At 45.2% G+C, this 72,089-nt stretch overlaps 1 protein-coding gene across 1 annotated transcript; it reads right to left on the bottom strand.

Annotated features, from left to right (window-relative positions):
- Positions 1-29,636: 29,636 nt before the first annotated feature.
- Positions 29,637-37,391, bottom strand: ING2 (inhibitor of growth family member 2). Its single transcript, XM_040418712.1, has 2 exons — positions 36,758-37,391; positions 29,637-31,080 (listed from the first exon to the last, which is right to left on the bottom strand). The coding sequence occupies exons 1-2, from the start codon at positions 36,939-36,941 to the stop codon at positions 30,413-30,415; spliced, it is 852 nt and encodes a 283-aa protein (XP_040274646.1). The 5' UTR covers positions 36,942-37,391; the 3' UTR covers positions 29,637-30,412.
- Positions 37,392-72,089: the final 34,698 nt, after the last annotated feature.

The following is a 72,089-nucleotide window of genomic DNA, read 5'->3' as shown; positions in this document are numbered from 1 at the left end:
ATGCCAGGGCAGTACAAACACCCCACAAATGACCCCATTTTGGAAAGAAGACACCCCAAGGTATTCGCTGAGGGGCATATTGAGTCCATGAAAGATTGAACTTTTTGTCACAAGTTAGCGGAACTTTGTGAGAGAAAAAAAAATTAAAAATTTCCGCTAACTTGTGCCCAAAAAAAATATCTTCTATGAACTCGCCATGCCCCTCACGGAATACCTTGGGGTGTCTTCTTTCCAAAATGGGGTCACATGTGGGGTATTTATACTGCCCTGGCATTTTAGGGGCCCTAAAGCGTGAGAAGAAGTCTGGAATCCAAATGTCTAAAAATGCCCTCCTAAAAAGTACTCATTGGAATTTGGGCCCCTTTGCGCACCTAGGCTGCAAAAAAGTGGCATTTTAGGGGCCCTAAAGCGTGAGAAGTAGTTTGGAATCCAAATGCGTAAAAATGCCCTGTGAAATCCTAAAGGTACTCATAGGAATTTGGGCCCCTTTGTGCACCTAGGTTGCAAAAAAGTGTCACACATGTGGTATCGCCGTACTCAGAAGAAGTAGGGCAATGTGTTTTGGGGTGTATTTTTACATATACCCATACTGTGTGTGAGAAATATCTCTGTAAATGACAACTTTTTAATTTTTTTTATACAAAGTTGTCAATTTACTGAGATATTTCTCTCACCCAGCATGGGTATATGTAAAAATACACCCCAAAACACATTGCCCTACTTCTTCTGAGTACGGCGATACCACATGTGTGACACTTTTTTGCAGCCTAGGTGCGTAAAGGGGCCGAAAGTCCAATGAGTACCTTTAAGCTTTACAGGGTTGCTCACAATTTAGCCCCACCCAAAATGCCAGAACAGTAAACACACCCCACAAATGACCCCATTTCGGAAAGTAGACACCCCAAGGTATTCACTGAGGGGCATAGTGAGTCCGTGGGAGATTTTTTTTTTTTTTGCCAGAAGTTAGCAGAAATGGAAACTTTATTATTATTATTTTTTCCTCAGAAAGTGTCATTTTCCGCTAACTTGTGAAAAAAAATTAAATCATACATGAACTCACCATGCCCCTCCGCGAATACTTTGGGGTGTCTTCTTTCTAAAATGGGGTCATTTGGGGGTATTTATACTATTCTGGCATTCTAGCACCTCAAGAAACATGACAGGTGCTCAGAAAGTCATAGCTGCTTCAAAATGCGGAAATTCACATTTTTGTACCATAGTTTGTAAGCGCTATAACTTTTGTGCAAACCAATAAATATACACTTATTGGATTTTTTTTCATGTAGCACAATAAATTCTGACACAAACTTGTATAGAAATGTAATTATATTTGAACAATTTTACCAGAAAAAGTTAAAAATACACTTTTTCGAGAAAATTGCGTTTTTTTTTATTAATATCAGAAAAACGAAAAATCTCAGTAGCAATCAAATGCCACCAAAAGAAAGCTGTATTTGTGAGAAGAAAAGGAGGTAAAATTCATTTAGGTGCCAAGTTGCATGACCGAGCAATAAACCGTTAAAGTTGTGAAGTGCCGATTTGTAAAAAAGGGCCTGGTCACTAGGGGGGTATAAACCTGTGGTCCTTAAGTGGTTAAGCAAAAATTTTAGCAACCCGCATCAATAAATATCTCCCATCCCTTGTGGATCTAGATCAAGTCGGTTTCGTCCCGGGGAGACAGTGCAGAGATGGCACTAGGCGCATGCTCAATCTGGTGCAACTAGCAGCAAAATCCAGGAACCCCACAATGCTCATTTCCCTAGACGCAGAAAAAGCCTTTGATAGGGTGCATTGGGGGTTCCTGGGTCAAACGCTCCAGTCATTTGGTCTGCGTGAAAATATCCTCGCAGCCGTTCTGGGCTTATACACAAATCCAACCGCCAAAGTACTAGCCTCTGGTTTTGTGTCCGACTCGTTCAAGATCTCCAATGGAACCCGGCAGGGGTGTCCGTTGTCGCCGCTAATATTTGCGCTGATAATGGAACCTCTGGCGGTCACAATTAGAACCTGTCCCCAAATTGAGGGAATTAAAATAGGTAAGACGTCTCATGTGATCAGATTATATGCCGACGATGTATTACTGACCTTAACAAACCCAGAATGCTCTCTGGCTGCTCTAACCCGAGGGTTACAAAAGTTTTCAAAATGCTCGTACTACAAGCTCAATATCACTAAAACTAAATTACTGGATTTCTTTATTCCGGAGGGTACCGTGGGCAGGCTAAAACAACTTTACCCTTTTCAGTGGGAGAATAGGTCTGTTACATACCTAGGGGTGGAACTTGCCCGCAGTGTGGCGGAAACAATCTCCATTACCTTCAAAAACCTGAGGGCGGAGCTACAGGCTGATTATTCCCACATGGCAGATGTTCAGCTCTCCTGGATGGCGCGTATCAATGCAGCTAAAATGCTTTCCTTACCAAAAGTGTTATATTTTTTCAGGTGTCTCCCGCTGCAAATACCTAAAAAACTCATCACACAACTCCAAACGGACCTCTCCAAGTTTATTTGGCAAAACAAGCACCCTAGAATCCCGAAAACTTCCCTTTACCCCTCTATCAAATCGGGTGGCTTGGGGGTCCCCTCCCTCTATAAATACTACCTAGCTAATTTGACAGAACAAGCGCTGGAATGGTGGTCCCCGTCCGCGCCTCAAAAATGGTTGCAAATAGAGTAGACGTAAGCTAGACAGCAGTCCCTGCCTGCTCTCCTAGCCGTTTATAGCTTGAAACGATTTTGTTTCAGTGTACCACTATCTACAATGCAAGCTACGTTATTTATTTGGGCACACGTCACGGATACTCAAAAACTGTTCAGCGTCCCAAGGGAAAAAATTCCCCTAGTTTCACTAGTATATCATACCCCGGACCAGGACCTAACAATATGGTCCAACAGCGGGATACACGATCTCAGTTGCCTATACTCAGGCTCATCCCTGGTAGACTTTCAGTCCCTGCATTCTACCTACTCTCTTCCGCACTCTCAATTTTACCAGTTTCTCAGAATTAGACACTTGCTAAATAGTCTCCCGCAACCTCACTTTCACTCCAGTACTAAGATCTGTCAAGCATATATTACAGCTGCCACACCATGCCGCCTTAGACTATCATTCTTGTACTCTGGGCTTTTCTTAAGACAAGCTGATGTTAAACAGCCATATATGATCAGGTGGGAACAAGAGCTAAATGTCGGGTTTACTGATGCTCAATGGAAGGACTCAATGTACTGGTCCTTCAAATGATCCAAATGTTTAAATCACGTTGAGCAGGCCAGAAGGATTCAATTGCGGTGGTATTTAACCCCTAATAGGTTAGCTCACTGTTCACCAGGTTACTCACCTCTTTGTTGGAGGAAATGCGGGAGCATAGGGCCTCCCCTGCATATGTGGTCGTGCCCATATACTCGAAAATTTTGGTATAGAATGGAAACCCTGATTCATCGGGTCACTGACTCCAAACTTACCCTTACCCCCGCCCTTTCCACCCTTGGGCTGGGCCTGGCGGAGGTTGCTCCAAAGGTGCGTTGGGTGGTGGCTCATATTCTGTCCGCTGCTCGTAATGTTATCGCCCGACAATGGAAACAGGCACATACTCCTTCAATAGCCGATGTAATCCAATCAGTTAACCACCACATGCACTGTGAAATGGTATTTGGTCTTTCGTCTTCTGCCCGCATCCGTTCACATAATCATTGGGTCCCATGGCTATCTAGCAGATTTGCAATTGCATTGCCTGAATGTTTGTGGTAACTTATTTTTCCCGTCCTGCTCCTCTCAAGTTTTTTTCTTGATGGCACTGTCGCCGGTGGGACACTGCTCCTTTAGGCCTCATGCACACGACCGTTGTTGTGTTCTGTGTCTGTTGTTCCGTTTTCCGTGATTTTCTGCGGACCCATTGACTTTCAATGGGTCCGTTGAAAACTCGGAGAATGCACCGTTTGTCATCCGCGTACGTGATCTGTGTTTCCAGTCCGTGAAAAAAATATGACCTGTCCTATTTTTTTCATGGACAACGGTTCGCAGACCCATTCAAGTCAATGGGTCCGTGAAAAAAACACGGAGGCACACAAGATTGTCATCCGCGTCCGTGATCCGTGTCCGCTTTTTTCCTATCATTTTCAATGCAAACTTGAGTTAGATTTTTTTTTCACTTTACTTCACTTTCAGCCTTATGCTGTTTTTTTTTGTTTTGTTTTTTTACTACAAGGTAGCTGCGCTCATTGCTGTGTGTTGGAACATTTATCGAAACTGTTAGATTCTGTTTTGGACATCATATGTACACTGTATTGTACTGATATCTTTGTTATTTTGTATTTTACTTTATCTTATTCCTTTTTCTTACAAGGTTTACATGTTTAACTGTAAGCTGTGATTTTGCTTTTTGAAAATCTCAATAGAAATTTCTTGACTGTTAATAGTGTGTCATCCACAGATCCTCCATAACAGTGTGTCATCCACAGATCCCCCATAACAGTGTCATCCACAGACCCCCCCCCCATAACAGTGTGTTATCCACAGATCCTCCATAACAGTGTGTCATCCACAGATCCTCCATAACAGTGTGTCATCCACAGATACTCCATAACAGTGTGTCATTCACAGATCCTCCATAACAGTGTGTCATCCACAGATCCTCCATAACAGTGTGTCATCCACAGATCCTCCATAACAGTGTGTCATCCACAGATCCTCCATAACAGTGTGTCATCTACAGATCCTCCATAACAGTGTGTCATCCACAAATCCTCCATAACAGTGTATCATCCACAGGTCCCCAATAAGTGTCATCCACAGTTCCTCCATAATAGTGTCATCCACATATCCTCCATAACAGTGTGTCATCCACAGATCCTCCATAACAGTGTGTCATCCACAGATCCTCCATAACAGTGTGTCATCCACAGATCCCCCATAACTGTGTGTCATCCACTGGTCCCCCATAGCAGTGTGTCATCCACAGATCTCCCATAACAGTGTGTCATCCACAGATCTCCCATAACAGTGTGTCATCCAAAGATCGTCCATAACAGTGTGTCATCCACAGATCCCCATAACAGTGTCATCCACAGACCCCCCCATAACAGTGTGTCATCCACAGATCCTCCATAATAGTGTCATCCACAGCTCCTCCATAACAGTGTCATCCACAGATCCCCCATAACAGTGTGTCATCCACAGATCCTCCACAACAGTGTGTCATCCACAGGTCCCCCATAGCAGTGTGTCATCCACAGATCCCCCAATAACAGTGTGTCATCCACAGATCTCCCATAACAGTGTGTCATCCACAGATTCCCCATAACAGTGTGTCATCCACAGATCCCCCATAACAGTGTCATCCACAGACCCCCTCATAACAGTGTGTCATCCACAGATCCCCCATAACATTGTGTCATTTACAGATCCCCCATAATAGTGTCATCCACAGCTCCTCCATAACAGTGTCATCCACAGATCCTCCATAATGTGTCATCCACAGATCTCCATAACAGTGTGTCATCCACAGAGCCCCATAACAGTGTGTCATCCACAGATCCTCCATAATGTGTCATCCACAGATCCCCATAACAGTGTGTCATCCACAGATCCCCCATAACAGTGTGTCATCCACAGATCTCCCATAACAGTGTGTCATCCACAGATCCCCATTACAGTGTGTCATTCACAGATCCCCCATAACAGTGTGTCATCCACAGATCCCCCCATAACAGTGTGTCATCCACAGATTCCCCATAACAGTGTGTCATCCACAGATCCCCCATAACAGTGTCATCCACAGATCCTCCATAACAGTATGTCTTCCACAGATCCTCCATAACAGTGTCATCCACAGATCCTCCATAACAGTGTGTCATCCACAGATCCTCCATAACAGTGTGCCATCCACAGATCCTCCATAACAGTGTGTCATCCACAGATCCCCCATAACTGTGTGTCATCCATAGATTCCCCATAAAAGTGTCATCCACAGATCCCCCATAACAGTTTCATCCACAGATCCTCCATAACAGTGTGTCATACACAGATCCCCCATAACAGTGTGTCATCCACAGATCCCCCCATAACAGTGTGTCATCCACAGATCCACCATAACAGTGTGTCATCCACAGATCCCCCATAATAGTGTGTCATCCACAGATCCCTTATAACAGTGTGTCATCCACAGATCCCCATAACAGTGTGTCATCCACAGATCCCCCATAACAGTGTGTCATCCACAGATCCCCCATTAACAGTGTCATCCACAGATCCCCCATTAACAGTGTCATCCACAGATCCCCCATTAACAGTGTCGTCCACAGATCCCCCATTAACAGTGTCATCCACAGATCCCCCATAACAGTGTGCATGTGCAGCATTATCTCCATTCACTGCTATGGAATTGCCAGTGATCAGCTATTTACAGAGCCATGCATGTACATTGCGCTCTCCCTTCACTTCAGGGGCCCGGATGGAACAACCCCTTTTTCGCTGCTTATAAACTGCACCATGGAAAAAAATGAGTGCCCTGGCCATTCTTCATGCGGGTTCCATGTCCAGAATTCCCATTGAAAATAGGCAGGAATGAAAATCCACAGCAAAACTGCATTAAAAATTATAAAATGCTTTAGAAAAAAAACACATCCAAAAAATACCTGATGCATATTCTGAATTAGGTTTTTTTAAAGCACAGAAAATACTCTGTGTGAACATACCCAAAGAGGCTGCAGGATCAGCAGTTTACAGTGGAAAGGCTAAAGAGAGATAATGTGGTACCTGTGACTGACAGACGGCAGTTTAACAAAGCCAGCCAAACTCTCGTGCATAAGCGCTGTCAGTCACAGGCGAAGGGGCAGGGAAGGGGGCGTGGTTATCTTGACTTGAAGCAAGGAGGCCGCTGCCCCCTTTACTTCAAGCATGACTAGAAAATTGTGCAGGCAGGGGATAAAAGAACGTTTTCAGAGCTTTTGCCACATCTGCCTTCAGGAAGAACATGATCGTCAGAAACACACTGCTGGCTACTATCAGGTACTGCTGGCGGCTTGGGGTGGTTTTTGGAGGTGACAAGTTCCCTTTAAGCACTGTAACTAGATAACTGTATGTCTGGGGAGCCGACAATCACTACATACATACCATTTACAATTGCTTCATAGGTACTTGGAGCTTTGTCAGTGCACTCGACATCCAGTTCTGTCCATCACTTGTGGGGTGAGCCGCTAATACAATACTTTACATAGTACCAATAAAAACTACAGCTACCAATAAAAACACACAGCTGCCTAGATGAAATAAAAAGAACGTAGAAATTCAAATGATTTTATAAAAAAAAAGTGTTATGGTGCAAAAGTAGTAAAATCTTTAAAAAAAAACACTATAAACTATAATGTTCTTTCCTAAAAAATGTATTTTATTGTATAAAAAGAATGAAAAAACTATACAAATTTGATATCACCATATTCATATCAACCTGCAAAAAAGTTATGCAATTTATACTGCATAGGGAAACCCAAAAAATAAACACTGAGAGCTATAGAATTTTTTCACACCTAACTTTCCAAAAAATTTAACAAAAAGCTATCAAAAAGCCAGGTGTAAACAGTAAAAACTACAGCTCATCCCTCATAAAACAAGCTCTCATAGGCCTAAACCGAAAAAATGTTATAGGTATTAGAATTTGGAGATGATAAAGTGATTTTATGATGCAAAAGTAGTAAAACATGAAAAAACTCTGGCTTGATACTATACCACAAGTGCAACCCCATTAAATATAAAAACACTTACAGAAATAAAATTTTTGATCACCTAACCTTATAAAGAATTAAAGTGGCTCTCTCACCACAGTGAACCCTATTAAACCAGACATACTGCTTGGTAGGTCTCATCATGCTGATTAAAACAATACCATTCTTTTGTCTGTATGCTAAACAGCTGCAGAGAAATCTGTGTCTATTCATATGCAAATATTAAGTTCGAGAACCAGGAGGCGGGACTGAATCCTTTGAGCACTGCTATGTAACACCCCCTATGCTCTGCAGACTCCCCTCCCCTTGATTGACAGGGCTAGACAGCAGGCTGAGGGCAGAGCCCTGTCCAAGAGCTGTGTGCTAGCATGAAAATATTATATACACCATGTACTATAGCTTCCCCACACTGAGATCTGCTCAGAAAGCTAATGTACATATTACTGTTTTATTCCCAAATGCAATATATGAATATAGACATCAGTAATCTGTGTTAGCTTATAATCATAGAAAAGACAGGGATGTATATGTGGTAATGTTATAGCTTAGTGGTTAAGTGAATGGTTTATTGCTTAAATTGCTTAAATCACCTTCTGACAGGTTTGAATCTTGGGAGAAACTTCAAAGTTTTTTTTTCCTTCCATATTTAACCAATAAGAAAAGTATATACTCCTTATCATATTGAGAATAAAGTTTTTTTTAGAAAGCTTATAAATATTACTGGTTTATTTATAATTATATATTGTGTCTAATTATAGGTTTTAGAAAAAAAAACACTATTCTCAATATAGTAAGGCCTTTTTTATAATTATTATTATTATTATTATTATTATATATTATAATATATCCTTTTAATATGGGTGAAATAAAAAGAGAAAAAAATAACAGTGCTTGCAATTTGAAGATTTTGCTGAGAAGTAAACATGTGGTCAAAGGAGCTCTCCATTCAGGTGAAACAAGCCATCTTTCATCTGCGAAAAACTGTAGATTTTTCCACTCCTAATAATGTAGCAATTTCTCTGATGTTTTTTTCAGTTTGATACATCCTGAGAAAGAAAGAAAGCACTGGTGACCTTAACAATGCAAAAAGACCTGGACGCCCACAGAAGACAACAGTGGCGGATGATCACAGAATAATTACCATGGTGAAAAGAGACCCCTTCACAGCAGCCAACCAAGTGAACAACACTCTCCAGGATATAGGAGTATCAATATCCAAATCTACCATAAAGAGAAAACTGCATAAAGGAAATACAGGAGTTCACTGCACGGTGCAAGCGACTCATAAGCCTCAAGAATAAGAAGGCTAGATTGGACTTTGCTAAAAAAAAAAATCTTAAAAAACCAGCATGTTTCTGGAAGAACATTCTTTAGACAGATGAAACCAAGATCAACCTCTACCAGAATGATGGAAAGAAAAAAGTATGGCGAAAGCATCATGATCCAAAGCATACCACATCATCTGTAAAACACGGTGGAGGCAGTGTGATGGCTTGGGCATGCATGGCTGTTAGTGTTGATCGAGCACCAAAGTGCTCGGGTGCTCGAGTAGAACAATGCAAGTAGCACAATGGAAGTCAAAGGGAGAACCCGAGCATTAAACCAGGCACCCATTGCTCTGAAGAGGGGAGGGTGTCTGGTTCACAGGAAAAGGTCAGAAATTGATGGAAACACCACTGAATTGGTTTGGGAACAGCATGGGGAGGATGTCTGGATGCATCTTCGACTCTCAGGTCGCTGCTGGGAACGATGTTGTCCGAGTACGCCACTTTTACAGACTGACAATAATGCGCAGAAAACCGAAGATAACATTTTAGAGGAGAAATTGTTAGGAAACATTCTTTCCTGTATATTTACTTGTATATAAAGTGCAAGTGCTGCCAAAAATTACAAGGAAGAGGCACTCCGATACAACCTCTATATCACATAAAGGAGGACCTCATTCACATTGTGGTACAATTGTTCAGGTAGTGGGACTCCTACACTCATACAGCCTATGCACTAAGTGAAAGGGCTGCCAAAAATTACAAGGAACCGACACTCCAATACACCCTTTATCACACATAAAGGAGGGCATCATACACACCCTTGAAAAAGTATGATTGATGGCCTTAAAACATTATGTGCAAGGGCCTGCTGGTGACCCTCAAAAACATTAGGAGCAAGGGCCTGCTGGTGACCCTCTAAAACATCAGGGACGAGGGCCTGCTGCTGATCTGACCATCTAAACCATTAGGGGTGAGGGTCTGCTGCTGAGCTGACCCTCTAAAACATTAGGGGCGAGGGCCTGCTGCTGATCTGACCATCTAAACCATTAGTGGTGAGGGTCTGCTGCTGAGCTGACCATCTAAAACATTATGGGCAAGGGCCTGCTGGTGACCCTCTAAAACATTAGGGGTGAGGGTCTGCGGCTGAGCTGACCCTCTAAAACATTAGGAGCAAGGGCAGCCTAATAAGCATGTTGATATGATGGAGGAGGACGAGAAAAGTAAGATTGAACCATATACCCTATTTTGTGGTGGAAGGGGTGTATGGGAATAATGTATTCAATACACCATAAAAGTCACATTTAAAGTGCCTTTATGTTCAGCCGCTTTCCTCTGGTGGAGTAGAGAAGTCAGGGGCACTCCAGGCCTTGTTCATTTTGATAAGAGTCAACCTGTCAGCATTTTCAGTTGACAGGCGGATGCACTTATCAGTTATATGCCCCCAGCAGCACTAAATATCCGCTCTGACAAAACGGTGGCGGCAGGGCAGGCTAGCACCTCCAAGGCGTAGAGTGCCAGTTCGTGCCATATGTCCAGCTTGGACACCCAATAGTTGTAAGGCACAGAGGGATCACTGAGGACGCTGACATGGTCTGCTACATACTCCTTCACCATCTTCCAAAACTTTTCCCTCCTTGTGACACTAGGCCGCGCATCAGGGTGAGGGTGCTGGCGGGGTGTCATCAAACTGTCCCAGGCCTTGGAGAGTGTTGCCTTGCCTCTGTTGGACCTGCTGTGTGTTCCCCTCATCTCCCCTCCTCGGTTGCCCAAGGAACTACATACTCTGCCGCCAGTGTTGTGAGCTGGAAATATTTGGAGCAATTTTTCCACAAAGACCTTCTAGTATTGCACCATATTGCTAGTCCTCTCCACCACAGGAAGGAGAGATGATAAGTTCTTTTTGTGGGGGGAGTCCAGAAGGGTGAACAACCAGTAATCGGTGTTGGCCAAAATGCGTATAACGTGAGGGTCACGGGAAAGGCAGCATAACATAAAGTCAGCCATGTGTGCAAGAGTCCCAACAGACAAGACTTCGCTGTCCTCAAAAGGAGGATGACTCTCAATCTCCTTATCCTCTTCCACCTCTTCGGCCCATCCATGCTGAATAGATGAAATAAACCTGCTATGGGTACTACCCTCTGTAGCGGAGGCAACTGTCTCCTGCTCCTCCTCCTCATCCAATTCGCGCTGAGAAGACGAACGGAGGGTGGTCTGGCTATCACCCTGTGTACTGTCTTCCCCCATTTCCACCTCTTCCACATGCAAAATGTCCGCCTTCATTGTGAGCAGCAAGCGTTTCAATATACACAGAAGTGGGATGGTTACGCTGATCTGTGTTGATTCCTCAAAGTTGCGTAAAACCTCACAGAGGTCAGACATCCATGCCCACTCGTCGCTTGTAAAGAACCAAAGCTGACTGGAAAGGGGACGACCATGTTGCAGCTGGTATTCCACTACTGCCCTCTGCTGCTCACAAAGCCTGGCCAACATGTGGAACGTGGACTTCCAGCGTTTGCTCACATCGCACAACATCCGGTGAGCTGGCAATTGCAAGCGCTGTTGCAGCGTTGCCAGAGTGGCGGCAGCTGTAGATGACTTTCGGAAATGGGCACACACGTGGCGCACCTTCAACAGTAGCTCAGGCAAATTGGGGTAGGTTTTGAGAAACCGCTGAACCACTAAGTTGAACAGATGGGCTAGGCATGGTAAGTGTGTGAGCTTCCCGAGCTCCAAAGCCGCCACCAAGTTACGGCCATTATCAGATACAACCATGCCTGGTTGTAGGTTGAGTGGTGAGAGCCAAAGTGCAGTCTGGTCCCCTATACCCTTCCACAGCTCTGTGGCGGTGTGCTGTTTGTCACCTAAGCAAATTAGTTTCAGCATGACCTGCAGTGCTACACTGCTTCCAGCTACTGACTGATGGCTGACTGGTGCTGCAAGATGATAATTCAGAGGTGGAAGTGGAGTAGGAGGTGGAGGGGGGTTGCAGCCACTAATGTAGGTGGTGGGGGAAATCCTGATGGAAGTAGGGCCTGCAATCCTTGGCATCGGTCGCACCTGCCATCACAGGGTACGACTCACTCCTGGCCTCAACAACATTTACCCAGTGTGCCATCAGGGACATGTAGTGTCCCTGGCCAAAAGCACTTGTTCATGTGTCAGTCATTAAGTGGACCTTCCCAATAACTGCATTGGTCAGGGCATGGGTGATGTTACGGGACACAGGGACGCTTTCGTTCAAAGGCCTGGGGTAAGGACATTTGTACGCTGCGCTGGGACACAGAAGTGGATGTGCTAGATGATGGCGCTTGCAAAGGTCCAGGTGCAGGGCGGGAGGCATCCGGGCCTGTGTCTTGGACAGGGGATTGGCCAGCATGTAACACAGGGGAAGAGGAGGCAGTGGTGTGACCCGCAGACACTGATTGTGGACACAGGCGTTCGGCCCATCTATTAGGGTGCTTTGATGCCATGTGGCGGATCATGCTGGTTGTGGTGAGGTTGCTAATGTTTACGCCCCTGCTTATTTTGGTACAGCACAGGTTGCAAATGACAATTATTTTATCGTCCACACTTTCCTAAAAAAAGCACAAGACTGCGGAACACCTACCCCTTGGCAAGGGAGATTCCGCCAAGGTGGGGCTCCGGGGAACAGTTTTGGGCCTGTTTGGCGTGGCCCGCCTTCTTCCTTTTGTCACCCCACTGCCTCTTCCAGCCTGTTGCAGTGCTGCGGATCCCTCAACCTCTGTACTGCTGTCCTCGCTTGGCTTGCCACCTTCCCAGGTTGGGTCAGTGATTTCATCGTCCACCATCTCCTCTTCCACTTCCTCACTCTGGTCATCCTCCTGACTTGTTGACCTAACAAGAACCTCACTTATTGACAACTGTGTCTCATCATCATCATCCACCTTGTGAAACACTAATTGCCGTTCCCCACCGTCATCTTCTTCTGACTGTGGATGCTCAAGAGTTTGAGAATCAGTGCACAAGATCTCCTCATGTCCCTCTTCAAGCGGGCTTGGCGAGAGTCCCAAATCAAGGAATGGCGCTGAAAAAAGCTCCTCGGAATATCAGAGTGTGGGATCACTTGTTTGCCAACACTCTCCATAGTGGGAGGAAGGAGGATCAGGGTGAGGATTCTGTTGACCAGACTCTTGGCTACTGAGACTGGACTTTGTGGAAGACAGGGTGGTGCTTAACCGACTGGAAGCATTATCTGCTGCAATCCAACCGACCATCTGGTCGCACTGGTGTGACTTCGAGAGTGGTGTTCTGTGCCGCCCTGCAAACTGGGACATGAAGCTAGGTATCATGGATGAGTGTATTTCTTGTGCTCTGGCAGCAGGCACAGTTTCACCTCGCTCAGGGCCGCGGCCTCTGCATGCACCATCAGCAGCACGGCCACTTCCCCGTCCTTTACTGCTTGCCCTGAGCATATTAAATGGTATATATGCTTGCAAGTATGTCACACGTACAGTAGCACAGGTTTTGTAAGTGTATGTGCAAATAAATTAGACTGAATGTCACAGATATTGAGGATGCGCAAACGTTATACAGGAGATGTAGCGCAGGTAATGTCGCTATCACCAATGGCAAATAAATTAGACTGAATGTCACAGATATTTAGGATGCGCAAACGTTACACCGGAGATGTAGTGCAGGTAATGTCGCTGTCACCAGTGATGAAAAAATTTGACTGAATGTCACAGATATTTAGGATGCGCAAACGTTATACAGGAGATGTAGCGTATGTAATGTTGCTGTCACCAGCGGGGAAAAGATTAGACTGAATGTCACAGATATTTAGGATGCGCAAACGTTATACAGGAGATGTAGCGTAGGTAATGTTGCTGTCACCAGCGGGGAAAAGATTAGACTGAATGTCACAGATATTTAGGATACGCAAATGTTATACAGGAGATGTAGCGCTGTCATCAGCAGTGAAAAAATTAGACTGAATGTCATGGATATTTAGGATGCGCAAACGTTATACAGGAGATGTAGCACAGGTAATGTCGCTGCCACCAGCAGCGAAAAAATTTGACTGAATGTTATAGATATTTAGGATGTGAAAAACGTTATACAGGAGATATAACGGTAATGTCGCTATCACCAACGGCGAAAAAATTTGAATATCACAGATCTTTAGGATGGGCAAACGTTATTCAGGAAATGTAGCGCAGATACTGTCGCTGTCACCAGCAGCTAAGAAAAAATTACACTGAATGTCACAGATATTTAGGATGCGCAAATGTTATAGAGGAGATGTAGCGCAGGTTATGTTGCTGTCACCAGCGGCCAAACAATTGCGCTGAATGTCACAGATATTTAGGATGCACAATAGTTATACAGGAGATGTAGCGCAGGTAATGTCGCTGTCACCAGCGGCGAAAAAATTAGACTGAATGTCACAGATATTTAGGATGCGCAAACGTTATACAGGAGATGTGGCGCAGGTAATGTCGCTATCACCAACGGCAAAAAAATTTGACTGAATGTCACAGATATTTAGGATGGGAAAACGTTATACAGGAAATGTAGCGCAGATAATGTCACTGTCACCAGCGGGGAAAAGATTAGACTGAATGTCACAGATATTTAGGATGCGCAAACGTTATATAGTAGATGTAGCGCAGGTAATGTCGCTGTCACCAGCGGCTAAGAAAAAATTACACTGAATGTCACAGATATTTAGGATGCGCAAATGTTATACAGGAGATGTAGCGCAGGTAATGTCGCTGTCACCAGCGGCCAAGCAATTGCGCTGAATGTCACAGATATTTAGGATGCGCTATAGAGGTGCCGGGCGGGTGTGTTGCGGATCCGCAATTTGCGGGTCCGCAACACACCACGGACGTGTGAATGGAGCCTAAAATTACTTTTGGGTCTCTAACACCTTTCAACACTAAACAATTCCTGTCCCTACACTATCTGTCCTTTCTGCTGCAGCTCTCCCTGACTAAGACTGAGCCGAACCATGTGTCATCGGGTGCTATATAGCACCCGATGACGCGTTCCTGCCAGCCAATCACTGTAATGCCAGTAACCAACATGGCTACGGCATTACAGTGAGGGCCAGTACTTCCCCAAACGTTTATTAACAAACGTGCGGACGTTTATTAACAAACGTGCGGACGTTTATTAAAAAACGTGCGGGGAGGAGACTCGGGCATCGCGCTCGAGTTAAAATGGTGTTCGGCCAAGCATGCTCGCCCAACACTAATGGCTGCCAGTGGCACTGGGTCTCTAATGTTTATTGATGATGTGACACGGGACAGAAGCAGCCGGATGGATTCTGGGGGTTTTAGAGACATACTGTGTGCTCAAATCCAGCCAGATGCAGCCAAACTGATTGGTCAGTGTTTCATAATACAGATGGACAATGACCCAAAACATAAAGCCAAAGTAACCCAGGAGTTTATTAAAGCAAAGAAGTGGAATATTCTTGAATGGCCGAGTCAGTCACCTGATCTGAACCCAATAGAGCATTTCACTTGTTAAAGACTAAACTTCAGACAGAAAGGCCGACAAGCAAACAGCAACAGAAAACCGCTGCAGTAAAGGCCTGGCCGAGCATTAAAAAGGAGGAAACAAAGCGTCTTATGATGTCCATGAGTTCAAGACTTCAGGCAGTCATTGCCAACAAAGGATTTTCAACCAAGTATTAGAAATTAACATTTTATTTACAATTATTTAATTTGTCCAATTACTTTTGAGCCCCTGAAATGAAGGGATTGAGTTTAAAAAATGCTTTAGTTCCTCACATTTGCAATCATTTTGTTCAACCCACTGAATTAAAGCTGAAGGTCTGAACTTCACCTGCATCTGAATTGTTTTGTTCAAAATCCATTGTGATAATGTACAAAACAAAAATTAGAATAATGTTGTCTCTGTCCAAATATATATGGACCTAACTGTAAGCCTCTCCTAGGACCTCCACATACAGTCAGGTCCATAAATATTGGGACATCGACACAATTCTAACATTTTTGGCTCTATACACCACCACAATGGATTTGAAATGAAACGAACAAGATGTGCTTTAACTGCAGACTGTCAGCTTTAATTTGAGGGTATTTACATCAAAATCAGGTGAACAGTGTAGGAATTACAACAGTTTGCATATGTGCCTCCCACTTGTTAAGGGACCAAAAGTAATAGGACAATTGGCTTCTCGGCTGTCCCATGGCTAGGTTTGTGTTATTTCCTCATTATCCCAAATACAATGAGCAGATAAAAGGTCCAGAGTTCATTTCAAGTGTGCCATTTGCATTTGGAATCTGTTGCTGTCAACTCTCAAGATGAGATCCAAAGAGCTGTCACTATCAGTGAAGCAAGCCATCATTAGGCTGAAAAAACAAAACAAACCCATCAGAGAGATAGCAAAAACATTAGGCGTGGCCAAAACAACTGTTTGGAACATTCTTAAAAAGAAGGAACGCACCGGTGAGCTCAGCAACACCAAAAGACCCGGAAGACCACGGAAAACAACTGTGGTGGATCACCGAATAATTCTTTCCCTGGTGAAGAAAACACCCTTCACAACAGTTGGCCAGATCAAGAACACTCTCGATGAGGTAGGTGTATGTGTGTCAAAGTCAACAATCAAGAGAAGACTTCACCAGAGTGAATACAGAGGGTTCACCACAAGATGTAAACTATTGGTGATCCTCAAAAACAGGAAGGCCAGATTAGAGTTTGCCAAACGACATCTAAAAAAGCCTTCACAGTTCTGGAACAATATCCTATGGACAGATAAGACCAAGATCAACTTCTACCAGAGTGATGGGAAGAGAAGAGTATGGAGAAAGAAAGGAACTGTTTATGATCCTAAGCATACCACCTCATCAGTGAAGCATGGTGGTGGTAGTGTCATGGTGTGGGCATGTATGGCTGCCAATGGAACTGGTTCTCTTGTATTTATTGATGATGTGACTGCTTACAAAAGCAGCAGGATGAATTCTGAAGTGTTTCGGGCAATATTATCTGCTCATATTCAGCCAAATGCTTCATAACTCATTGGACAGCGCTTCACAGTGCAGATGGACTATGACCCAAAGCATACTGCAAAAGCAACCAAAGAGTTTTTTAAGGGAAAGAAGTGGAATGTTATGCAATGGCCAAGTCAATCACCTGACCTGAATCCGATTGAGCATGCATTTCACTTGCTGAAGACAAAACTGAAGGGAAAATGCCCCAGGAACAAGCAGGAACTAAAGACAGTTGCAGTAGAGGACTGGCAGAGCATCACCTAGGATGAAACCCAGCGTCTGGTGATGTCTATGCGTTCCAGACTTCAGGCTTTAATTGACTGCAAAAGATTTGCAACCAAGGATTAAAACGTGAAAGTTTGATTTATGATTATTATTATGTCCCATTACTTTTGGTCCCTTAACAAGTGGGAGGCACATATGCAAACTGTTGTAATTCCTACACCGTTTACCTGATTTGGATGTAAATACCCTCAAACCAAAGCTGACAGTCTGCAGTTAAAGCACATCTTGTTCGTTTCATTTCAAATCCATTGTGGTGGTGTATAGAGCCAAAAATGTTAGAATTGTGTCAATGTCCCAATATTTATGGACCTGACTGTATATGAGAGACCACTGTACTACCAAGCTATAACTTCTTATTTTTTTTACCGTGTTCATCTGAGGGGTTAGGTCATGGGGTATTTTTATAGAGCAGAGTGTTATGGACGGGCGATACCTTATATGTGTACTTTTTTATTTATTTTAGTTTTACAAAATAATATAAAAAAAAATAATTTTTTTGTTTGTTTTAGTGTCTCAAGTCTGAGAACCATAGTTTTTTTTCCCCGATTGTCAGTGGCTAAATGGAATTAAAATTGGGGAAGGGGATTATAAATTTAGTACTCCATGGAAGTGTGGTACTCCCTGAAGCAACTAATAATGCAGAGGCCCGGATGATCAGGGCACGTGTCACACTGAGTGGTGGTGTTCTTCCGTATCCCACTCTGCACCTTTTTTGGGTCCGTCCCTTCTTTCCAGTATGGGGGACCACACCTGGAAAGTGTTGGCCAGGGATGATCCGGGCGCCTCCAGTTCCCGAGGTACTCCGGCCTGCTCTTTCCCGGTCAGAAAAGATCAAGGCCTTGAGGACTGCCTCATAGAACTGGAGGAATTTCCCTGTGTTGCCAGCTCTCCGGGACAGCACAAAATAGTTGTACAAGGCAACCTGTACCAAATAGACCACAACTTTTTTGTACCATGCCCGGGTTTTGCGCATTGCATTATATGGCTTGAGGACTTGATCAGAGGGATCAACTCCTCCCATATACCGATTGTAGTCAACGATACAATCGGGCTTGAGGACCGTTGCCGCGGTACCTCGCACAGGGACAGGGGTGATGCCGTTACCGTGAATTGTGGACAGTACAAGGACATCCCTCTTGTCCTTATATCTGACTAGCAACAGGTTTCCACTGGAGGGGGTGGATAGGGAGGCCGCGTTGATTTTTCCGCACTGTCCCACAGGCGGACGTGGATCTGGCGGCGAGGGACTGGAACAAGGGGATACTAGTATGAAAGTTATCCACGTACAGGTGGTAACCTTTATCTAGCAGTGGGTGCATAAGATCCCACACAAGTTCCCGCTAACACCCAGAGTGGGGGGACATTCTGGGGGTTCAATACAGGAATCTCGCCCCTCGTACACACAAACTTGTAAGTGTACCCTGAGGTACTCTCACAAAGTTTCTACAGCTTCACGCCATACCTCGCCCGCTTAGAGGGAACATACTGGCGACAAAAGCATTTAGAGACTCATCAACCTCGACTTCCCTTCCAGGTACATAGGCCTCCAAAAATTTGGCCCCAATGTGATCGATGACCAGCCTGATTTTGTACAGGCGGTCATAGGCAGGATCACCTTGGGTGGGGGGGGAGAATGCTGCATTATCTGACCGCAGTACAGCCACCGGCCCTAGCCAAAAAGGAGCCCGGGTGTTGAGCAATGAACTGTTGGGTGTACAGGCTCGTTTGCTCCACAATCAGGTTCACAAAGTGGTCACTGTAAAAAAGACTAAAATAGTCATATTCAGTGAAGCCCACTGTGGGAATCTGGATTCCTGCTTGGCCAACAAAATCAGGAATCGCAGGCTCAGAATGCTCTGGGGTACACCATGCAAGTTCATTGGTAGGGGGCTCCGGTGCACTTAACTGGTGGGCCGGAAAACTAGTACGATCCCCAGAGCTTCTCATACTAGTGTGGGCCACAGGGTCCCTAACATGGTCCCCTTGCGGCGTCTCTGCCACCTTGGGGGCTCATTATCATCGCTAGATGATGAGGAGGACGCGGATGACAAAAGGAAAGTGGGGTCATCCTCGTCCTCACTGGGGCTCTCGGAGTCGGAGGCAAGCTGGGCGTATGCCTCCTCGGCCGAGAACATCCGGCGGGCCATAGGGGAGTGTGTGTGTGTGTAAATCTTTATTTAGTGTGCATGTGTGTGGGGGCACGGGTGTTCGCGGACTTTACCCTAAGGCCTCATGCACACGACCGTTGTGTGCATCCGTGTCCGTTGTTCCGTTTTCCATGATTTTCTGCGGACCCATTGACTTTCAATAGGTCCGTTGAAAACTCGGAAAATGCACCGTTGTACATCCGCGTCCGTGATCTGTGTTTCCTGTCCGTCCAAAAAATATGACCTGTCCTATTTTTTTGACGGACAACGGTTCACGGACCCATTCAAGTCAATGGGTCCGTGAAAAAACACGGATGCACACAAGATTGTCATCCGCGTCCGTAGGCTACTTTCACACAGACGGATCCGCTAATCCGTCTGCATAAAAGCTTTTTAGATCTGAGTTTTCACTTCGTGAAAACTCAGATCCGACAGTATATTCTAACACAAAGGCGTTCCCATGGTAATGGGGACGCTTTAAGTTAGAATATACTACGAACTGTGTACATGACTGCCCCCTGCTGCCTGGCAGCACCCGATCTCTTACAGGGGGCTGTGATCCGCACAATTAACCCCTCAGGTGCCGCACCTGAGGGGTTAATTGTGCGTATCATAGCCCCCTGTAAGAGATCAGGTGCTGCCAGGCAGGAGGGGGCAGACCCCCTCCCTTCCCAGTTTTAAATTCATTGGTGGCCAGTGCAGCCCCCCCTCCCTCCCTTGTATTTAACTCATTGGTGGCCAGTGCGGCCCCCCTCCCTCCCCAGTATTTAACTCATTGGTGGCCAGTGCGGCCCCCTTCCCTCCCTCCCCAGTATTATATTCATTGGTGGCCAGTGCGGCCTCCCCTCACCCCTAATTAAAATCACCTAAGCAACCACGGCAGCCAGGACCGCAGTAGCATCCTGGCTGCCATGGTAACCGATCGGAGCCCCAGCGATTAAACTGGTACTCCGATCGGAACTCTCCGCTGCCACCAATGATGGGGGAAGGTGATTTTAATTGGGGGGGGGGGAGGGGAGGCCGCACTGGCCACTAATGATGGGGGGGGGGTGATTTTAATTAGGGGGGGGAGAGGGGAGGCCGCACTGGCCACCAATGATGGGGGAAGGTGATTTTAATTAGGGGTGGGGGAGAGGGGAGGCCGCACTGGCCACCAATGAATATAATACTGGGGAGGGAGGGAGGGGGGCCGCACTGGCCACCAATAAGTTAAATACAGGGGAGGGAGGGAGGGGGGCCGCACTGGCCACCAATGAATTTAAAACTGGGGAGGGAGGGGGTCTGCCCCCTCCTGCCTGGCAGCACCTGATCTCTTACAAGGGGCCATGATATGCACAATTAACCCCTCAGGTGCCGCACCTGAGGGGTTAATTGTGCAAATCATAGCCCCCTGTAAGAGATCGGGTGCTGCCAGGCAGCAGTTATTACACAGTTCTCAGTATATTCTAACTTGAAGCATCCCCATCACTATGGGAACGCCTCTGTGTTAGAATATACTGTCGGATCTGAGTTTCACGATCTAACTCAAATCCGATGGTATATTCTAACATAGAGGCATTCCCATGGTGATGGGGACGCTTAAAGTTAAAATATACCATCGGATTGGAGAAAACTCTGATCCAATGGTATAATAGGGACTCCTGACTTTACATTGAAAGTCAATGGGGGACGGATCCGTTTGCAATTGCAACATATTGTGTCAACGTCAAACGGATCCGTCCCCATTGACTTGCATTGTAAGTCAGGACGGATCCGTTTGGCTCCGCACGGCCAGGCGGACACCAAAATGACTTTTTCCTTCATGTCCGTGGATCCTCCAAAAATCAAGTAAGACCCACGGAAGAAAAAACGGTCACGGATCACGGAACAACGGAAATCCGTTTTGCGGACCGCAACAAAAAAACGGTCGTGTGCATGAGGCCTAAAACTAACAGAAAAAAATATATACAAATAAAAAAAAGGCCAAAAAATTTGAAAATAAATAAAATTTTAAATTCAAACTCACTGATCAGCGGTGGCGTGTGCGATGCGCTAACAGTGGCCGGACGCGAAGAGTGCCGGCCACAGTCAGCATACGCAGAAAAAAAAAACTTGCTTGCGCCCAAAAAAATGTGTGTGTGGGGGGGGGGGGGGGCAAGCTGCAGCACCCCTGGGGGGGGGTCTAGGGTCACACAGCTGTGCTGTGGACCCCAGACACCCGATTAGAATGATGCAACAGTTAAAAACTTTTTTTTTTCCAGTAAAATTTGCCTGAATATCCCTGCCTAACCTAACCTGTCCCTAAGAACCTTTTAGTGCCAGATGGCACTGTGGAGGGTCAGAAGGGGGTGCTGGGCACAGATGGGGGTTCTAGCTCTGGAGATTGATGCAGCTCCCGGAGACAGAAAGGAGCACTGCAATAATTTGAACCACCCGCCTGCCCATGCAGCCAATCAGAGCTGATCCTGAGAGGTGATGTCACCATCACCTCTCAGGATGGTGATTGGTGGTGTATTATCACACCACCGATCACCATCCTGTTCCGGGTTATCGGGTCCCCAGAGACCCGAATAACACGGAAAAGCAGCAAACCGCAGGCCTGAATTGACCTGCGGTTTGCTGTGATCGCCGACACAGGGGGTCACAGGACCCCTCCGCGCATTGTCCCAGGGTGCCTGCTCAATGATTTGAGCAGGCACCCAGTACCGATCACCGCCCGCCGGTGATCGGAACTACACATGACGTACCTGTACATCATGTGTCCTTAAGTACCCGGACATCATGACGTACCGGTATGTCGTGTCCCCAAGAGGTTAAATCCCAGGCCGATTTTTGCAAATCTGACGTGTCACTTTATGTGGTAATAACTTTGGAACGCTTTTACTTATCCAAGCCATTCTGAGATTGTTTTCTCATGACACATTGAACTTCATGATAGTGGTAAAATTGAGTCAATATATTTCACCTTTATTTATAAAATAATCCCAAATTTGCCCAAAATTTTGAAAAATTCTCAATTTTCTAAATTAACTTTTAAGGCTACATGCACACGACCGTATGTGTTTTGCGGTCCGTAAAATAAAAAAAAAACAGATGACAACCGTATGCCATCCGTTTTTTTTTTGCGGATCCATTGTAACAATGCCTAAAAGGGACAAGAATAGGACATGTTCTATTTTTTTGGTGGGGCTTCGGAACGGACATACTGATGCGGACAGCACACGGTGTGCTGTCGGCATTTTTTGCGGACCCATTGAAATGAAGGGGTCCGCATCCTATCCGCAAAAAAAAGGAACAGACACGGAAACAAACAACGTTCGTGTGCATGTAGCCTTAGGCTAAGTTCACACGAACGTGTGTGACCCGTGGCCGTATTGCGGCCCGCAAATCGCAGGCCGCAATACACGGCCACAGTTCCGTGTGAATTCCGCATCACGGATGCGGACCCATTCACTTCAATGGGTCTGCTAATCCGGAATCGCGGAACGGCCGCACGGGACGTGACTCCTCGGAAGCACTACGGAGTGCCTCCGTGGGGTTACGTCCCGTACTTCCGTTCCGCTAAAAGATAGAACAAGTCCTATCTTTTAGCGGAACGGCCGGATCGCGGACCCATTAAAGTGAATGGGTCCGCGATCCGATGCGGCTGACCTACGGCTGGCGATCGTGCATTACGTGCACAGGCACGTTCGTGTGAACCCGGCCTTAGACAGATTTTTTTAGGACGTTAGAAGGCTTAGAAGTTATTTTTCACATTTTTTAACAAAATTTCCAAAACCATTTTTTTAAGCACCAATTCAGTTATAAAATGATTTTGTAATGAAAACCACCAATAAATGACCCCATTTTAGAAACTACACCCCTCAAATTATTCAAAACTGATATTACAAACTTTGTTAACCCTTAGGGTCCATTCACACATCCGTGTGTGTTTTGCGGATCCACAAAACACGGACAGCGGCATTTTGCGGACCGCACATTGCCGTCACTATAGTATATGCCTATTCTTGTCCGCAATTGTAGACAAGAATAGGACATGTTCTATTTTTTTCGGGAACTGAATTGCGGACCCGGAAGTGCGGGTCCGCAATTCCGTGTCCAGGCAGCACATTCATAGGAATGAATGGGTCCGCAATTCCGTTCCGCAAAATGCGGAACGAAATTGCAGACGTGTGAATGGAGCCTTTAAGGTGTTCCGCAAGAATTAAAGGAAAATGGAGGTGAAATTTAAAAAATTACTTTTTTTGTAGATTTTTTATGTTAATTTTTTCTTGTAACACAGCAAGGGTTAACAGCAAAATAAACCTCAATATATATTACTCTGATTCTGCAGTTTACAGAAATACCCCATATGTTGCGGTAAACTGCTCTATGGGCACGTGGCAGTGGTCAGAAGAAAAGGAGCGCCATATAGATTCTGGAGGCAGATTTCGCTAGAATTGTTTTTAGGCACCATTTTGTATTTGAAGAGACCCTGACGTACCCCTGCAGTGGAAACCCTCAAAAAGTGACCCCATTTTGGAAACTACACCCTATAAAGAATATATAAAGGGGGTACTGAGCACTTTGACCCCCTAAGCCTTTTACGGAATTTGGAAACACTTGGCTGTAAAAATGAAAAGTTTTGCTTCTTCCAATAAAATGATGCTTTAGCCCAAAATTTTTCATTTTCACAAGGGGTAACAGGAGAAAAAGCACCCCATAATTTTTACCCATTTTCTCCTGAATAGGGCAACACCACTTATGTGGTGGTGAACTGCTCTGGGGGCACATGGCAGGACTCGCGCCATATACTTTTGCAGCGCAGATTTTGATGGATAGGTTTATGGGTGCCATTGGTTTTTATTTTTTAAGTGATTGTCTTATGTAGGGGCTCATTTTTTGCGGGAGGAAGTGACGGTTTGTTTGGTACCATTTTAGGGTACATAAGACTTTTTGATCGCTTGGTATTAAACTTTTTTTACAGCATTCACCTTCAGGGGCATATAATGGGATATTTTTATAGAGCACGTTGTTACGGACGCGGCGATACCCAACATGTCTATCTTTTTTTTTTTTGTTAAGTTTTACACAGTGAAATCATTTTTGAACAGAATAAAATCTTGTTTTTGTGTTGCCATTTTCTGAGAGCCCTATTTTTTGGGTGATTGTCTTAGGTAGGGGTTAATTTTTTGCGGGATAAGATGACGGTTTGATTGGCGCTATTTTGGGGTGCATATGACTTTTTCCGATGTCATCCGGAAAAACGGATCCGGTGTTTATTTTTTTCGCATTATTAAAGGTATGCGCATGCGCAGACCAGGAAACCGAATCCGGCAATAATACATTTCAATGGAAATTAATGTGTTCCGGAATTTTGGCCGCCAGCCAAATACCAATAAGAGGGACTGAACTGAAGACATCCTGATGCATACTGAACGGAATGCTTTCCATTCAGAATGCATTAGGCCTCTTTCACACGGGCGAGTATTCCGCGCGGATGCGATGCGTGAGGTGAACGCATTGCACCCGCACTGAATACCGACCCATTCATTTCTATGGGGCTGTTCAGATGAGCGGTGATTTTCACGCATCACTTATGCGTTGCGTGAAAATCGCAGCATGCTCTATATTCTGCGTTTTTCACGCAACGCAGGCCCCATAGATGTGATGCAAGTGCGGATGCGGTGCAATTTTCACGCATGGTTGCTAGGAGACGATCGGGATGGAGACCCGCCTGGCTATGATCTGAGCGCTGCGATTTGCCAGCGCTACAGCATAGGAGAAAGAGACGCCGGCAGGTTCCCCTGGGTGAAGCCTAACTATGAAGATACCGGAGGCTATAACGGGAGAACGGAGCGGCACCCAGGTATAACAGAAAGTGCAGGGGGATCCCTGGGCGCCGCTCTACACGTCTGTATAGTTAGTTTAGATGCTTTATTCTGGTGAAAGGTCCTCTTTAAATACAGTTACAGGACCTTTGATGACGTCACTCCGGTCATCACATGGTACGTCACATGATCTTTTACCATGGTGATGGATCATGTGATGACCGGAGTGACGTCATCAAAGGTCCTGTAACTGTATTTAATGCTCACCACAGGTCCTATTCAACAAAGGAGACAGAAGTAGATGCCGGGCCGCGATCAAGTGGACTAAGGTGAGTTAAATTATTATTATTTTTTTAACCCCTCCAGCGCTGTTTTACTTTGCATTCTGTATTCAGAATGCTATTATTTTCCCTTATAACCATGTTATAAGGGAAAATAATACAATCTACAGAACACCGATCCCAAGCCTGAACTTCTGTGAAGAAGTTCGGGTTTGGGTACCAAACATGCACGATTTTTCTCACGCGCGTGCAAAATGCATTACAATGTTTTGCACTCGCGCGGAAAAATGGCGGGTGTTCCCGCAACGCACCCGCACATTTTCCCGCAACGCCCGTGTGAAACCAGCCTAAGGATAAAACTGAAGCGTTTTTTCTGGTATTGAGCCCCTGTGACAGAACTCAATACCGGAAAAGAATAACATTAGTGTGAAAGTACCCTTTTTTTATCGTTTTTATGGTGTTTACCTGAGGGGTTAGGTCATGTGGTATTTTTATAGAGCAGGTTGTTATGGACGCGGCGATACGTAATATATCTACTTTTTAATTTCTTTTTACATTTAACACAATAAAAGCATTTTTGAAATGTTTTGCATGTCTTTTTATTTTTTGGGCGATTGTCTTAGGTAGCTCATTTTTAGCGGGATGAGGGGACGGTTAGATTGGCACTTTGGGGGACATACGCTTTTTTGATCACTTGGTGTTGCACTTTTAGTAATGCAAGATGACAAAAAAATGTTTTTTATTTAGCAGTTTTAATTTTTTTGACGGTGTTCATCTAAGCGGTTAGGTCATGTGATATTTTGAAAGAGTCGGTCGATAGAGACGTGGCGATATTTAATATGTCTACTTTTTTTTCTCATAATTTTGTTTACTTTATTTTGGGAAAAGGACGCTTTTTTTTACTTTTTATTCGAAACTTTAAATTTGTTTGTAAAATTTTTTTTTTGTCCCACTCTGGGACTTCAACTTTTGGGGGTCTGATCCCCTTTACAATGCATTACGATACTTCTGTATTGTAATGCATTGGCTGTAAGTGTATTACACACTGTAATACACTTACAGCCTTCATGCCTGTGAGATCCAGGGGGCTGGATCTCACAGGCTGTCACGGAATGCATCGGGCTGCCTTCCCTGCCATAGCAGCGCGGTAACCCGATGGCCAACCCGCTCAACCGCGGCAGTGCGAGGGTTAATGTGCCGGCATGTGTGTTTTCACCGGTGCCGGCGCATACAGCAGGGGTCCGGATATCAGTGACTGCCGGACCCCTGCCGCTGATCAGGCGGGCGCAGCACCTGCAACCGCCCGATCAGCCTGCCGTACATGTACAGAGCTGGGATTTCAGATCCCGTTCCCAGCGCTGTAAATGTACGGCGCTGGCATCCACTTGTGTATACAGACCTGTTTCCATGGTTACAGACTACAAACACTCTGAGTGTAGTCAGTGTCTGCCTCATTTCTGTCTGTCCTCTCTACTGTCTGTAGGCCAAGAAGAGATGGTAGAGGATATATAACTAGGTTTGGACACAGGATTTGTTTGCACTCTGTATCCACAAAGACACAAGTTTACATATGACCTTTCAAGACAAGATAAGGTATTTAAAAAAAAATCTGTTTCATTTTGCATAAGAAATACAGGGAGCAAATTTGGCAGTACAGCTGCTGAGGCATTTATACAATAAAAAAAGTCTTGTCCACGGCACCAATTAAAATATGACCAATGAATAAGACCTCTAAGGCCCCTTTCACATGGGGCGAGAATTCCATGCGGGTGCAATGCGTGAAGTGAACTCATTGCACCCGCACTAAATCCGGACCCATTCACTTCAATGGGGCTGTGCACATGAGCGGTGATTTTCATGCATCACTGGTGCGTTACGTGAAAATCGCAGCATGCTCTATATTGTGTGTTTTTCATGCAACGCAGGCCCCATAGAAGTGAATGGGGCTGCGTGAAAATCGCGAGCATCCGCAATCAAGTGTGGATGCGGTGCGATTTTCACGCATGGTTGCTAGGAGACAATCGGGATGGAGACCCGATCTTTATTATTTTCCCGTCTAGCATGGGAAAATAATAGCATTCTTAATACAGGATGCTTAGTAAAATAGTGATGGAGGGGTTAAAAAAATAAAAAACAATTAATAAACTCACCTTAATCCACTTGAACGCTCAGCCTGGCATGTCTTCTTTTTTTTTTTATGAAAAGGACCTGTGGTGACATCACTGCGCTTATCACATGATCCATCACCATGGTGATGGAGCATGTGAGGAACGCAATGACATCAAACGTGCTTTAGCCAGGTCCTGAAGAAAGTAGAAAGAGGAGGAGATCCGCTACGCGATCGAGTGGATTTGGCGAGTTAAATTTATTATTTTTAACCCCTCAATGGACATTTTACTATGCATTCTGTATTCAGAATGCTATTACTTTCCCTTATAACCATGTTATAAGGGAAAATAATACAATCTACACAACACCTGGGTACCAAACATGCGTGTCCCTTGCTGCAGCGCACAGCTCATAGCCTGGCTAGCAGTTTATCCATCAGTAAGCAGCTTTACAAAAGTCGCATGTTTTTATGAAAAAGTCACATGTTCTATTAAAAAGTCTCATAAGATAAGCATGGTCCTCACTGGAGTGAAATTGCGACTTTTTAAATAGTCCCAATAGTAAATCTGTCTAGAGATTAATTTACATAAGAAAACACGCCCACTTTCAGAAAACTGGTGAGCATAGTGCAGAGCAGAAAAAAGTCGCAAATTTGTGCGCAGTTTTAGCGTTTGGGACTTTCACTCCATTATTCTGACCTGAGCTAATGATAAATCTGGCCCATTGTCTTCTATAGGAGAGTTTTCTGCAGAGGTGATTGTACAAGGAAAGAAGAGATAACCTGTTCTGACTGGTGGATTCTGTGTTATCTATACAAAGGTGATTTCTGTCATTCTAATCCAGCCTGTAATGATATGCAGATAGCTGCTATAATTAGGCGTAGTGGCCAGTGCGAAAACGGCAGAATTTTATTTTTAACAAAGATAAGGAAACTTATAAATAACATCAAAAATTCTTTGAAAATAAAGTTCATTAAAGACATGATTTAAAGGGGTTTTCCAAGAATTTAATACTGATGACTTAACCTGAGGATAGTACAAATAGTATTATAGAGCAGCACACTCAGACCTCTACGACCCCCACCGGAATGCACCAGCCGAACCACGACCACAGATCCTCAGCACAAATCAAAAGGTGACGGCAGCATCTCCAGTGTATTCCTTTTATTGGACAAACCTTACAGAATGCGTGCAGTCAAAGCCAGACAGCTACATCTTAGCCTTTATCAAGCTTGATAAAGGCTAAGATGTAGCTGAAACGCAGCTTTCTGGCTTTGACATTACACATTCTATAAGGTTTGTCCAATAAAAGGAAACACTGGAGATGCTGCCGTCACCTTATGTTTTGTGTTAACCCGAGGATAGGTCATCAGTATCTGATCGGTGAAGGGCCGGGACCCCAATCTATCAGCTGTTTTAGAAGGCAGCAGCGCTCACAGCTTTTCCTAGGCCACTGAAAACACATTAACAGGACATGTAAATGGGGCGGAGCGTGATACCGAGCACAACCGCTATACCATGTCCAGCGCCGTGCTTGGTAAGAACAGAGAAGGCCACGGTACTCACAGGAGCGCTGGTGCCTTCTCAAACAGCCGATCAGCTGGGGTCCCTGGTGTCAGACCCCATCAATCAGATACATACTGATGACCTATCCCATGGATAGGTTGTCAGTAAGTCTGGAAAAAACCTTTTAAACAATAGGTCGTTTTCTGATGACACATTCCCTTTAACCACCTAACCGTTCTGCCTAAGCACAGCTTGGGCAGCAAGGGGTGGGGCGGCTTCAGCTGTTAATATCTCTGGATTGGTAGCAGCCAGAGACATGCTTATGTGGCAGTCCAAGCATTCATACAAGATGAGAATCACAGCATTAGTACAACAGCAGCGGGTGATATCCACTGTAGTGAAAATAATGCTGTTATACTGGTATTGTTTAAAAGCTTGAAATGAAAGCTTTCAAACAAGACAAAGTCCCTACAACTAGCTGCTACCAATCCAAATATGAGCAGTATAACCACCCCTTGCTGGAGCACTTAGGCAGAGCTGTTAGGAGGTTAAAACACTTGTACAAACTCACTAAAACACCACAAAATGACACAACTGACACCAAAAAGACCATTTGCCACTGCAGGTTTGCTATGTGAACCTAGCCAGAAACTGAAATACTACATGGAAAGTTTGCTGTCTGTTACCATGGAGATTCAGTCTGCGCAGGAACGGCATACACAAAACGGTTGGAAGTTTTAAAGTTCAACCTATAGCAAAGTTGCTTTATGTTTAATTTCATATTTACTGGGACAATTAAAAAAATGCTTTTGCTGTACTTCAAGCCACATGTGACAACTTCCTGTATCTGGAAAATCGCTTTCAGCGACTGAACACTGCCATGGCAAACTGATCTGTCCTTTAAGCAGAGGTGTAACATTTCTGGAAAATTAACTAACTATTGCCAGACTGCTACGCCGTAAGAAATATCTTTATGTACAATCTTTTCAAACATATTCAATGTGCTTTATACGTTTTATACTCCTGCAGTCCACGGCAAGTGATAGAAAGGATCCTGAAGTCGTGTGCTCTCCTGATTACAAGCGAAGAGCATTATAGAAGTGCTCTACACTACTGCAATGGCAACAAAATGGAATTAAACAGTTCTCTAGGCTTTCTGCTGGTACAGTGAAAAAAATAAATCAGCCGCACTTGCTGGAAATAAGACTAGTCACAACCCAAACAGCTTTTAATATTACAATACTATTAAAAATGTGTCCACGTTACCTAAAACATACAAAGAGGCAAAAACAGACGATACAAAAAAAAAAAAAATCCCGTGCTATCTAGACCTTCTGTCCCTCTTTGTTTTTTCTGTATTTTTGCTCATTGTTTTTTCATTGTCTCCTCTGCAGTCAGGACAATACCACTTGCCCTTTGGTTTGTAGGTCAGTCCAACACAAGAGAAATGGAACCACTCTATGGCACACTCTTCGTTATCGCACCCTATCATCTCCCCATAGGACACTTGGTTACACAAGCAGTACGTCGGCTCGTTGGGATCGATGGGAAAGGGAATAGGAGACATGTCCCTTTCCTGCTTGTGTTTGGTTCTCTTCTTCTTCTTAGAAGACTTGGGCTTCTTCTCTTTCGGTGGCTCATCAAGGTCATCTGCCCCATTGACCATATGACACAAGTCCCTACTCTCACTGTTGCGCTGCCTGCGAGGTCGCCGTGTAGAGCGCTCTAAAGAAGCGGAGTCAGCTTTTGTCTTTTCGGTAGATTTTTCATTTTCGTCTGGGTCGGCAAAGCCCTTGCACACGGCATCAATCTGCTTGGTCCGGTTTTCTACCAACTCAAATACTTGGGTGACCAACTGTATCTTATCGTCCCCCAGCTCCTGGGTGACAATCAGTGCTCGCTGAAGTTGCTGCAGGAGGCGTTTCTTTTGGCTGGGGTCACCTTCATTTGAATGCTTCTCGTAGACCTCATCGATCTCCTTTAATGCTTCTGTAGGTAGAAAAGAAGACAGTAAATGACCTAAAAGATGGGTATACCTGTACCTGGGAGGATCGTCATCTGCCCCGGCTACAGATGTCAGGCTGTCCTGCTCCGTTTTACTCACAGGGCCAGCTCCCCGCCAGCTTGAGTTAAAGGTCTCACCCTATACAAGTAACATAGGTCGCACCCTGTCAATCTAGTAAGTAACCTGGTATAAATTGCCGTCAGTGAGCTTACAACTCCCAATTAACACCTCTGGGGTCGGGCGTCTCCTCGCTGATGCCGATTAGCTAATATTAACATTGTAATCAGCAGAGCTCCTTGCCCTACAATATCTTTTTAAAAGGTCCTTTCAAGTTGGATGCCAGGCACTCTTGATTTAGGAACCATAGTTTGGCAGTCCTTAGTACTCCTCAGTGTAACCCTTTAAAGGGCTTCTTTTTTTTTGGGCTAGTTAAATTAGTTATATTGCGATATATGAAAATATAATGGTGTTACTTACTTTGATCCAGCAGTTTCTTCCAAAAACGAAGTTTTATAATATGTAAATTCGGTCACTACCAGCAAGTAGGGCGGCTACTTGCTGGTAGCTGCTGCAGAAATCCGCCCCCTCGTTGTGTTGATTGACAGGGCCAGCCGGGATCTCCTCCTCCGGCCGGCCCTGTCGCCATTTCAAAAATCGAGCGCCTGTGTTCATTCGGCGCAGGCGCTCTGAGATGAGGAGGCTCGTCTCCTCAGAACTCCCTCAGTGCGCCTGCGCCGATGACGTCTTCTATTTCGGTGATGTCATCGGCGCAGGCGCACTGAGGGAGTTCTGAGGAGACGAGCCTCCTCATCTCAGAGCGCCTGCGCCGAATCAACACAGGCGCGTGATTTTTGAAATGCCGACATGGCTGGCCGGAGGAGGAGATCCCGGCTGGCCCTGTCAATCAACACGACGAGGGGGCGGTTTTCTGCAGCAGCTACCAGCAAGTAGCCGCCCTACTTGCTGGTAGAGACCCAATTTACATATTATAAAACTTCGTTTTTGGAAGAAACTGCTGAATCAAAGTAAGTAACACCATTATATTTTTATATATCGCAATATAACTAAATTTAACTAGCCCAAAAAAAAAAAAAATCACTTTAGTGGGGTGACAGAAGCCCTTTAAAGGAGTTCTCCAGTTTCATGAGGAAACCTGACAACCCCCAGGATCTGCCTGAAGTACTTTCCAGACAGAGCCTGCACCACTGCTCTGGTTTCCTTGGTCAGACTATTTACCCAACTGCAGCAGTGACCTCACTTTCACATGACTGCGGCAGCCAATCACTGGCCTTGTCAGGTATACCACTGATGACAGTGACTGGCTGCAGTGGTCACATGTTGTCGATATGACATCACTGCTGCAGCCAGGTAAATAATACCTGGCTGGGAGAAATGGGAAGCAGCACAGGATATGGCAGGTAAGTATTAGTGTTTAACGGAGAGAGCTTCAGATGCCCATGCGGATCTCCGTGCAGTATTACAAATTTTTGAACGAAGAGACTTTGGATGAAGCATCTGACGCGTGCTTCGCTCAACACTAGTATTTACCTGTTCTTAATTTGAGTCAGATTCTGTTGGTTGTCTGGTTTTCTCTTGAAACTGGACAAGCCCTTTAAAAGATGCCCTTGTTTAAAGTGACTAATAACTACAATATCTGCACCTTTCATCATTTTCTAGGCCAATGGTCACCAATCTGTGGCTCTACAGTTGTTGCACATCTACTACAATTGGCATGGCCTGAGCAAGGCATCCTGGGAAACGCACTTTTGCTACAGAACCACAGCTTGAAAACTCACATCCGATACAAAAGGCTCTACAATACATGGACAGAAATAAGTCAACTTGTAGACGGTCACACTTCTCTTCCCTCCGGTACACATACAGCAGCATTTAACCAGAATTATTGTAGGGGAACATGTGCCACAGTCTTGGTCCCATCCCCACCTGTGGCTTTATTTCTGAGAAAACTGAACTTTTAATATACGCACATGAGCCTGTAGAAGCAACAGGCAGAACGGAGCCTCTAGGAGTAACGGCAATGTCCCCACTGCTCCTAGAGGCTCATCTGCGTATAATAAAAGTTCAGTTTTCTTAGAAATAAAGGCACAGATGGGGATGGGACCAAGACTGCGGCACATGTCACAGGTCAGCATGTTCCCCTACAATAATTCTGGTTACAAAAGCCCTATAAAAGGATAGCGCCAGGTACAATGCAACATCTGATTAAAAGACTCCCTAGACCTCTAACAGAACGTGGCCAATATCACCATTGTAAAATAAACAATACAGAGTGGTATATTTTCATTGTATCCCAGAAAATAAAAAAAGATCCATACCAAAAGGACACTCGCTATATGCAGAACATGTTCATACAACATGATGGTCAACCCAAGTCTCAGAACGTACAATATCAAACTGAAAGGGACTGATCACCTTCTAATTAAAGGGGCTCTTTGGCATCTGATCTGCCATTAACTGTTTACAGAAGCTGTGGGGCTCCTGGAGAACCCCTTTATTTCGTATGACATTCTATGGCTTAGTCTTACCCAATCACACCTCTGAAAGCCTCCCTGCCACATCCATGGTGGAAGCAGTCATGAGACCTCCTCCTCACCAATGCTCTCTACTGCACAGCAGCTGAAAGCATCCAGCGCAGGCGCAGAAACAGGAGACTCTGCTGCCAGCAGGCAGGCATGTGGTTATATCATATGTGCAGCGGGAGGCTTCTAGGGGAGTGCAGAGTTAACATCTCTTAGGCCATTAGTTCACACCAAGCAGAGCACTGCATCTGTCTCCTCTGTGAAGCTCTATAGCAGCAGATACAGTGTAAAACATTGGGTTAGCGCAGCGCTGTACCCGAGAACTGCAGAGAGCTGGAGGGGTTGAAGATAAAGGAAAAAAAAAGGACTGGATTTTATATGGAGGGTCATTACTTTGGCCACGCCTGACATCAGGACTAGAGGATGTAAACACTACCCCCCTCCCTTCTTACAAGATCAGTAATCAGGACTAGAGGATGTAAACACTACCCCCCTCCCTTCTTACAAGATCAGTAATCAGGACTAGAGGATGTAAACACTACCCCCCTCCCTTCTTACAAGATCAGTAATCAGGACTAGAGGATGTAAACACTACCCCCCTCCCTTCTTACAAGATCAGTAATCAGGACTAGAGGATGTAAACACTACCCCCCCATCCCTTCTTACAAGATCAGTAATCAGGACTAGAGGATGTAAACACTACCCCCCCTCCCTTCTTACAAGATCAGTAATCAGGACTAGAGGATGTAAACACTACCCCCCCCCTCCCTTCTTACAAGATCAGTAATCAGGACTAGAGGATGTAAACACTACCCCCCCCCCCCTTCTTACAAGATCAGTAATCAGGACTAGAGGATGTAAACACTACCCCCCCCCTCCCTTCTTACAAGATCAGTAATCAGGACTAGAGGATGTAAACACTACCCCCCCCCTTCTTACAAGATCAGTAATCAGGACTAGAGGATGTAAACACTACCCCCCCTTCTTACAAGATCAGTAATCAGGACTAGAGGATGTAAACACTACCCCCCCCCTCCCTTCTTACAAGATCAGTAATCAGGACTAGAGGATGTAAACACTACCCCCCCCTCCCTTCTTACAAGATCAGTAATCAGGACTAGAGGATGTAAACACTACCCCCCCCCCCTTCTTACAAGATCAGTAATCAGGACTAGAGGATGTAAACACTACCCCCCCCTCCCTTCTTACAAGATCAGTAATCAGGACTAGAGGATGTAAACACTACCCCCCCTCCCTTCTTACAAGATCAGTAATCAGGACTAGAGGATGTAAACACTACCCCCCCCTCCCTTCTTACAAGATCAGTAATCAGGACTAGAGGATGTAAACACTACCCCCCCCTCCCTTCTTACAAGATCAGTAATCAGGACTAGAGGATGTAAACACTACCCCCCCCCCTTCTTACAAGATCAGTAATCAGGACTAGAGGATGTAAACACTACCCCCCCATCCCTTCTTACAAGATCAGTAATCAGGACTAGAGGATGTAAACACTACCCCCCCCTCCCTTCTTACAAGATCAGTAATCAGGACTAGAGGATGTAAACACTACCCCCCCCTCCCTTCTTACAAGATCAGTAATCAGGACTAGAGGATGTAAACACTACCCCCCCCTCCCTTCTTACAAGATCAGTAATCAGGACTAGAGGATGTAAACACTACCCCCCCCCTCCCTTCTTACAAGATCAGTAATCAGGACTAGAGGATGTAAACACTACCCCCCCCTTCTTACAAGATCAGTAATCAGGACTAGAGGATGTAAACACTACCCCCCCTTCTTACAAGATCAGTAATCAGGACTAGAGGATGTAAACACTACCCCCCCCTCCCTTCTTACAAGATCAGTAATCAGGACTAGAGGATGTAAACACTACCCCCCCCTCCCTTCTTACAAGATCAGTAATCAGGACTAGAGGATGTAAACACTACCCCCCCCCCCTTCTTACAAGATCAGTAATCAGGACTAGAGGATGTAAACACTACCCCCCCCCTCCCTTCTTACAAGATCAGTAATCAGGACTAGAGGATGTAAACACTACCCCCCCTCCCTTCTTACAAGATCAGTAATCAGGACTAGAGGATGTAAACACTCCCCCCCCCTCCCTTCTTACAAGATCAGTAATCAGGACTAGAGGATGTAAACACTACCCCCCCCCCTTCTTACAAGATCAGTAATCAGGACTAGAGGATGTAAACACTACCCCCCCTCCCTTCTTACAAGATCAGTAATCAGTGGGGACTATAAGAATACTCCTACACACACACACACACAATGTAAGGCACTGGATACAGGGACTATAGAGTGAGCACATTATGGAGTGGGAGGGACAGATAGGAAGCTATACATAGTCCTATGGTTACAAGGTGCAGGTCGGTGGCGTGGCCCCGCTGGCAGCCGTTCTATAAAGAGGGTGTATCCCATGACGTGATGAACAAAGTATGCGGACCACCTCTAATAGGCGGCTCCCATCCAGCCCTCCACCCCACCCCCAAGAAGGGACGGCCCTGAGTGGGCGGGGTCTCCCATAGCTTTCCTTACTGCCGACTACACCCGGAAGTACCAGCGATGATAAGCCCCGCCCACAATAGGCTAGGCCTAACTAGTCTTCCGGACATGTGGCCAGCCCCGGAAGTGACGCCGCGCTCACTGACAGTATACGGGGATTACACTGCGCACACGCTCTGTGCGAGGCGATACACGGTAACACACGCGGGTGATATGTAGGACGCCCCCTGTGTCCTCCCGGCCAAGCCTGTAATAAAGCTCTCCGCTCTCACACCCGCTACATAAGCAGCCAGGCGACACTCCGGTATGGAGTCTCCTGACGCTGTAGAACTACAAGCCCCAGACTAGTCACAGCCCGGACGGCGTGCGGAGAGCTGGAAGCCCCACAGCGAACGCTGGGACTTGTAGTTCTACAAGTTGATCGTACACTACATCACTTTCAGCTTTCAAAATGGCTGAAAAGAGGCAGCAGAAGGACCCGCACAGCTCCCCAGCAGCAGTGCATGACAGGCGGTGATGTGACCGCTATCACACTGTGGGGGTCCCCCGGGGTGCGCGCAGCCCCCCCGGCCACGTGTAGCGCCTCTCGCTCACCTCGGTACTTGGTGTCGATCTCCCGCAGCAGGGTGACGGTTCTCTGGATCTCCAGGGGCAGAGACTCGATGCACTCCAGATAATCCTCCACATAGGAGACCAGCTGACTGTCCTCCACCCCGCTGCTGCCGCCCTGCGAGTAGCAGAACGCCTGTGGCGGCGGCGGTTGCTGCTGTCCTAGCATACTCCGGTGCTCAGAGCATCCAGCAGAGTTCCGGGAGCACGGGGAATTCGGGGCGCTCACTGGTCCGGGGAGTCGGGGCGGAGTGCAGCGGCTCCTGTCTCCTCCGCTCTATCTCTGGGGCCGCATTCCAATTTGGAACCCGGCGGCCCGAGGTGACGTTCTGCGCATGCGCGCACATCGCCTTATAAGGCAGGACGCCCCTTCTTTTCTCGGTTTTATTGTGTTTAGATTTTCCCGCATTTCCTTTGCTTGACGCTGATTGGGTGAAGGGCTGTGGAATGGGCGTGGCGATAACAAGGGCGGAGTTTGGCTGCTGTAAGAACACGCCCACGGGTTTAACTCTTCCGCTCGCTGACAGCTCCAGTGGTGTGTGTGAGTGAGTGGCCTGCTGTTCCCCTCCGTCCTGTACTACAGTAGCCGCCTGTGTACACTTGTGATAGTTCGTGGGCTGCGGTTTACACTCGTCTCCTGTAGGGAAACGATTACGTTGTGTCACTTTTCCCATTCACTTCTATGTAACCGCCAGGAGGAAACGTTTCGCAACAATTCACATCACGTGATGTGGGTCACATGACCTGCCAGTACTAACCCAGCGTCCATCTGACCTGGCTGTAAGGGCCTGTTCACACCCGACTCTGGGCTTTCAGGGTCTGGACTGCTGTGCTCTGTACGGACCACACAGGATGGAACAGCAGATCTGAGCAAGACCTGTGTCTGTAGGGCTGTGTTCCCATCTGCATCCTGGCTCCTAGTGGGAGCCACAATGCTGTGATTTATCCATCCTACAACAGATACACCCCATGACCTGTTAGGGTGTACAAGGGTTTCTGCAATTGTATCACATCTGATGGAGCCTCAGATGCAAATATTACATACCTCCCATAAGGAGGCACAACATCTACGCCTCTAACTCCACCAAGTGCCTGTCTATACATGACCAATCCCACCCATCCCCCCTTGTGCTCCCACATAGTGCCCCCACACACTAGTGATATCCCCTTAATGCCCCCACACAGTAGTTATGCCCACCTTACAATAATATAGTTTTAAAGGGGTTGTCCGGGCTTTTTCACATTGATGACCTATCCTCTGGATAGCAATCTTCAATTTCTTCTTTATTAGGAGGACACAACCACGCCGAGCAGCAGCCACTTTTCGGCTATCAAGTCGCCTTTATCAAGCTAAATAACAAGTGATGATATCAATCCTAATATAGTGGATCTAGTCCCTCCCATTGGGGCAGGGAACCACCATCAGGTGTCACAACCCCTACAATTGTAAATGCCATCCCAGTAACCAATCCATCAAAGGACCACTCACAGTATTAAATCTATTGTAATTGCATATGTTAGAAACATCTGAGTGTACCTTAAAAGAGAAAGATGGTAGTCGCACATCACGTTGTCCGCATGGGCTCCATATCGGCGTCTCCCTGTCTTCACTACGCATGTCCAAAAACCTCATCACTGCGCTAGGTTCACCAGCGGCGCGCAGCGTCACGTCATGCCCCACGTGACCATCATTCCGAGATCACATGACCTCTTAAAGGGAACCTGTCACCGGGATTTTGTGTATAGAGCTGAGGACATGGGTTGCTAGATGGCCGCTAGCACATCCACAATACCCAGTCCCCATAGCTCTGTGTGCTTTTATTGTGTAAAAAAACCGATTTGATACATATGCAAATTAACCTGAGATGAGTCCTGTACGTGAGAGGAGTCAGGGACAGGACTCATCTCAGGTTAATTTGCATATGTATCAAATAGGTTTTTTTACACAATAAAAGCACACAGAGCTATGGGGACTGGGTATTGCGGATGTGCTAGCGGCCATCTAGCAACCCATGTCCTCAGCTCTATACACAAAATCCCGGTGACAGGTTCCCTTTAACTCCCGTCAAATCTCACCAATATCCACAGCTGTGGGCTCGTCCCCCTCTCCATGGGGACGCGCGCGATAGGCGGAATAAGTAAAGAGGAACTGGCTATGTATATATACGTAAAGTATGAAGGTAAACTCCATAGGTATCCAAACCCATTGGGATAACTACTCCCATGTATAGATATAAGGAGTGGAACATAGCAATCATATATACTGTATGTATTTTCCTACCGCCACTAAAATAACAAGGAGAGTCCAGATAGCTCCACGGACAACCCGAGGCCAGACGCCATTTATAAGAAAAGGTGTATAATTTAAGTGACAGATTAAAAACAATATAAAATCATAATAAAGGTGCTATACTTAATCAGACATATAAAGTATATTCTATATCGTTTAATCATATGTATCACTCAATATTACCCACATTGAACGCACTTACAATAGATTTAATACTGTGAGTGGTCCTTTGATGGATTGGTTACTGGGATGGCATTTACAATTGTAGGGGTTGTGACACCTGATGGTGGTTCCCTGCCCCAATGGGAGGGACTAGATCCACTATATTAGGATTGATATCATCACTTGTTATTTAGCTTGATAAAGGCTACTTGATAGCCGAAAGGTTGCTGCTGCTCGGCGTGTGTGTGTACTCCTAATAAAGAAGAAACTGGAGATGCTGCCTCGGCCGTCTTGCTGATCTGTTGACTGCTGAGGACCTGCGGTCGTGGTTGGGCTGGTGCATTCCGGTGTGGTCGGTGGAGTCCGTGGATGCTGCTCCTCTACTCTCTGTTTTACTATCCTCTGGATAGGTCATCAATATCAGATCGGTGGCGGTCCAACACCCGGCACCCCCACAGATCAGCTGTTTGAGGAGACGGCATGCGCAGCCCCTTCTCTCTTCCTGCTCTTCGCTGTATGTCTATGGAGCAGCAGCAGTGAACAGGAAAAGTGACAGGGGACGGCACGTGCGAACGAACTGCGTGCGGCATCTACTTGTACAGCCGATCGGTGGGGGTACAGGGTGTTAGACCCCCGCCGATCTGATATTGATGACCTATCCTTAGGATAGGTCATCAATATTAAAAACCTGGAAAACCCCTTAAATAAAATTTTAAAAAAGTAACACCCTGCCTCATTCCCTGATGACATCATCCCCCGGCTTCAGCAGGTGCGATGATGTCACTGCAGTATACCTGCTGCTGGAGAGAGCACAGGTCGGTGAATGATGGACGGAGCTGGCTGCTGTATACAACTGTATGGGCGCCCTCAGTATATTAAAGGGGTTGGTCACTTGATAAGTATATTTCCTAGACGTCCCTAAACTGTATTGTGACACATACTGTACATCTGTCAGTTTGGTGTCAGTTTCCATATTTAAAGAATAAGGACCTATAGTTTGAAAAAAAAAAAAGAATTTTTAAAAATGTTTTGTACAGTTTCCTCCAAGTAAAATAAATGATAAAGCCCTATGCCCATGCACTGCCAGGTGTAAACAGTGTGGGGACCGGAAGATGGAGGCAGGTGGGTGTCCAGAGGGGAGGAGGTAAGTATAACTCTTCGGTTTCAGGGGCCATGCTGCAGGAACTTGTTAAAAAATCATTTTTACCAAGAAATCCCATTAAGCCTCTATTACACTGCACGATATTTGGGGCAATTACTGGGAGCAAGTCCTCATAGGAGCGCTCATATCTTATATCAGGCCGGTATAATCGTGCCGCTGATTAGTCCATAAACAAGGAATCACTCGTTTGTCGGCTGATTTGCATATTTTATCAGGATGAAGGACGTACAATTATCATCAGCACATCTCCCTGTGTAATCAGGGATATGCTACCGATAATCAATAGAACTGAATGAGGGAGGAATGACCGTGGTAGCGATCATTCCTCCCCATTCACTTTGCATTGGCTTGTGTAAAAGGCTGATGAGCGCCAATCAACATTATTTTATTTGCGGACCCTTAAAATAGAGCGATGTGACAATGCAGCCCCCAGACCAAAAAAGGTTTAGGGTCTTTTAAGAAATACAATTTATACACTGGCCAACCCCTTTAATATAGCCTAAGGCTCTGTTCACACAATCATCGTGGCTTCTGTTTATAATTAAAGGGGTTGTCCAGGTTCAGAGCTGAACCCAGACATACCTCCATTTTCACCCCGGCAGCCCCCCTGACTTAAGCATCGGAGCAGTTGTATTTTTTTGGAGATCCAATGACGTACCGGGGCTCCCCATGGGGCTGCCAGAAACCCTGGTGACGTCACCAGCACTGATAGGCGGGATTTAGCACTGCCCTAGCCAGTAAAACGGCTAGGGCAGTGCTAAAGTCCGCCCATCAGAGCCGGTGACGTCACCGAACACACTGCCGGGCGGAAGTTTCCGCCCGGCAGTGTGTTATTGAAAACAAAAGAGCCCGTGCCCTGCGTGATTTAGCGCAGGGCAAGGTAGCGCATCGGAACTTGAGATGCTCCGATGCTAGTCTCAGGGGGGCTGCCTGGGTGAAAATAAGGGTATGTCCGGGTTCAGCTCTGAACCCGGACAACCCCTTTAAGCCATAACAGCTCTGCCAGAACAGCTTTTTTTATGGCTGTAGACCAATCCTGCTTCCAATGAGGCTCTTTAAAGATGGCTGCCATTAACGCGAGACTTCATTTCCCGAATGCGCTGTCACTGTGAGTAGAAGCGCATGCATAAATGTATTTCATAACTAATCCGAACACAGATTCGTTAAAGGGTTTCTGTCACCCTGCAAAACTCATTTTTTTTTTTTTGGATAGTTAGATTCCTCATAGTGCGATATAGCATAATATAATGCTCTTACTTACTTTCATGCGGCCGATTCTTTATAAAACAAACTTTTATAATATGTAAATGAGGGCTCTACCAGCAAGTAGGGCGTCTACTTGCTGGTAGCTGCTGCAGAAATCCGCCCCCTCGCCGTGTTGATTGACAGGGCCAGCCGTGATCTCCTCCTCCGGCTGGCCCTGTCAGTAATTCAAAAATCGCGCGCCTCGCGTCATTCGGCGCAGGCGCTTTGAGATGAGGAGGCTCGTATCCTCAGCACTCCCTCAGTGCGCCTGCGCCGATGACGTCTTCTCTTTCAGTGATGTCATCGGCGCAGGCGCACTGAGGGAGTGCTGAGGATACGAGCCTCCTCATCTCAGAGCGCCTGCGCCGAATGACGCGAGGCGCGCGATTTTTGAATTACTGACAGGGCCAGCCAGAGGAGGAGATCACGGCTGGCCCTGTCAATCAACACGGCGAGGGGGCGGATTTCTGCAGCAGCTACCAGCAAGTAGACGCCCTACTTGCTGGTAGAGCCCTCATTTACATATTATAAAAGTTCGTTTTATAAAGAATCGGCCGCATGAAAGTAAGTAAGAGCATTATATTCTGCTATATCGCACTATGAGGAATCTAACTATCCAAAAAAAAAAAAATGAGTTTTGCAGGGTGACAGAAACCCTTTAATGATTGTGGCACACGCCATGAATCCAGGTTCAGATTTGTTCTGAAATACATTTATGCACGCGCCTCTACCCACAGTAACGGCACAAGCAGGAAACGAATGAAGTTAACAGCAGCCATCTTTAAAGAGCCTCATCAGAGGTAATACATATTAATTCATATATGGAGATAAGGAATGAATATTGAATTTCAGTGGTGCAGATGAACAAATCGAGTTCATCCACTGCAGGAAGAACCAGTTTCGCTCAGCACTACGCTGTGTATTGATTGCTAAGCCAGTTAGTAGCCAAAAGTGAAGGGTCACTATTCCTAGTGGGAGGGAGCTCTGAGGTGGGACCAGCAGGGCATATTACTTTCCCTACCCAACGGGTAAGGCTACTTTCACACTGGCGTTTCTGGGTCCGCTTGTGAGATCCGATTCAGGGCTCTCACAAGCGGTCCAAAAACGGATCAGTTCAGCCCCAATGCATTCTGAATGGATAAGGATCCGTTCAGAATGCATCAATTTGGCTCCGTTTGGCCTCTGTTACGTTTTTTAGACGGTCACTAAAACGCAGCTTGCAGCGTTTTGGTGACCGTCTAACGATGCGGAGCCAAACGGATCCGAACAATGTAAGTCAATGGGGACGGATCTGTTTTTCACTGACACAATATGGTGCAATTGAAAACGGATCCTTCGGAACTTTCAATGTAAGTCAAGACGGATCCGTTTTTACTTAGACTTTTTTTTATGAATAATGCAAACGGTTCCGTTATGAACGGATACAAGCGTTTGCCTTATCGGTGCGGATCCGTCTGTGCAGATACAAGACGGATCCGCACCAAACGCGAGTGTGAAGCCTAAGAGTGAAAGGTGCAGGAGTTGTTTAGGGCAGAGTTCCCCAACTCCAGTCCTCAGGGCCCACCTACCGGTCAGGATTTCTGAATATCCCACAGAACACCTGAGGTAAGTCCTGATGCATGGACACTAATTATATCACCTGCTGAATACTAAAGAAAATCCTGAAAACCTGGCAGGTGGGCCCTGAGGACTGGAGGTGAGGACACTGGTGTAGGGGGTTTCAGGTAATAGGACTCCACTGATGTCGTAGGTTTCAGTTTGTGGATGTAATATATAACAACTCTATATAACTCTATAAATGTATAAAGTGACTGTAAAGCAAACAGTCGTCTGCAGTCTTCCCATGTCTATCGTGATAAAGAATTCCAATAATAAAGCAAACCCGGACTAAGGCTACTTTCACATTAGTGGCAGGCCGTTCTGGCGGGTGAACAGCCTACCGGATCCGTGCTGCCGCTAGTGCACGCGTGCCGCCGGAGGTCCGCTCCGGCCCCATTCACTATAATAGGGGCGGTCCGGCCACAACACGGCAAACATGCCGAGAGGCGGCCGGAATAAAACTACGACATTACATCCAGTAACAGTCGCTATAAGGTTGGAATCACACCTGCAGTTTTTGATGTAGTTTTTGAACAAAACACAAGAGCGGATACACAAACGAGCAGAAGTATCAGTACTTCCTTCATACTTCTTGGGTGTTGACAAATTGCTCACATTGGGCACTACAGCACGCAGAGTAGGCTGATATTTCATGTTTTCTGCAGCTTATTTGTCTGCTTTTCTGTATAGACTGGAACATGGTCAGAGGGCTGGGGTTATGGAATAAAAAAACATTTTTCCAATTGGTTTTTATTTGAAAAAATGGAGCTTCTGCCACTTGGATCGGTTCCAATACATAGCAAGAATGACATTTACAGTCAGTTCCTTCAGACTGCTTTCTGATGGCTCCAGCCTACCTCTCTCTGCTCTCATTTGCTGAATTCTGATTAAATCAAACATTGAAATTCTATACAGTATATAATTGTTGTAATGACATAGTAATGCTCTATAAGTAATCCATTTGGCCTTATTTTGGCGAAGCTTTTTTTTTTTACAGCGGGCTAGAATAAGTACTGCAACAGAGAGCAGAAGCATCTAAGTGGTTTAGAGAGGGGGCTCCCTCTGTCAGCCATCTGCACCCCGTGAATGAATTCAATCAAAGTTTATGACTACAGCGAGCATTGTAAGTACTGGGGACACCACAGGGGGTACTATAAGTGCTGCGGCACTAAGGGGACAGTATACCTACGGGGGCTTTGCACTGTCAGCGGTATTATGACTATAAGGCTGCATTCACACGTCCGTGGTGTGTTGCGGACCCGCAAATTGCGGGTCCGCAACACCAGCCCAGCACCCCCATTGAAATGCCTATTCTGCGGACAAGAATAGGACATGCTCTATCTTTTTGCGGAGCTGCGGAGCCAAAATCGGGCCCGCGCTCCGCAATTGCGGCTGCAGACAGCACACTGTGTGCTGTCCGCATCCATTCCGTCCCCATAGAGAATGAATGGGTCCGCACCCATTCTGCAAAATTGCGGAAAGGATGCGGACCCATTTTACGGACGTGTGAATGGAGCCTAAGGGGGCTACTATAAGTACTGGGGACACTACATGGGTGCACTATAATACTGGGGGGCACTACAGTGGACATTGTATCTGCTGAGGGTACCAGAGGGGGCATTATAATTACTGGCAGCACTATAAGGAGTATTATAACTACTGTGGGCTCTACAAGGGGTTAATAAAACTATTGGGTGTACCACAGGAGGCATTCTAACTATTAGGGGCACTATAGGAGGCATTATAACTACTGGGGGCTCTATAAGTATGTTTTATAACTAATGGAAGGGTGTTATAAGTACTTGGGGCTCTACAAGGACATATAATAACTACTGGGGGTTCTACAGGGTCTTTATGGAGTGTCCTCTATTACTACTGGGGCATTTTGCAGGAAACCATGCCTGAACCAACCCCATTCAGGTGAGCAGAACAGATTTTCAGTCACAGAAATGTCTGCAACAAATTTGCTGCATGTGAACTTACCCACCCTAATGCATGGCATATCCCTAGGATGCCAAACCAGTGGTGCAAGCTGGGGTTCCCCAAGCCCTAGAACACTCTGGTCTCAGTGTTGCATAGCCTTGACTTTTCCTTGGTATAGCTCTACTCCTAACAGGGCACTATTTCTGTTATTGGTAATGGGGGGAACTACACTGAACACGCAACACTTTCGGTTTTGCTCCCATTTTCCATGAGCTGAAGGCTTTATGCACACGACCGTTGTTTTGGTCCGCATCCGAACCGCAGTTTTTGCGGCTCGGATGCAGACCCATTCACTTCAATGGCGCCGCAAAATATGCGGACAGCACTCCATGTGCTGTCTGCATCCATTGCTCCGTTCCGTGGTCCACAAAAAAATATATAACCTGTCCTATTCTTGTCCGTTTTGCGGACAAGAATAGGCAGTTATATCAATGGCTGTCCGTGCCGTTCTGCAAATTTGCGTAACGCACACGGACGCCATCCATGTTTTGCGGATCCTCAATTTGCGGATCGCAAAACACACAATGGTTGTGTGCGTGAGGCCGAACTCAAAGATCTGAAACATTTTCTACATACACAAAAGACCCATTACTCTCAAATATTGTTCACAAATCTGTCTAAATCTGTGTTAGTGAGCACTTCTCCTTTGCCGAGATATTCCATATAATGCATATCAAGGTGCTGAGTAGACAGCATGAATATTGCACAGGTGTGCCTTAGGCTGCCCACAATAAAAGTCCACTCTAAAATGTGCACTGTTTTACCTTACTGGGGCGGGGAGGGGGGGTGAGAAAACCAGTTAGTATCTGGTATGGCCATCATTTGCCTCACACAGTGCAACACATCTTTATTGCATAGAGTTGATCAGGTTGTTGATTGTGGCCTGTGGAATGTTGGTCCACTCCTCTTCAATAGAGATGTCGCGAACATAAAATTTTCCGTTCGCGAACGGCGAACGCGAATTTCCGCAAATGTTCGCGAACGGGCGAACCGCCATAGACTTCAATAGACAGGCGAATTTTAAAACCCACAGGGACTCTTTCTGGCCACAATAGTGATGGAAAAGTTGTTTCAAGGGGACTAACACCTGGACTGTGGCATGCCGGAGGGGGATCCATGGCAAAACTCCCATGGAAAATTACGTAGTTGACGCAGAGTGTGGTAAGTTGAATTCGCAATGCGATTAATATAACCTGCATTAATCGCATTGCGATTACAACTTAGATCTGAGTTCCTAATGGTTGTATTGCTAGAATTGACAAATATAACGAATATAGCACTATATTCTCAATCTTCGTTATATCCTAGCAATACAACCATTAGGAACCCAGCTCTAAGTTGAATTCACTATGCGATTACAACTTAGGTCTGAGTTCATAATGGTTGTATTGGTCGCGCCGTCACGTGGTAAAGGGGGACGGGGGTGTGACTCACTGCAGCCTGGCGAGTGGTGGGGCGCTGCAGCAGCTGCCCTGCAGGAGTCTCTGGTGCCGGGAGGAGGAGGTAGGTAGAGCGGCTCTGACTTTATAGACCAAATTATTTTAATAATACCCCAATAATAATAAGTTAATAACCTAACCCCATTCATAAATTACTGGTGGATTATTATAGAGACGGCCCCAGGCCAGGAGACATAAGGGGTTGGGTTGAACTGTGGGCTGGGGCCACCTGGCCACATTTACTAATCTTTGCTCAGGGGGGCCCTCATAAATATAGACCCACATGGTGTGGACTGGTCATTTTTACTAAGGAATATAGTTTAAACGTTTATGTGCAAAAGAGAAAATAAGACGTCAGCTCCAATCAGATATCTGCACATAGACCAAGACTCTGGGTCTATGCAGATATCTGATTGGAGTTGACTTAGTGACTTCTTTTTTTTTCTCTTTATCTCTTTATTATGGCTTCGGGGGGGGGGGGGGGGCAGGGGTGACACCATTTTCTACCGCACAGGTGACACCAGCCATAGCAACGCCAACCATTAGGAACCCAGCTCTAAGTTAAATTCGCAATTGCGATTAATATAACCTGTATTAATCGCATTGCGATTACAACTTAGATCTGAGTTCCTAATGGGTGTATTGCTAGAATTGATGAATATAACGAATATAACACTATATTCTCAATCTTCGTTATATTCTAGCAATACAACCATTAGGAACCCAGCTCTAAGTTGAATTCGCTAAGCGATTAATATAACCTGTATTAATCGCATTGTGATTACAACTTAGTCAAATTTGTGACACTGCAGCTTCAGAATGAATCTAAGATGGATGCTGTCCCTAAAATGGATACTGTCCTTGCTATTTGATAGGAGGTGGGAGGGTCTGGGAGGGAGTGTATGCTAATTGGCTGGAATGTGTCTGCTGACTGTTAGGTACAGGGTCAAAGTTTGCTCAATTATGACGTATAGGGGGCAGACCGAACATCGCATATGTTCGCCCGCCGCGGCGAACGCGAACAAGCTATGTTTGCCGGGAACTATTCGCCGGCGAATAGTTCGGGACATCTCTACTCTTCAATAGCTGTGCGAAGTTGCAGAATATTGTTAGGAACTGGAACACGCTGTCGTATACTCCAATCCAGAGCATCCCAAACATGCTCAATGGGTGACTTGTCTGGTGAGTATGCTGGCCATGCAAGAACTGGGATGTACAGATCCTTGCAATATGGGGCTGTGCATTATCATGCCAGAACATGAGGTGATAGTCGTGGATAAATGGCACAACAATGGGCCTCAGGATCTTGTCACGGTATCTCTGTGCATTCAAAATGCCATCAATAAAATGCACCTGTGTTCGTTGTCCATAACATACACCTGCCCATACCATAACCCCACCGCCACCATGGGCCAGTCGATCCACAACGTTGATGTCAGCAAACCGCTCACCCACACAACGCCACATGCTCTCTACTAAACAGTGAAAACCGGGACTCATCCATGAACAGAACGCCTCACCAACGTGCCAGACGCCATCAAATGTGAGCTTTTGCCCACTCAAGTCGGTTACGACGACGAACTGCAGTCAGGTCCAGACCCCGATGAGGACGACGAGCATGCAGATTTCGCTTCCCTGAGACGGTTTCTGACAGTTTGTGCAGAAATTCTTTGGTTATGCAAACCGATTGTTGCTGCAGCTGTCCGGGTGGCTGGTCTCAGACGATCATGGAGGTGAACATGCTGGATGTGGAGGTCCTGGGCTGGTGTGGTTACACGTGGTCTGCGGTTGTGAGGCTGGTCGGATGTACTGCCAAACTCTCTGAAACGCCTTTGGAGATGCTTATGGTAGAGAAATGAACATTCATTGCATGTGCAACAGCTCTGGTAGACATTCCTGCAGTCAGCATGTCAATTGCACGCTCCCACAAATGTTGCGACATCTGTGACATTGTGCTGTGTGATCAAACTGCACATTTCTGAGTGGCCTTATATTGTAAGAAGTCTAAGGCACACCTGTGCAATATTCATGCTGTCTAATCAGCACCTTGATATGACACACCTGTGAGGTGGGATGGATTATCTCGGCAAAGGAGAAGTGCTCACTAACACAGATTTGTGAACAATATTTGAGAGTAATGGGCCTTTTTTGTATGTAGAAAATGTTTCAGATCTTTGAGTTCAGCTCATGCAAAATGGGAGCAAAATCAAAAGTGTTGTGTTTATATTTTTGGTCAGTGTATGTTACAGTTCTTATAGAGTAGAACTGGAGAGAAATACAGCATCCAATAAAACAGAGATCTTTATTGAAGTGTCTTAAAACTAGGCAAACAGGACAGCAGAGCGTCTACGCGTTTCGGATCTATACATACTGATCCTTGCTTATGACTAAGCTCTGTACCATAAAACATGAATATAATAGCTGTAGAAAAGACCATGCTAATGGACACACATGTGAACACTCATTAAATACTATTAGCATGACATGGTATTCAGAAGCAATTTCCTTTTTCCCTCCCTGCCTTTCCAGGGTCATAACTTTTTTATTTTTCCGTTGAAATAACTGTATTTTGCAGGGAAACTTGTACTTTCTAATTGTGCTATTTAATATTGCATATGGTGTAGTAGGAAGCTGTAAAAAAAATCCAGATGGGATGGAATTGGAAAAAAAATGCAATTCCGCCACAGTTTTATGGATCTTGTTTATACAGCATTCCCTATGCGGTAAAAGAGACCTATTACTTTCATTCTCCAGGTCAGTATGATTATGGCGATTTTAATACTTGCATTTTCATTTCAATAAGTTTTTATTGGATTGTAAAAAATTTCTCAATACCACAAAACAAATAACAGAGACACCTGTGTACAGAGGTTTACAGTGTGAATCAATTTAAAGAGATATTGAAGTTATCCAAATTGGTTGATTTATAAAGGTGAAAAACAACATACCAAGTCATCCAAATGTTCCTTAGCAAGTGCAATGTGCCACCCCCCAGGGCCCTATCTCATCCCAGGTTTAGTGGAATGCCGAGTGGTATGGTGTGGCCTATATGTGTCATGGTGCTCCTACCTGGATACAGCGGGACCCAGGCTTAGGTTCCGAAGCAAATAAAGGGGGTTGAGCTAGGGGATGAAGAATAAATTGAGTCCAGACCTTGATAAAGTTCAACAGCAGCTTTACTTGGGTAAACTTGCATCCAAACAATTTTCAGGCTTTTTCTTGGTTCCAGCAGGCTTTGGCATAAACTGGCAGGCAAACTTGATAACTGTGCTTTCTCTCTTTCTATGCTGGGCTGACAGGCACGCTTGATAATTCTGCTTTCTTTATCTCTGCTGTGCTAAACTTTGCTTGGGTCTGGTTACTGGACTTTTGGTCAGTTCTGGTATCCTTGGATTGGGGTGCCTTTGGCTGTTGTCCCCCTCCTGACACTCAGTAAAGTAAATTAGCATGGAGTCCTGGTGCTCTACAAGCTACTTACCTTTGGAGGCTCCTGGTCCAGCCGGAGAACAATTTCCCCTTGCTGCTATATCTTCTGACAACCAGAGAACACTTTCCTCTTGTTGCTATATCTTCCATACATCTGATTCCATGGCAAGCATAGCTTAGCCTCCACTGTTATAGGCACGTCTAGCTGTGACTGTGCCCAGGCTTACACTTCACTGTCTAGACCAGACTAAACTGGAACTGCTGCCCCAACCTTCTGGTAAGAAGCAGGACTTGCCCACTTCTCCCCAAAGGGAGGGAGAATGGAATGGTGAGTTCCATTCTATCTAAGTATCTGTCTGCCACTTACACTGCCACCTGCTGGTGAACCAGGCATATTACATCTAGAAAACAGTTGAATAAAAATAATATGAATGCACAATGGTGAAGGACCTGGAAATAAATACAAAGATGACATTCATGTTAACCATTAGAGACAGTAGCGGAGTGCAGAAATGGTAATACCATTTCTGGGTATTACACAAGTGGCTGCCATGTTCTGTATACTGTAGTGGTAGTGTATGCCCCAAATACTTGCATTTTAATACTGGAAAAAGAATAAAAACTGTAGGGATTTGGTCTGGTAGGCAGGGTAATCGGATGCAGTACAGAGGCAAGAACACGGTAATAAAGCAAAAGTTCAGTGTTTATTCACACAAAAAGCAACAAAGCAAAAATAACACTGTGCAGAGTCCTGGTGTTAATTCACACCACATAACGTCCACAGCACAAAAGTGTCACCTGGCGGACTGTTTTGTCCAGGGCAATCCACAGCCCTCCACTGCAGGCTTTAGGGCGCCTGATTTTCAGCGTGCGGCTCTCCATCACGCTACCAACTGGTTGGAACCCAAACACCTTAGTGCTTCACAGATCCACTATGAAATTGCAGGGTAATCCACACCCAGCTGAGCTGCTGGCTAGGTTTTTATTCCCAGCCCAAAACCTGGCCAGGATGTGGGGAACAGTCACCCACCCCGCTTTTTGGCTGCTCCCAATAATAACAAGCCCGGATTGGCTTTACAGACACACTAAGGCCCCTTTCACACGGGCGAGTTTTCCGCGCGGGTGCAATGCGTGAGTTGAATGCATTGCACCCGCACTGAATCCGGACCCATTCATTTCTATGGGGCTGTGCACATGAGCGGTGATTTTCACGCATCACTTGTGCGTTGTGTGAAAATAGCAGCAAGCTCTATTTTGTGTGTTTTTCACGCAACGCAGGCCCCATATAAGTGAATGGGGCTGCGTGAAAATCGCAAGCAAGGGCGGATGCGGTGCGATTTTCACGCACGGTTGCTAGGAGACGATCGGGATGGGGACCCAATCTTTATTATTTTCCCTTATAACATGGTTATAAGGGAAAATAATAGCATTCTGAATACAGAATGCATAGTACAATAGGGCTTAATTTTTTTTTTTTTTAACTCACCTTAATCCACTTGTTCGCGCAGCTGGCATCTCTTCTGTCTTGTTCTGTGAGGAATAGGACCTTTGATGACGTCACAACGTTCATCACATGGTCCGTCACATGATCCATCACCATGGTAAAAGATCATGTGACGAACCATGTGATGAGCGTAGTAACGTCATCAAAGGTCCTATTCCTCACAGATGAAGACAGAAGAGATGCCGACTGCGCCAACAAGTGGATTAAGGTGAGTTAAATTATTATTATTTTTTAACCCCTCCAACCCTATTGTACTATGCATTCTGTATTCAGAATGCTATTATTTTCCCTTATAACCATGTTATAAGGGAAAATGATACAATCTACACAACTTTGAACCCAAACCTGAACTTCTGTGAAGAAGTTCGGGTCTGGGTACCACATTCAGTTTTTTATCACGCGCGGGCAAACGCATTGCACCCGCGCGATAAATCTGAACAACGGAACGCAATCACAGTCAAAACTGACTGCAATTGTGTACCTACTCGCGCAGGTTTGCCGCAACTCATCCGGACCTTATCCGGACACACTCGTGTGAAAGAGGCCTAAGTAAAACAGTGTCAGCGAGCACTAGCTGCCGCTGACACACAAAATTACCGGTTCTTATCTCACCGAGGCCAGGAACCTCAGTGACACGTACCTTCCGTCAATGACGGATCCTTGCGCCTTCCTACAAAACCTTGAATTTTTTTTTTAATTTTGCCATATTCTGACCCCTATAACTTTTTTGTAGTTATGTGTACAGAGCTAAGTGAGGGTTAATTTTTTTTCCGGGGTGATCTGTACTTTTGATCACTTTTTATAAAAAAATTAAGGGATCAAAAAAATGGCGTATTGGCTATTTTGAAGTTTTTTCCCCCCCGTTTTGCTTTTTTCTGTATGGGATAAATATTTTTATATTTTAATAGTACAGGCGTTTTGGGAAAAGGGGGGGTGATTAGAATTTTAATATTTTGTTATTTAAAAAAAAAAAATTTTACACTTTTTAATAGTTCCCTTAGGAAATTAAGAAGCAATCATTAGATTGCTTCTCTCATAGACCCCAATGCTTTAGCATTGGCGTTTATAAGACTTAGGGCTTGTTCACACGGCCGTTGTGTGCCCGTGGCCGTATTGCGGCCCCTATACGGTGGGTCCGCAATACACGGGCACCAGCCTTTGTGCACTTCGCATCACGGATGCGGACCCATTCACTTGAATGGGTCCGCAATCACGGGGATGCGAAACGGAAGCACTACGGAACATGTTCTATTTTTTAGCGGTGCGGACGGGTCATGGACCCATTCAAGTTGAATGGGTCTGGATCCGTCCCGGCCTCCGCACGGATGTTGCCCGTGCATTGGGGACCGCTGTGATCCTATGGAACCCTGTAGGAACCTATCTGCAGTGAACACAGATAATTCAGGAGGACCAAGGCTGCCAGATGCTGTGGTCACATTTGACAACGGCATCTTAGGAGTTAAATGTGTGTGATTGATGCCATCGTCAGTTGCATACGTTAGCTCCAGCCCAGCACCGCCCCGCTGTTAATTATTCACTCTGCGAGGAGAGGAGTGAATAATTAACAGTGGGGCGGTGCTGGGCTCCAAGATAAGGAGCACGGCTGGGCTCCAACGGCCGGAGGGACAGCACCTTGGGCTCCTTAGAAAGGTAATTAGCATATGAATAAAAGCGATTATTAGCCTAAATGACAAGACATGTGGGGGTAAGACTAGTATATTTTTATCCAGATCGAGGAGACTGATGTGATGATGTGAAAAGCTCTGTAGCTGAAATCTGGCTGACAGAATCCCTTTAACCACTACAGGACCACCGTACGCAGGATTGCGGCTTTGCGGCGGCCCTGTTATTCCTCCTGGACGCGCCGGCGCGTCCTCTCACGAGACGCGAGATTTCGGTCAGAGCCAGCCCGCGCATGCGTATTGCGGGCCGGCAAAAGTTAAAGGAGCGTTTCGTCACCAGCCTGCCAGCCAATGATCATCGCTGGCAGGCTGGCGATTTTAAAAAAAATCGAATCAGAAGCCATCTAACACCTTATATTTATAAATATAAGGTGTTAAATGACTTCTCTGCTCCTCTGCTGGGTCCTTTTCGTCGGTTGGTCCCAGCAGAGGAGCAGACATCACAGTGAGTACACCAAACAGTACACTTAGCCCCCAGATCACCCCCCATCACCCCAATTAACCCCTTGATCGCCCCTGTCAATCACCTAGTGAAAGGGAAAAAAGTGATCAGTGTAAACTCAATTTTTTTCCCACTAGTATTGACGGTTAGGTTTTAGGATAGTTTAGGCCCCTTTGTTAGGTAGTTAGCGTCGGTTAGCGCCCAGCCCACCGCACCGCAGTCACTTATTCGCTGAATAGCGTATCGCTAATCAGCATTTGTACTTTTATAGTATCTGTAAGTGATCAAAACTGATCACAGTCAGATCTATAATTGTATTAGTGTCACTTTAGCTCGCCCTCCACCAAAAACGCAGTGTTTGCCCGATCAGGCCTGATCGGTCGCCCACACGTGCGTTCACCCACGCCCGTCCCGCCGCAGTGACAAAAAATTATAATTTTTTTGATCACTGCACAATCACTTCACAAGCACAGCGGCGATAAAAAAATCAGTTTTGATATTTTTTATCAACCGCAGCGGCCTCCGGTACTTCGCTAGCCTCTCATTTGTAAGACAGGCTTGCTTTTTTTCTTGGGTAGTCTCAGGGAATACCCCCTAAATTTAGTTGACCAAATAGCAAATAAGGGGTATTCTTCTGAAGAGGCCTACAGGATTCTGACCCAGTCGGATGAGGAATGGGAACCCTCATCTGACGAATCCAGCGGGTCAGAATATGAACCTGTAGAAAGCAGTGGCAGTCTGACCCAAAGTTCGGACGAGGAGGTGGAGGTCCCTGATAGCACCAGGCGTACCCGGCCCCGTGTTGCTAGACCACAGGTTGCGCAGGATCCGCTTCAAGGGCAGCAGAGTGGGGCTGGCGCTGTCAGATTACGTGGTGAGGCATACACCAGCAGCGCAGCCCTCCCTGGACCTAGTACCAGCACTGCCGTACAACATGGTGAAGTGGCGAGCACCAGAAGGGCAGTTGAAGCTGGTACGGTGGCACGTGCATTAGTTCCCCCGTCGCAGCCACCGCACAGACAGGCCCGTAGAGCCCCTAGAGTCCCTGAGGTGCTGGCAAACCCTGATTGGCAGCCCCCAACTTCAGCCGCACCTGTAGTTCCCCCTTTCACCGCCCAGTCTGGAGTTCGGGTTGAGACAGCTCAGATCGGTTCGGCACTGGGGTTTTTTGAGCTGTTATTGAATGCGGAGCTCTTGGACTTAGGCTAGGTCTACACGACGACATTTGTCGCGCGACAATAGGTCGCGCGACAAATAGGGCGCAACATTTGTCGCGCAACATTTTGTTGCAACAATGTCGCGCAACAATTTTTATAATGGCAGTCTATGGTGTCGCACTGCAACATGCGACATGCTGCGACTGCGACGCAACAGTCGCAGAAAAATCCATCTCGATGGATTTTCTGCGACTGTTGCGTCGCAGTCGCAGCATGTTGCATGTTGCAGTGCGACACCATAGACTGCCATTATAAAAATTGTTGTGCGACATTGGTGCAACAAAATGTCGCGCGACAAATGTCGTCGTCTAGACCTAGCCTAAGTCGTGGCAGAAACAAATCGGTATGCCACTGAATTTATAGCCGCCAACCCGGGAAGCTTTTATGCCCAGTCTTTCCGGTGGAAACCCGTCCAAGTTTCCGAATTTTAAATTTTTCTGGGCCTTCTCCTCAACATGGGCCTAACAAAAAAGCATGAATTGCGGTCATATTGGTCCACGAACCCAATTCATCACATGCCCATGTTCTCTGCTGCCATGTCCAGGACACGATTTGAGACCATCCTGCGTTTCCTGCACTTTAGCGACAACAGCACCTCTCGTCCCAGAGGCCACCCAGCTTTTGACCGGCTCCACAAAATTCGTCCCCTCATAGACCACTTCAACACCAAATTTGCTGATTTGTATACCCCTGAGCAAAACATCTGCGTAGACGAGTCCCTTATACATTTTACCGGGCGCCTTGGCCTCAAACAATACATCCCAAGCAAGCGTGCCCGGTATGGGGTCAAATTGTATAAGCTCTGTGAAAGGGCCACAGGCTATACCCACAAATTTCGGATCTATGAGGGTAAAGATCAGACCCTGGAGCCAGTCGGTTGCCTTGACTACCTGGGGAGCAGTGGTAAGACAGTCTGGGACTTGGTGTCACCCTTATTTGGCAAGGGGTACCATCTTTATGTGGACAATTTTTACACAAGTGTGCCCCTCTTCAGGCATTTGTTCCTAGATTGGCTGCTGTGGCACCGCGCGACCTAGTCGCCGGGGCTTCCCCCAACGGCTCGTTACCACCCGTCTTGCAAGGGGGGAGAGGGCTGCCTTGTGTAGCCAAGAACTGCTCGCGGTGAAATGGAGAGACAAGCGTGACGTTTACATGCTCTCCTCCATTCACGCAGACACGACAATAGAAATTGAACGAGCAACCAGTGTCATTGAAAAGCCCCTCTGTGTCCACGACTATAATTCGCTCATGGGAGGGGTGGACTTCAATGACCAGATGTTGGCTCCTTATTTACTTTCCCGTAGGACCAGACGCTGGTATAAGAAGGTGTCTGTATATTTAATTCAATTGGCTGTATATAATAGTTTTGTTCTCTACAGTAAGGCGGGGAGAACAGGATCCTTCCTCAAATTTCAGGAAGAGATCATAGAGAACCTCCTGTATCCAGGAGGTTCCGTGGCCCCATCCACCAGTGTAGTGAGCCGTCTACATGAGCGACATTTCCCCAATGTCGTTGCTGGTACCTCAAACCGACCGCCACCCCGAAAAAGATGTCGTGTCTGTAGCAGGAGTGGAATAAGGCGTGACACCTGCTATTTCTGTCCTGACTGCCCTGCCCACCCTGCCCTATGCTTAGCGGAGTGTTTCCGTAAGTACCACACACAGGTACACTTAGCATAGGGATTGCGTTCCACAAGACAGGCACACAGGGCTATTAGCGCCCTTTCACTCACAGCTGCTGCAAACCTCTCCTTTCACCTGGGACAAAGTGCATATTGTACTTCGCCACATCTCTGGGCGATTTGCGCTTTGCACATTGTCCCATGGGGAAGGAAAGGTTTGTCCTATAAAGTTAAAAAAAAAAAAAAAAATCACCGGTAAGCAAAAAAGTTAATGTTCTGTTCAAAAAGTTAAAGTTTATAAAAGTTAATGTTCCGTTCAAATGTTATAAAAACTTAATGTTAATAAATGTATTACGTTGCGGCCTGTTTTTTTTTTTTTTTTTTTACCTTCTAGGTGGACCAACCGATGAACCAGCTGCAGCACTGATGTGCATTCTGACAGAAGCATTGTGCTGCTGTCAGATTACACAAAAGTCGGTGTATGCGGCGCTGCAAGACGAGATTTCTCCTCTGCATTAAAATATATGTTTGCCGAGGCATATGAGCTGAGGGGCGGTGTTCATATGCTTTGGCAAACACTTTGTATATAAAAAAAAATAAAAAAATAAAATCCCGGCAATGATTTATTCATCCACATCGATTGATGTGAATGGAGAAATCGGGTTTGCCAGGGCATACGAGCTAAGTGGGTTTGGATGTTGGGCGGAGCTCCTATGTGCTGGCAGACGCCTTTCCCCTCCTTTTTTTTTTTTTGGCAGAGATTTTTTCATCCACATTGATCGATGCGAATGAAGAAATCTGTGCCGTTCATTTTTTCTTTCAGCCCAGAGGCTGAACGGAAAAAAATAATATCATTACCCGTATGCTCAATATAAGGAGAATAGCAGAAACTCCTAATGCTGGGCATACATGTAATGATTGCGGAGACCCTCAAATGCCAGGGCAGTGGAAACACCCCACAAATGACCCCATTTTGGAAAGAAGACACCCCAAGGTATTCGCTGAGGGGCATATTGAGTCCATGAAAGATTGAAATTTTTGTGCCAAGTTGTGCCGGAAAGGGAGACTTTGTGAGAAAAAACTAAAAAAAAATCTATTTCCGCTAACTTGTGGCAAAAAAAAACAAAAACTTCTATGAACTCGCCATGCCCCTCATGGAATACCTTGGGGTGTCTTCTTTCCAAAATGGGGTCACATGTGGGATATTTATACTGCCCTGGCATTTTAGGGGCCCTAAAGCATGAGAAGAAGTCTGGGATCCAAATGTCTAAAAATGCCCTCCTAAAAGGAATTTGGGCCCCTTTGCCCACCTAGGCTGCAAAAAAGTGTCACACATGTGGTATCACCGTACTCAGGTGTTCATATGCTTTGGCAAACACTTTGTATATAAAAAATATAAAAAAATCCAGGCAATGATTTATTCAATAACATCGATTGATGTGAATGGAGAAATCGGGTTTGCCAGGGCATACGAGCTAAGTCGGTTTGGATGTTGGGCGAGCTCCTATGTCCTGGCAGACGCCTTTCCCCTCCTTTTTTTTTTTTAGCAGAGATTTTTTCATCCACATTGATCGATGCGAATGAAGAAATCTGTGCCGTTCATTTTTTCTTTCAGCCCAGAGGCTGAACAGAAAAAAAATATATCATTACCCGTATGCTCAATATAAGGAGAATAGCAGAAACTCCTAATGCTGGCCATACATGTAATGATTGCGGAGACCCTCAAATGCCAGGGCAGTGCAAACACCCACAAATGACCCCATTTTGGAAAGAAGACACCCCAAGGTATTCGCTGAGGGGCATATTGAGTCCATGAAAGATTGACATTTTTGTGCCAAGTTGTGCCGGAAAGGGAGACTTTGTGAGAAAAAACTAAAAAAAAATCTATTTCCGCTAACTTGTGGCAAAAAAAAAAAAAACTTCTATGAACTCGCCATGCCCCTCATGGAATACCTTGGGGTGTCTTCTTTCCAAAATGGGGTCACATGTGGGATATTTATACTGCCCTGGCATTTTAGGGGCCCTAAAGCATGAGAAGAAGTCTGGGATCCAGAGTCTAAAAGGAATTTGGGCTCCTTTGCCCACCTAGGCTGCAAAAAAGTGTCACACATGTGGTATCACCGTACTCAGGAGAAGTAGGGCAATGTGTTTTGGGGTGTATTTTTACATATACCCATGCTGGGTGAGAGAAATATCTCTCTAAAATGACAACTTTATATAAAAAAAATGGGAAAAGTTGACTTTTAGAGAGATATTTCTCTCACCCAGCATGGGTATATGTAAAAATACACCCCAAAACACATTGCCCTACTTCTTCTGAGTATGGAGATACCACATGTGTGACACTTTTTTGCAGCCTCGGTGGGCAAAGGGGCCCACATTCTAAAGAGCACCTTTAGGATTTCACAGGGCATTTTTTACGCATTTGGATTTCAAACTACTTCTCACGCTTTAGGGCCCCTAAAATGCCAGGGCAGTACCCCACAAGTGACCCCATTTTGGAAAGAAGACACCCCAAGGTATTCCGTGAGGGGCATGGCAAGTTCCTAGAATTTTTTATCTTTTTTGGCACAAGTTAGCGGAAAATTATGATTTTTTTTTTTTTTTTTTTCTTACAAAGTCTCATATTCCACTAACTTGTGACAAAAAATAAAAACTTCCATGAACTCACTATGCCCATCATGAAATACCTTGGGGTGTCTTCTTTCCAAAATGGGGTCACTTGTGGGGTAGTTATACTGCCCTGGCATTTTAGGGGCCCTAATGCATGAGGAGTAGTTTGAAATGTGTAAAAAAAAATGCCCTGTGAAATCCTAAAGGTGCTCTTTAGAATTTGGGCCCCTTTGCCCACTTAGGCTGCAAAAAATTGTCACACATGTGGTATCGCCGTACTCAGGAGAAGTTGGGCAATGTGTTTTGGGGTGTCTTTTTACACATGCCCATGCTGGGTGAGAGAAATATCTCTGTCAAATGACAACTTTGTATAAAAAAAATGGGAAAAGTTGTCTTTTAGAGAGATATTTCTCTCACTCACCATGGGTATATGTAAAAAGACACCCCAAAACACATTGCCCAACTTCTCCTGAGTACGGCGATACCACATGTGTGACACTTTTTTGCAGCCTAGGTGGGCAAAGGGGCCCACATTCCAAAGAGCACCTTTAGGATTTCACAGGGCATTTTTTACACATTTTGATTTCAAACTACTTCTCAAGCATTAGGGCCCCTAAAATGCCAGGGCAGTATAACTACCCCACAAGTGACCTCATTTTGGAAAGAAGACACCCCAAGGTATTCCGTGAGGGGCATGGCAAGTTCCTAAAATTTTCTTTTTTTTGCACAAGTTAGCGGAAAATGATGATTTTTTTTTTTGATTTTTTTTTTCTTACAAAGTCTCATATTCCACTAACTTGTGACAAAAAATAAAAACTTCCATGAACTCACTATGCCCATCTTCTCACGCATTAGGGCCCCTAAAATGCCAGGGCAGTATAACTACCCCACAAGTTACCCCATTTTGGAAAGAAGACACCCCAAGGTATTCCGTGATGGGCATAGTGAGTTCATGGAAGTTTTTATTTTTTGTCACAAGTTAGTGGAATATGAGACTTTGTAAGAAAAAAATAAAAAATAAAAAAAAAATCATCATTTTCCGCTAACTTGTGACAAAAAATAAAAAGTTCTATGAACTCACCATGCCCATCAGCAAATACCTTAGGGTTTCTACTTTCCGAAATGGGGTCATTTGTGGGGTTTTTCTACGGTCTGGGCATTGTAGAACCTCAGGAAACATGACAGGTGCTCAGAAAGTCAGAGCTGCTTCAAAATGCGGAATTCACATTTTTGTACCATAGTTTGTAAACGCTATAACTTTTACCCAAACCATTTTTTTTTATCAAAGACATGTAGAACAATACATTTAGAGAAAAATTTATATAGAAATGTAGTTTTATTTGAAAAAATTTAAAACTGAAAGTGAAAAATGTCATTTTTTTTGCAAAAAAATCGTTAAATTTCGATTAATAACAAAAAAAGTAAAAATGTCAGCAGCAATGAAATACCACCAAATGAAAGCTCTATTAGTGAGAAGAAAAGGAGGTAAAATTCATTTGGGTGGTAAGTTGTATGACCGAGCAATAAACCGTGAAAGTAGTGTAGTGCAGAATTGTAAAAAGTGGTCTGGTCATTAAGGGTGTTTAAGCTATGGGGGCTGAGGTGGTTAAGGACCCACCCTGAGCCGCACATGTAGCGACCCTGGGTGGGAAGGGTTTAAAAACATACAAAATCATTATGGTACTGTAAAAACACATTATATCATTTTTGCATGAACACTGGTAAGTAGTGCAACATCAAATCATGTTTTTTATTCAGAAAAGGCGATACAGGTTTTTAGTTGAAATATGCAATAGATCTTCACTGAAGGGAGCATTTAGCATTCAATTCCCTGAGAAGCTAATGAGGAAACCTCTTCTTATCTACTGTAGCAAAATGTAGGGTGGCTGCTGAGAAATTTCGATCTTTTATGTGTGGAACATTTGAGTGTCTTTTCTATAGCTTTATATATTCATGTTTTATTTTACAGATCTTAGTCAGGAGTATGGATCAATATATATAGATTTGACATGCGTAGACGCTCTGCTGTCCCATTCTTCCAGATTTAAGACACTTCAATAAAGATCTCCGTTTTATTGGATGCTGGATTTCTCTCTTGTTCTTCAGTATTTCTGTCTTTCCGTCTTTGCTTCCTATTAGATGAGCTGGACTGACTTTGCCTTTTTTATCGTTCCTATGAAGGAGAAAAAAAAATGAAAGGGCTGCTGTTTTGTGGGGTTCATTGCATTCATTTCTACTTTCCTGACTTTTTATTTTGTGAACAATAGACGTTTTGTCCTTATGAATGAACTGTCCACTAGGGGGCATAAAATGTTCATTCTAATGTCATAAGTCATTTCCCGGCAGAACAGTCAGAATATGTGACCCCGTGATAGTGGGTGTAATTTGCAAAGACTTTTCTTTTGGCCTTTGTCCAGAATGCCATTATAAAGGGCTTGTAATAAAAAGCACCCAGACATCCTGACTGATGCAGATGTGTACAATTTGGATGATATCTTCAGCAGACATGAACAAATGGTTGAATGCTGAATGGACAGTAAGTTGGTAAATTAACTTGGATCAAAATATAACGCTAGTCTTCTACAGCTGGAGCTCACAGAATATTGCCGTGCATTCGAAGAGATATTTTCCCGCCTTGTAAAGCATTAGTGTGGGTGCATATTGAATAAGCAGTCTGTGTAGGGGCTCATGCACACCAATTATTATTTTTCCCGCATCCGACCCACATTTTTTGCGGATCGGAGGCAAACCCATTCACTTTAATGGGGCCGCAAAAAATGCAGCACATCATGTGTTGTCTGCATCCATATGTCTGTTCTGCGGCACCCGGAAAAAAAAAAAAGGTCCTATTCTTGTCCATATTATGGAGAAGGATAGGACAATTCTATTATGGGCTGGACGCAGGGGAGTAACTACCATAGTGGCAGGCCATGCGACTGCTATGGGGCCCAGTCTTAGTTGGGATCATCTCCTCTTCTACTGGAGGTGAAAACTCTGCCAGGACTCTACCCTCTAAAGGAACAGCTTTTAGCAAATGAGCCAGGAGAAAAATGGCCCACGGGTCACTGAAAAGGGTTTAGGCGGAAACCCTTCTGTCCGGTGTGGGGGCCTGGTTTTATCCTTGCTATGGGGCCTTACTCCTCTATGTACACATAGCATAACACAAAATGCGGAAAGACATGGCCAGTATTCATGTTTTGCGGACCACAAAAATGGCTATGGCATGAGCCTTTAGGGCAGGGACGCACAACCCGCAGGCCGCATGTGGCCCCCAGAGCCAAGATTTGCAGCCCCTCGGGCAGGAACACAGCTGATCTGCGTCTTGGGGGCAGAGGAGCACAGAGCTGCAGGGTTAGTAGACCATGAATAGTTCTGCCTTGTACAAAGCCCCCACAGTAGGCTAGTTTCCTCTATAACTTGGGCTTCTTTGTAACTTGGGCTAAAGTGCGAAAAAAATCTTATTGTCTCCCAAAGGTCAGTAACCTCTTGGAGACAAATTCTGTGGAAAAAAAATAATATACAGTTGTAAGAAAAAGTATGTGAACCCTTTGGAATGATATGGATTTCTGCACAAATTGGTCATAAAATGTGATCTGATCTTCATCTAAGTCACAACAATAGACAATCACAGTCTGCTTAAACTAATAACACACAAAGAATTAAATGTTACCATGTTTTTATTGAACACACCATGTAAACATTCACAGTGCAGGTGGAAAAAGTATGTGAACCCCTAGATTAATGACATCTCCAAAATCTAATTGGAGTGAGGTGTCAGCCAACTGGAGTCCAATCAATGAGATAAGATTGGAGGTGTTGGTTACAGCTGCCCTGCCCTATAAAAAACACACAGCAGTTCTGGGTTTGCTTTTCACAAGAAGCATTGCCTGATGTGAATGATGCCTCGCACAAAAGAGCTCTCAGAAGACCTAAAATTAAGAATTGTTGATTTGCATAGGACTGGAAAGGGTTATAAAAGTATCTCCAAAAGCCTTGCTGTTCATCAGTCCACGGTAAGACAAATTGTCTATAAATGGAGAAAGTTCAGCACTGCTGCTACTCTCCCTAGGAGTGGCCGTCCTGTAAAGATGACTGCAAGAGCACAGTGCAGATTGCTTAATGAGGTGAAGAAGAATCCTAGAGTGTCAGCTAAAGAGACAAAAGTCTCTGGCATATGCTAACATCCCTGTTAGCGAATCTACGATATGTAAAACACTAAACAAGAATGGATTTCATGGGAGGATACCACAGAGAAAGCCACTGCTGTCCAAAAAAAGCATTGCTGCTTGTTTACAGTTTGCACAAGAGCACCTGGATGTTCCACAGCAGTACTGGCAAAAATCACCTCTGTCAGGAACCCAAGGGATTGTCCCACGATCTCCTGGAGCCCAGCACCGCCCATCGATTCGGAGCCCAGCACCGCCTACTACTTAATTTATTCACTGCAATATCCTGACGTCATGTAATCTCTTCTCCGCAGTCTCTCGCAGGTGCAGTGGACACTGTAGTCTGCGCCTGTGCTTCCACTTGTCCACTGCGCATGCGCCGGCTCCCTGCGCACCCTGATCGGACCGGAAAAGACTCTCTCTGCACAAGGCAGTCCTAGGCGGAGGAATCTTCTGGCAGAAAGCGCGAGACTACAGAGCAGAGATTACATGACGTCAGGATACTGCAGTGAATAAATTAAGTAGTAGGCGGTGCTGAGCTCCGGATCGATGGGCGCGGCTGGGCTCCAGGAGATCATGGGACAACCCCTTGGGCTCCTGACAGAGGCGATTTACATATGAATAAGATCGCTTTTTATAAGAATATAAGGCACACAGAGCATAAACAGAGGGATCATTGTAAACACTGCATGAAGACTAATGGGCATATATAAATATCTACATATCGTTAATCCTGGTGACAGAATCCCTTTAAAAATATAATAGCATATAAATAAAAGAAAAAGAAAAATACCCTCTTGGTGGACATATTATGTAGCAAAAATATATTTAGAAAGTAATAAAAAATAAAACAAAAAAAAGTAAAAGGAAAAAGTGCAAAATAAAAATGTTAATGCTCTTTTTATGACCTCTTGGGGGACATATTATGTGGCAAAAATGTCTTTAAAAAATTAGTATTAAACCAATAAAAAAATAATAATAAAATATTAAATTCTTCATTTATGTGTTTTCAGAAATATGGTTAAGGTAACATCATGTTAATCCACATATAACAGGATAGATATGTTGGCACCTGGCCAACAAAAAATCATAGTAACACATTTACATCCTGTCGTCAAGGTCTAAATGTATGTAAGGTATGACAGCCGTCATATTAAAGGACTAGCAGGAGAAAGAAATACAACCACTCTATGAGTGGTACAAAAACATCAGAACTTAATTCGACAAAAAAGGGAAAAAATCATAATAATAACTGAACAGATAAAGGGGGATAACAAGACTAACGCACATGAGGAAAGGTAGGTCACATAAGGTAAGAGAGGTCAATAATAGGATAAAGTAGATAACAGTAGTAAAAATAACCCCTTCAAGCCAGCAAGGATTGGTATTACAAGGAGTCTTGGAAGATAAACCCCAGGAGTCCAAGTAGTAATAAAAGCTTTATGATTGTTCTTTAAGAACGCCGTTAGCTTCTCCATTCTCCGGATCTCTTCCACTTTTTGTACCCAAAGCTCAGTGGATGGTGGAACAGGAGATTTCCATCTCGCTGGGATGCAGGGATGCAGGACCTAGCCGCAATGACCAAATGGCGCAAGCAGGACCGACGGAATAAGCTCAGGGGTAAGTCCGAAAGAAATAATAAGAGAAAACCTGGCGTGTTTGGTACGGAAAAAGAAAGAATTGTTGCCAAGGTCTTATGGATTGATTCCCAGAAACATTTGATTTTGTCACATTGCCAGAAAATATGAAGCAATGAGCCTTGAGATGTTTCACAACGCCAGCATAAAGGGGACGTTGTCGGAAACATTTTCTGGCGACAGGTTGGAACATAATACCATCTTGATAGTATTTTATAGCTGGCTTCTTGGTATTTACTGGGAATGGAGGATTTATGAGCCAATTGAAACATTTTTGATCATTGGTCGGAGGAGATATCTACTTGCAGATCTTGAGTCCATTTGTAGGTGTAGGATGGGCGGAAATCCGCTTCGGGTAATACTAGCACTTTATAGAGTTCTCAAATAGAATGGCGGTATACTCCTGAGCCTATGCACATTTTTTCAAATGGCGTAAGAGATCTATCAAAACCCGGGGATGAGGGGATAGAGGAAAGGAAGTGATGTAGTTGTCACGGATAATATAGCAGATAGCTAGAAGTTATGGATAAACCTTCGACTGGCTTGATCCCAAACTAAGGAGCATAAAGGTGACCCCTATAAAACCCTAAGCGCTCATCCTGACTGCTAAGCACATACAAAAGGTCTCAATGGTAGACGATTGCATGCCCTCGTACCTCGACTGTGTGACACCTGAAACCCTATAATAGTGAGGGGACACGACCACCGGCTCCCTGCACTTAATACGGAGGGAGTCAGGGTCACCTAGAATCAAGCCAGTAAAGAAACACAATACAAGAAAGGACTTATCTGAACAAGCAGTAACAGAAGTCTCCAGCAGTGATCACTTCAATCCAGGAAGTAGTATAAACCGCAAAGTGAGGCAGTATGGGAGGGAATATAAAGGGAGGCAATTAGTGTGAATACTTGGCAGCTGGGAGAAGGAAAGGAGATGACAAAGTGAAACCAAAACAAAGAACATCATGCAAGAGGTACAGAAGAACGTCTGCCAGACCTTCTCAGAGAGCTGGCGGTGACAGTACCCCTCCCTCTACGAGTGGACTCTGGACACTCAGAGCCCACCTTCTCAGGATGGGACCTATGGAAAGCCCTGATGAGACGAGTGGCCTTAATGTCCGCCACTGGGACCCACATCCTCTCCTCAGGACCATAACCCTCCCAATGAACGAGGTACTGGAGAGAACCGCGGATAATGCGAGAATCCACAATCCTAGAGACCTGAAATTCAAGATTACCATCAACAACAATCGGGGGAGGAGGCAAAGAGGAGGGTACAGTGGGTTGGACATAAGGTTTTAATAGGGACCTGTGAAAAACATTATGGATCTTCCAAGTCTGAGGAAGATCAAGACGGAAGGCAATGGGATTGATGACGGACAAGATCTTGTAAGGCCCAATAAACTTCGGACCCAACTTCCAGGAGGGAACCTTCAGTTTGATATTCTTTGTAGACAACCACACCAGATCACCCACATTCAGGTCCAGACCAGGCACACGTCACTTATCCGCCACACGCTTATATCTCTCACTCATGCTCTTAAGATTACCCTGAATCTTTTGCCAAATAAAGGACAAAGACAAGGAAAATCTCTCCTCATCAGGTAAACCAGACCCCTCTCCAGAGAATGTCCCAAACTGCGGATGAAACCCATATGCACCAAAAAAAGTGACATCAGAGGACTCCTGGCGACGGTTATTTAAAGCAAACTCAGCAAGGGACAAAAAAGAACACCAATCCTCCTGATTCTCTGCCACAAAACAGCGCAGATATGTCTCCAGATTCTGATTGACGCTTTCGGTCTGACCATTCGACTGTGGGTGAAAAGCAGAAGAGAACGACAACCGAACCCCCAAGCGAGAACAGAAGGCCTTCCAGAATCTGGAAACAAATTGCGTGCCCCTATCAGAAACGATGTCTGAAGGAATGCCATGCAATTTGACAATGTGATCAACAAATGCTTGCGCCAGCGTCTTAGCATTGGGTAACCCAGGAAAGGGAATGAAATGCGCCATTTTGCTAAAACGGTCCACTACTACCAGAATCACAGTCTTCCCCGAGGAACGAGGCAGGTCCATAATGAAGTCCATGGACAGATGCGTCCAAGGACGGCAAGGAATGGGTAACGGGAGGAGAGAACCCTATGGCCGTGAATGAGGGACCTCGGCACGAGCGCAGGCTGCCACAAAACCCTCAACCGTCTTACGAAGAGCCGGCACCAGAATCTCAGAGCAATGATATCCACTGTGGCTCTACTCCCCGGGTACCCAGCAAGGACAGTATCGTGGTGCTCCTTAAAAACCTTCTGTCGTAAAGCGAGAGGCACAAACAACCTCTCAGGAGGACAAAGATCAGGAGCCTCTGCCTGGGCTGCCTGAACCTCTGCCTCCAAATCAGGATAAAGAGCAGAGACGACCACCCCTTCAGCCAAAATGGGACCCGGGTCTTCAAAGTTCCCCCCTCCCGGAAAACAACGTGACAGGGCATCAGCCTTTACATTTGTAACCCCAGGGCGGAACGTGACAACAAAATTAAATCTAGAAAAGAATAAAGACCATCTGGCCTGTCTCGGGTTCAGACGCTTGGCTGATTCCAAGTAGGCCAGATTCTTATGGTCGGTAAACACGGTAATAGGGTGTCTGGCTCCCTCTAGCCAATGGCGCCATTCCTCAAAAGCTAATTTGATGGCCAACAACTCCCTATCTCCCACATCATAATTTCTCTCTGCGGAGGAGAGTTTCCTTGAGAAAAAGGCACACGGTCGCCATTTGGCAGGAGAGGGACCCTGTGATAAGACCGCACCCACACCCACCTCAGAAGCGTCCACCTCAACAATAAAAGGTAGAGAGACATTAGGTTGTACCAAAATGGGTGCGGAAGCAAAACTCTCCTTGATACTAGAAAAGGCCTTAAGCGCATCTACCGACCAGGAGGAAAAATCTACCCCCTTTTTAGTCATATCAGTGAGTGGCTTAACAACAGAGGAATAATTCAAAATTAACTTTCTGTAATAATTGGCAAAACCCAAAAACCGCATCAGCGCCTTCTCATTCTCAGGGAGCTCCCAATCAAGCACAGCACGGACCTTCTCAGGGTCCATGCGAAAACCAGAAGCGGAGAGAAGAAAACCAAGAAATTAAATCTCCGGAACCGCAAACACACATTTTTCCAGTTTAGCGTACAAGAACTGACATAGGTGGTCCCTATGAGTTTTGAAATCAGGAGAAAAAATCAAAATGTCATCTAGATACACCAGTACAAATTTCCCCATTAAATGATAAAAAATGCTGTTCACAAAATGTTGGAAGATGGCCGGAGCATTCATCAAACCAAAGGGCGTAACCAAATTCTCGAAATGACCCTCAGGGGTATTGAAGGCTGTCTTCCATTCGTCCCCTTCCCTGACCCTGACTAGATTGTATGTCCCTCTTAAAGGGAAGCTGTCACCTGCAAAACGCATATTAAACCGACCACAGTACCTTACAGTATCCCCCAGTGTGTTGCTAATCATATTTTTCTTTGCGTTTCTTCAACGTTGTTTTAATGTCGGTTGGCGCTGTCTCCGAGTCAGGCTTGAAGTCAATGGGGCAGCGGCCTCCTTGCTTCAAGTAAAGCTAAGCCCGCCCCTTACCCCTCATCTACAATTAGATGGACATGCTGCCGGGATCGCGCTCTTCTAGCGCATGCGCGGTACGCTGCCTATTACAGCGTGACGGCCGGGCGCGCGCGCAATCAAACTGTCCGGAGCATCCGTAGTCAGCAAAATGTAGGCGGGTGAGTGAGGATTGCGCTGTAACAGGCAGCGTACCGCGCATGCGCTAGAAGAGCGCGATCCCGGCAGCATGTCCATCTAATTGTAGAGGAGGGGTAAGGGGCGGGATTAGCTTTACTTGAAGCAAGGAGGCCGCCGCCCCCCTTACTACAAGCTTGACTCGGAGACGGCACCAACCGACATTAAAACAACGTTTTTAACAATTATGAAGAAACGCAAAGAGCAAAGAAAAATATGATTAGCAACACACTGGGGGATACTGTAAGGTACTGTGGTCGGTTTAATATGCATTTTGCAGGTGACAGGTTCCCTTTAAATCCAACTTAGAAAAAACTTTAGCCCCAACAATCTGGTTAAACAGGTCCGGGATCAGAGGAAGGGGATATTGGTTACGAATTGTGATACAGTTCAGCTCCCTGAAATCCAGACAAGGTCTTAAAGAACCATCTTTTTTCTTAACAAAAAAAAAACCCAGCGGCAACAGGTGACTTCGAGGGCCGGATGTGTCCCTTTCTCAGGCTCTCAGAGATATAAGTACGCATAGCGACTCTTTCAGGTTGGGAGAGATTGTATAAACGAGATTTTGGCAGCTTGGCGCCTGGGATGAGATTAATAGGGCAATCGTACTCCTGGTGCGGGGGCAGCTCCTGGACACCACTCTCGGAAAACACATCCGAAAATTCAGAGAGAAAAGATGGTACAGTCTTGGTAGAAACCTCTGAAAGAGACGCCATGAGGCAATTCTCTCTGCAAAAGTCACTCCAACCATTTATTTGCCTTGCTTGCCAATCAATGATGGGGTTATGTTTAGTGAGCCAGGGTAGCCCCAACACTAGAGGAGTAGGTAATCCGCTTAGGACAAAACATGACATATCCTCAACATGAGCATCACCCACAGTCAAACGGATATTGTGAACTATGCCCTTTAACGATTTTTGAGAAAGTGGAGCGGAATCGATAGCAAAAACAGGTATATCCTTTTCCAAAGTGCATACCTGGAAACCATGTGTTATAGCAAATTGATTATCAATGAGATTGACAGCTGCTCCACTATCTACAAAAATCTCACAAACAATGTTCTTGCTATCTAGCGCCACCCTGGCAGAAACTAGCGGGCACGCGAATGGGAAGAGTCTGGAATAAATACAACAGACGCGGGAGAACATTCATTTTAAAGATGGCACAACGACCAAACCAAGTATATAGGCCCTTGGACCATCTCTTAAGGTCTTCCCTAATCCGGCTCAAGAGAGGGGTGTAATTCCTGCCATATGTCTCCTTCAGATCTTTGGGGATCATCGTACCCAAGTATTTAATGGCACCCGTTGTCCACCTAAACGGAAAGAAAGTCGCTAGGTCAGTTTCAAGGGAGTTTGGTAAGGATATATTAAGAGCCTCAGATTTCTGTAAGTTAATTTTCAAATTGGATAGGTTATGGAACGCCTTAAATTCAGCTATTAGGTTAGGGAAGGTGATCCGGGGTTTGGTAATCATAAACATCAGATCATCCGCATAAGCTGCAATCTTAAACTCCTGATCGCCCACTACCAGACCCGAGATATCAGGATTTTTCCTGATTGTCTTAAGTAGGGGTTCTAGGGTAAGAACGAAAATCAAGGGTGATAGAGGGCACCCTTGGCGGGTTCCATTCCTGATATCAAAGGGGGACGAGAGCACACCATTAACCTTTGTGGACACCGAGGGTGAGGAATAAAGAGAGCAGATCCATGCCAACAACGGACCCTCAATGCCCACATGATTCAGCACTGCGAGTAATCAAGGCCACCCCACTCTGTTAAACGCCTTTTCGGCGTCAGTGGATAGGAGACAAAGGGAAGAGCGTTGTATCTTAGCGTGATGGATCAAGTTCAATACTTTTGTGGTATTGTCTCTCGCTTCCCTTGAAGGAATAAAACCCACCTGAGCGGTGTGTACTACATCGGGTAGGAAAGGGGCTAAACGTGTGGCCAGTACCTTCGCAAATAACTTAAGGTCAACATTAAGTAATGAGATGGGGCGGTAACTAGCACAGGCAACCGGGTCCTTACCCTCCTTGTGGATTACAGTAATGTGTGCATATCTTTGGGGATGGGGTTTTCTGGATCTATTCTATTCAAGGCATTGGTGAGAGGAGTCTGGAGAAGGGAGAGATATCTCTTATAATATGAAACTGTAATAAAATATTAAACAAATACCAATAAAACTAAAAAAGTGCTAAATAAAAAAGCGTCAGTGTCCCCCGAAGATCTTTATATGACCTCTTGGGAGGCATATTATGTAGCAGAAATATATTCAAAATTAAGTTAAAAAAAAGATTAAAAAAATTATAAAATACATAAAAGAAAAACACCAACACCAACTAAAACAATCGCTATTATCTCCCCATTCACGTGAAACTATACATATTGTATAACAAAATGACTGACACAAAATAGGGAACTAAATATAATAATTTATTTTGGTGTCAGTTTGCATATTTAAAGAATATAGTTGACTTTTTAAAAATGTTTTGTACAGTTTCCCCTAAAATATAATAAAACTAAAAAACAAATTATAAAGCCCTATGTGTCATGTAAAATAGTTTTGCAAAAATTATTTTGGTAGTCCAACAAATAAAAAAAGTTACAACCGTTTTAACCACCACTTGCGCTACATCACAAAAAAGTGTAAAAAAAAGTGTCAAAGTTAACTAATAAGCGCATTCCCCGCTAGTAAGGGAAAGTGCCTATTGGTTATTGTCTGGCATCTGTAAATGGATTGGCAGGATAACCACTGAGCGCTATCCTCTACAGTGAAGGAAAGCGCTGATTTATGAATAGGAGGCAGGATAGAAGCCAATTATTGGTTGGAGCAGTGCATGTGACTATGCCCATGCACTGCCAGATGTAAACAGCGCAAGGACTGGAAGATGGGGGCAGTGCGGAGGACCGGATTGGCGGGGAGCAGTTAAGTACACTGCTCAAAAAAATAAAGTGAACACTTAAACAACACAATGTAACTACAAGTCAATCACACTTCTGTGAAATCAAACTGTCCACTTAGGAAGCAACACTGAGTGACAATCAATTTCACATGCTGTTGTGCAAATGGGATAGACAACAGGTGGAAATTATAGGCAATTAGCAAGACACCCCAAATAAAGGAGTGGTTCTGCAGGTGGTGACCACAGACCACTTCTCAGTTCCTATGCTTCCTGGCTGATGTTTTGGTCACTTTTGAATGCTGGCGGTGCTTTCACTCTAGTGGTAGCATGAGACGGAGTCTACAACCCACACAAGTGGCTCAGGTAGTGCAGCTTATCCAGGATGGCACATCAATGCGAGCTGTGGCAAGAAGGTTTGCTGTGTCTGTCAGCGTA

Source organism: Bufo bufo, chromosome 2 (genome assembly GCF_905171765.1).
Source record: "Bufo bufo chromosome 2, aBufBuf1.1, whole genome shotgun sequence".
In the NCBI taxonomy this organism is placed as follows: domain Eukaryota; kingdom Metazoa; phylum Chordata; class Amphibia; order Anura; family Bufonidae; genus Bufo; species Bufo bufo.
Note: the sequence above shows the minus strand (reverse complement) of the source record. Positions and strands in the feature narration are given on the sequence as shown.

Excerpts from the sequence above, each read along its gene's own strand:
- ING2 (XM_040418712.1), bottom strand. The coding sequence starts at position 36,941 with ATGCTAGGACAGCAGCAACCGCCGCCGCCACAGGCGTTCTGCTACTCG. Across the intron at positions 31,081-36,757 it reads GATCGACACCAAGTACCGAG|AAGCATTAAAGGAGATCGAT; the intron begins GTGAGCGAGAGG and ends TTCTACCTACAG.